The sequence below is a fragment of the Solanum dulcamara genome, chromosome 4 (genome assembly GCF_947179165.1).
Source record: "Solanum dulcamara chromosome 4, daSolDulc1.2, whole genome shotgun sequence".
Taxonomy (NCBI): Eukaryota; Viridiplantae; Streptophyta; class Magnoliopsida; order Solanales; family Solanaceae; genus Solanum; species Solanum dulcamara.
In genome coordinates this window covers 76,430,041-76,502,129 of record NC_077240.1, presented here as the reverse complement: position 1 = coordinate 76,502,129, position 72,089 = coordinate 76,430,041, and the positions used below count along the sequence as shown (strand labels likewise).

The 72,089-nt window shown below is 34.5% G+C and overlaps 4 protein-coding genes across 5 annotated transcripts; all 4 read right to left on the bottom strand.

Annotated features, from left to right (window-relative positions):
* Positions 1-1,131: 1,131 nt before the first annotated feature.
* On the bottom strand, positions 1,132-3,135 carry LOC129885121 (protein FAF-like, chloroplastic). The gene has a single exon (XM_055959328.1). The coding sequence runs from the start codon at positions 2,975-2,977 to the stop codon at positions 1,475-1,477; it is 1,503 nt and encodes a 500-aa protein (XP_055815303.1). The 5' UTR covers positions 2,978-3,135; the 3' UTR covers positions 1,132-1,474.
* Positions 3,136-14,663: 11,528 nt separating this feature from the next.
* On the bottom strand, positions 14,664-37,627 carry LOC129887628 (serine/threonine-protein phosphatase BSL3-like). Its single transcript, XM_055962795.1, has 21 exons — positions 36,964-37,627; positions 31,075-31,135; positions 30,900-30,978; positions 30,730-30,812; positions 30,516-30,610; positions 30,338-30,437; positions 27,657-27,726; positions 26,477-26,578; positions 26,322-26,403; positions 25,972-26,151; positions 22,698-22,971; positions 22,370-22,601; positions 22,116-22,286; positions 21,406-21,644; positions 17,015-17,099; positions 16,831-16,929; positions 16,562-16,761; positions 16,406-16,481; positions 15,702-15,837; positions 15,446-15,582; positions 14,664-15,353 (listed from the first exon to the last, which is right to left on the bottom strand). The coding sequence occupies exons 1-21, from the start codon at positions 37,343-37,345 to the stop codon at positions 15,270-15,272; spliced, it is 2,967 nt and encodes a 988-aa protein (XP_055818770.1). The 5' UTR covers positions 37,346-37,627; the 3' UTR covers positions 14,664-15,269.
* Positions 37,628-40,038: 2,411 nt separating this feature from the next.
* On the bottom strand, positions 40,039-54,639 carry LOC129887630 (protein CLP1 homolog). Of its 2 annotated transcripts, none has more exons than XM_055962796.1 (11): positions 54,506-54,639; positions 51,775-52,031; positions 48,025-48,093; positions 47,808-47,900; positions 44,310-44,551; positions 44,025-44,163; positions 43,875-43,931; positions 42,938-43,072; positions 42,540-42,775; positions 40,924-40,968; positions 40,039-40,832 (listed from the first exon to the last, which is right to left on the bottom strand). In XM_055962796.1, exons 2-11 carry the CDS (start codon positions 51,988-51,990, stop codon positions 40,745-40,747), a joined length of 1,320 nt encoding a protein of 439 aa, XP_055818771.1. In that variant the 5' UTR covers positions 51,991-52,031; positions 54,506-54,639; the 3' UTR covers positions 40,039-40,744. The 2 variants fall into 2 exon arrangements, with proteins under 2 accessions (XP_055818771.1, XP_055818772.1); XM_055962797.1 differs by lacking the exon at positions 54,506-54,639 and adding an exon at positions 54,231-54,357.
* Positions 54,640-55,717: 1,078 nt separating this feature from the next.
* Positions 55,718-64,386, bottom strand: LOC129887627 (serine/threonine-protein kinase Nek5-like). Its single transcript, XM_055962794.1, has 14 exons — positions 63,593-64,386; positions 63,422-63,488; positions 62,394-62,459; positions 62,259-62,305; positions 62,125-62,170; positions 61,831-61,911; positions 61,704-61,746; positions 61,579-61,628; positions 60,450-60,531; positions 60,221-60,270; positions 59,711-59,784; positions 58,391-58,442; positions 57,671-58,312; positions 55,718-57,589 (listed from the first exon to the last, which is right to left on the bottom strand). The coding sequence occupies exons 1-14, from the start codon at positions 63,688-63,690 to the stop codon at positions 56,000-56,002; spliced, it is 2,988 nt and encodes a 995-aa protein (XP_055818769.1). The 5' UTR covers positions 63,691-64,386; the 3' UTR covers positions 55,718-55,999.
* Between the last annotated feature and the right edge of the window lie 7,703 nt (positions 64,387-72,089).

Below are 72,089 nucleotides of genomic sequence, written 5' to 3'. Positions count from 1 at the left end.
ATTTATGTCACGAGTCAGAGTGTCATTGACTTGGTGGAGTGACATGTCCGATTGGCTTGGTATCAAATGGGAATTCTCCCCTTTTTTTCACTTCCTTCTTTCTTTTTACATCAACTTTTGTCAGTTCAAACAAAGTCTGATAGAAAAGAAGAAGAAAAGAACCAAACACCAAAATAAGCTTCAGACTAAATCGTTTATGCCTAAATAATTTTGGAGCGGGTCATTAATTCACCTATTTATTAATAAGTTTTTGCACGGATTGCTCCTACTTCAGTTGATCTTTAATTTTTGTCCCTTACTATTCACCTAATGTAAATATTAACGTATCCTTATTTATGACCTAATTCACTTGATATAAGTTTAGAGAGTTTTTGTCTTATCCAACATAAGTTATGTGGCATAAGTTGTATAGTATTTTTATGACCTGATTCATTGAGAACTTTGCCTCATGTTCAGCATAAGTTTAGAAAAGTTTTGCCTTGCCCAGCATAAGTTCTATATAAATTGCAGTACGACATAACTTATAAGATATTATGCGACAAAATATTTTGTTAATTCAATGTCAGGTATTTTTGGCCACTTTTTCGTTACTTAAAGTGTTAAAAGATAAAAATCAATTAAAGACTACATTTTTTAAAGGCAAAAATTAAATATCACCCGAAAATACAAATATTTGTGCGAATGACTCATTTATTAACCTCGTTCCATTTTGAGGCATTCAAATTCAACTCAACTGACTCATTTGACACCCATAAAGCAGCAATTATTATATTTTTGCCTTTCTTAATCAAAAGTGTGATTTGAACTCTTTCCTTCTATTCTCATAAGCTCTATCACTTAAATTATCTCATCCAATAAAGGGGTAGTACAATGTATGGACTTGGATAAAAAAAATAGGCACAATTTGATAGTAGGGAATCAATTATCTCATGCTGTTGTAGAATATGGCATTGTCTTAAAAGGCAAAAATGAAACTCGTACGGAAGGGGTGAGTATTAGGGGCGCAGCTAGTGAGGACCGAGGGATTCATCTGAGTTTCTTTCGGCGGAAAATTACACTATTTATATATGATTAAAATTATATTTTAAGTATATATAGTAGATGTTAAATCCCTTTTAAACTCTTCGTGTGTTTACTTTTTATATTTCAAACTCCCTTAGTAAAAATTCTAATTCCACCACTAAAGGGTATGATCCGCTAGATATCGTAAGATATTGAATTACCATATCAAATTAAAAATTTTGATAGTGCAATTTCAATATTATGATATTTCTTTTAACATAAAGTCTAGAAAAGTAGAATATAATTTAAGCAGCAGCCCCACAAAATGGTTAAAGAAACTATATTTACTAGTTTTGATAAAGAACCCTTTTTTCTTCCTCTACTTGCCAAAAAGGAAAAATAATAATATGAGAAGGCATTTTTTTTTGTTTTACATAGTTTAGTAAGATTAGCCTCTTCAAGAAAAATGTCGTCATGAGGTGACAATGCAATAAGGCTCCCAAATTAGTAAAGATGTTTTTGGCTCTTTGCATCCTCTTTGCAAAGGTACCAAATAGTTATAATTTGCTCTGTTCCCTCTCATTAACACCAAGTTTTGCTCCTCATATGTTGCTACTTTTGTTGTACCCTGGGCATTAGGAGTAGTACTATTGGATGCAACAACAACATGCTTAGTGGTATAGTTGTTGCATTCTTTTGCAATTGTAGGCTTCTTCCTCCAAAAATACTCATAGGCATTGAAAGAGGTCGCGGTCGCTTGAGCTGAGAGTGACTGAGAAACTGAGGCTATTTGACTTAGCTCTTTAGTTAGTTCAGTTGAATCCACAGAACTTGTCAAGTTGACGACATTATTGAACTTATTGGACCATGTTATTAGATTCTTGTTTCCTAGCCACAAATGACCTTTTAGTTCGGAGGAGAATTTAGGAAATTTTGTTCCCATCGGGAATTGAATTGACTTTTTCCTTGTTTCAATTGGAGAATCTAACATCATCATCAGGGATGATGTCTTCATATTTATCACCCCACTTGACAATTTTGGCCTCTGTTCCATCACAACAATCCCATTTTCTTCCTCTTGTTCATGACAATCATCACTTTTATGATCAAATTGAGGTGAATGATCATCAATATCGTCGAAAATTTGATTAAATTCTTCACCATATTCCTCCATCTCTAGTTCTGATGGTGAAGTGTAAGTACTATCATCAACAAAGGTGAGAAGAAGGCGACCATCATGGCGATGAGCATGGAAAATATTTCGAGGAGGAGTAGAAATAGCTTCAAGAATCAATCTACCATCTTGACGTCGAGATTGCATTTGAATAGAAGGCTTGTTGTCATCTCTAGCCAAGGAAGGAATTGGAGGAGGAAAAGATGATGATCTCTTGTTATAATTATACTTTACAACTTGCAATTCCTCATAGAATTGCGAGTGGTATTGTTGTTGATCGTGTTTGTCCTCGTCTACATCTCCATTCTCAAAAGGAGTGTAGGAGGAAAAACCATCAGAACCATTCTCTGATCCAAGATTTTCTGTACAAATTTCAAGACTTTTTTCACTCAAAGAACTTGTTGATCTTTTAACAAGTGGGTGAATATATGGAGTTTGTAGATTGGAGATCTCATCTTTCTTTGGTGATAAAATTGAACTCCAAACATCAAATGATGATTTTCGTCTTTCAAGCTCCTCCTCTTCTTCTTCTTCTTCTTCTTCTTCTTCAAAGGAGCTCGAAAGAAGAAGATCTTTAGATGAAGCAATCTTTTTTATTGGAGAGAAGAAACCATTTTGTACAAGCCATTTTTTGGATGACATATCAGCAGAAAATGTTCTTCTAATAGAGGATACACTTGACTTGCCTCTTTGAGTATCTGATCCAAGAATTGACAATATGCCTTTTGTCTTAGGCAGAGGTGGTGTTGGTGGTTTACAAAATTGTGGTGTTACCACTTCTTCCATTCTAACTATTGACATTTTGATCGTAGTCTAATAATTATAGAGTCTAGTAATTACACACTATAATTCTTATAGAGAAGAATATAGATGTGTTGAGGACAGAATTATTGGTATATTGGAGTATGGGATATTTTTGGTTGATGTTGTGAATGCAAATAACAGGGGCAGGGGATTGTTAGGGTATTTGTAGGACTCAAAATGCCTAATGGAATCTTATGCAAGGGACCCTCCAATTTTTAATGCTAGGTTAGTTACTTATTTTGTAAAAAAAAAAAAAAAAAAAAAAGAACTAGGTTATAATTCCAATTTCATCAACATTTTAGTTTAGTTACTAATTTTGAAAAAAAACAAAATACTAGAGTTCCTTTTGTGATTCTTACGAGGGATTAAGATTTCTTGTCCACTTGCAAAATGAATAGAAAAAAATTATCTTCCGAAGAAAAAGACATAAAAAAAATAAAAAAATATAAATGGCCTACAAAATCAATTTCTTTCGAAGAAAAAATAAATATGATCGATGATTGAAGAAGAAGAAGAAGGAGGACATTTTTTTATGGATAAATTAAGTTCTCACGGGCTAGTTTGCGAACCGAAAAGTCCCATATTGGGGTAAAGCACTCTCTAACAAAGAAAACTCTGTAACCAAGGGAACTTGAATCCGAAACCTCAACCCCTTCCTTTCTCTTGGAACCGAAGCGGGAACTGGGAAGGTTGTCAGACAACTCTCCGAACTCTTACTTTTCTATCTCGTGTGCAAGATGACGAAGGAATACTTACCACTTTACCACAATCCTTGTTGATAACTTTGAAGTGTATTTAATATATAGATAACTTAATTTAGATAGATAAAGGGAACAACGAATAATAGTTAGGGCATAAAATTCGCCAAAAATAATTATTAAAATATGCTTTTGATCATTATCTCAAATTGAAATATAAGGATTATTAATAATCTCGAGATATTCTTAACTATACCCTTACTATTTTCCATCCACGAATATTTTATTCTTAATTTTAGTAGAACGTAAAGTGAAAATGAAGCTATTAATGGGGAACAAAATTGATTTTTCCTCCCAAAAGAACATTTTACGGTAAGCAAAATATATTTAATTAAATAAAATGTTATGTACAAGTTTAGATAAATTAAGAAGGAAGTGATGATTGGACGATGAAGATTGCTTAAGGAACAAGCAAATCATCACTATGTATTTATATTCTCAATCAATCAGTATTTTAAAAGGCGAAGCCCAAAAAAATTACTTTAATTAGGATGGAACGAAGCATATTCCAAATAATGAAAAATTGATGATTCTCTAATGAGTCATTAATATAATATGTTATAAATTTATAAAATTATATTAAAAATATAAAAATACATTAAAAGCATGTGTAGAAACTTTTAAATTAATAAAATATTGAAATATTTATCGTAAACTCTACAAATTCTAAAATATGTATGAATTATGCAAATGTATGTATGTAAAGATACATAGGGGTTGATCCACATGTAATCAAAGAGGGTTCATAGATTCTCGTATTAGTAACGTATTACAAAAAAAAAAAATTATAAAATGGGCTCTTCTTTTATGATATTTCTAGAAAGCAAAAAAAATAATAATGGGGAATAGCAAAGAAAAGTATAGAGAAATCATAGATATTATTATTTCACTTGAAACTGATTGATATTCAAAATGAATGGATTCAACTTCATATTTATTTATTCATAATAATATTTTTTTATTATGTAGAAAAGAATAAAAAAAAATTAATATTACATATATACCTCGTATTATCATGCATTAATATATTGAACTAAAGTTATGGACGGTGGACTTTAAAAAATATTCTTTCCCTAAACAAATCAAAAGCTTAATTAGCAAATATTATATGTCTAAAGTTTTCTTGTGTTTGTACTATTTGTCTACTTAGGTCAACTCATGCTTTAATTTGTCTCACGAATAAAATTTAAAATTTGTTATAATTAAATACTACTTAACTGCCTATTCGATGTATAATAATTATAAGGATAAATGTTTAGAATATTTTAGGTCACAAAGCATTTGTTTATATTTAATTAACCAAAATTAAAAGTATTTGTATAGATGATAGAAGGATGAATTGATTCTGAGTTGACTAAATTGAATATATAAAAGTAATAAAAGTTCAAAATTGTTTGATTAATCAATATTATTATTCTTTTTATGATACTATTAGTGACACCATCATGCCTCTTTATCATTCTTTAAGTATTTGTTTGTTTGGATTAAAGTATCTTTTTAGTGCCTTGACAATCCTATTATCCTAATTTTATTCTTAACTTATATATAAAGCTATTACCAAAAGTCAAATAATTGTTTATTAGTAGTGGGACTGTTTTATTCTTAATCAAAGATCTCGAGTTCGATTCCTGGGTATGAAGAGAATCCTATTAGGAGCGTCACCCCCTGAATGAGCACTGCAATATACAATCTGAATTTAGTTAGTGCTGCACTACGGTCTTCTTCGGACAACGAGTGGGAAATAAAATAAAAAAGGAAGTAAAAGTTATCTCCATTATTGATATCTGATTTCTTAGAGAACTATTTTTAAGGGATGATAGCAATTTTGATCATTAAGTTTTAGTAATTTCTATTTTTAGTAGTTGTGATATATGATTTGATATTTTTAACTTTTAATTAATTGAAATTTGTGTTTTTGGTCTCTTCACTTATGTTATATTTAATTTGATTATTTATAGAATTATATTATAATCAAGTTTAACAATATAAATTTACATATCACATGAATAATAAAGTGTGAATGATTTAACAATTATGATAAATTTGTTAATATTCACGAGCAAATAAATCAAAAGTGAACAATTCATGATTGAAGATATAATTTGCTTAGTTAAATATTATATGAACTATATTTTGAATTTATTAATAATTGAGAGATCAAAAAATATTATTAACCGTATTTCTTTTTTTTTTTTTTCTCCAACTCTTCCCTCCATTCACTTATTGAACTAGGAAATTAAATGAAATATTAGAAGATAGAAAACTTCTTTGCTTTAATAGTAGCAATAGTGTCCTTGTATTACTTCCTTCATTCCAAATTATCAGTATTCATTTTTTAAATAATTATTTCAAATTATTTGTTATTTTAGAAGTTCAAAATAATATTAATTATTTTTTAAATTTGATTCTTAGTAGTAATTTTTGTTGAAATTATGAATGCTTCAATAAAATAAATATTATTTATTAAAGGAAGATTATATCTTCAATTTGATATAAAAATAAAATAATCAAAAAATATCTTAATTAATAATTTTTAATAGACATTTAAAAGAAAAATATGACAAATAATTTAAGACGAAAAAATATTAAAAGTAAAAAATGTAGTAAAAATTCGAGACATAGGTTTTGCCGTTTTGGAATGTGAGCATAATGTTCTGTCAATATCTTGAAATGTATAAATAGATTATCTATTTATTACGGGATAATTTCAGAGATTTTTCTGCAGGTTTTGCTATGTTATGTTCATTTTCTTTTGTGATTTGCGATATTAAGTCTATTTTTTATTTTTTATTTTCTTGTAACCATTTCTTAAACTTACTTAAAATAAGTATAAATTAATTTAAATTTGATAAATTTGCCCTTCTTTATATTAGTTTCTTCATATTGATGAGTATTATCAAAAAATTGAATTTTAATAAATACTCTAAAACTAAATCGAACACAAATAAATTTCTTTAAGAATAAATCAACACAAATTTATTTCTTAAAAAATATAATCACCGGTGAAGATAAAGAGTTTTTGCCTTGAAAATTATTACTTTAGTTTTCTTAACTTTTATTTGGGACATAGCGTCTGTTTGGATGGGCTTTAAGTTGGTCAAAACCAACTTAAAACCCTTTTTTAGCTTTTTGACGTGTTTGCCTAATGTTAACTTTAAGCCATAAAGTTCTTAAAGTCAGTCAAAAATAAAAAGTTAGGATTCCTAACTTTTTTTTCTAAGTGCATAAAGTCATTTTCTTTGACCATGGAAATTACTTTTATATCTCTTATATTTTAACTAAATTCTCAAACTACCTTTTTTATTCTTTTAACCCTAAAATTCACATCATTTTCCTCATTTAAGCATTTTTATCCAAACACTTAACTACTTATTTATAAAAATAACTTTCAGCACTTCAAAGTTCTAAAAACACTTCATACATAAAAGTTATTTTTTTTAAGCCCCATCCAAACGGGCTCTTAGTTTGGTAAAGTATATATGTGTATCTATGTACTCCGTATTATTTATTTGTGCTAAATTATCTTTGAAGTATTTGTTAAAGAAGTTGTTTTTCGATAATATACATTAATATGAAGAATCTAATATAAAAAAGGGTAAATTTTTCAAATTTAAATTAATTTATATTTATTTTAAATAGATTTAAAGAATGGTTATAAGAAAATGAAAAAAATTAGAGATAAGCGTAACATTATAAACCACATGAGAGGTGAGCGTGATTAAACAAAATCTGAAGGGAAGGTCTCTAAAATTATTCCATTTATTAATGAAACCTATTCCTGGCTCCAGTAAGAACTAGCATCTCGATTAGGTATGATAAAATTTAGTGACCATAATGGACCATTGCGACTATGCATCGACTATTGCGCACTAAACAAGATAGAATGTCACTTATATAATTTGTTTTCCCTATTTTCATTAGAAAAATCAGTTTCTTATTTTTTAGGAACTTAATTTCATAGGAAAATCAAAAAATATTTTTCTCAGTATCAAACGCACCCCTAAATTCCATTATTTATGTTTTTAAATATGTATATACGTCCAACTGTCCATGCTCCATTTCATCATGTATAAGAAATGCTCCATTTCATCATATTTTTACTTTATAAAGCAACTACACTCACAAAGTTCACCAATGATTTGCCCTTTACATGTTCAAATGGACTACTCTTTATGCTGACATATTTGGACTATCCAAGTTACAAAGCGTTTCGTGTTCCAAAAAATCAGCATGTAAATTTAAAAAGGAATAAGAAAAACGAATTAAATTAAAGGAATAAAGAGAATGTTGTTATGTAGTTGTAATTAAAAACCTAATTTGGAAATAAATAAGAGTATTGTCATGTATTGAAAATAAAAGTCTTAAACTGTATATTCTTTCTATTTTTTTCAAATAAAAATCAGTCAAAAGTATTTTACTTCTTTTAATTATAAACTTATTTAGTGCGCATCTAAATTAATCAGTGAATTTTATTGATCAGGGAAAAACTATTGTATCCATCTAAAACCCTAGCTAGGAAAGTTTTTACAAAAGTGGAAAAGACACGGAATAAATAAATACTCCCCATATTTCAATTTATATGTTACAATTATAATTTTAATTTGATCGTGAATTTGAACATAAAATCTTTAAATTTTTTTAAATAAAATTATATATTTAAAAATTACATAATAAATACTGTAAGTCATGACAATTGACAATTAAAAACATTTGAAAAATATATGAAAAATTTATAATTAAAAATAGATTTATTTGAATGTAAAAATTCTTAAAATATCACGTAAATTGGGACGCAATAAAAACATAAATTGCAATTCAATCCCCTTTTAGAATAGTCCACTAATTCTAAAAATGGTGACCTACCTTTTTTGTGTGGTCATGTTCTTAGCCTTTGAGGCCATGCATGTTACAAGTGGCCCTCTAATATGTTGTAACAATTAAATAATAATTTTAACTTACTTTTAATTACTCCATTCTTTTTAATGTGTTGTCTTACGTGTGTTTTTTTTTCGTTTCAAAAAATTTTATTTCTCTTTTTTAATAATTCTTTAATTTTAATTTTTCACATGATATATTTAAAATGATTAGATTAAAGGGTATGACGCATTCATCATATTAAGTTTATAATTAATACTAAAAGATTCAGTAGTCTTCTTTATTTTTTTTTTATTTTATTGATGATCATAGTATTTGAGCCAATTTTTGCGCATTTTGATTAATTTTACGAGATATCTGTCATCTCCCACCAGTCATAGATATCAGATAATTCTACTTCTTTATTTTCTTAAATATCAAATCAAGATCAGATAAACAAATTAAAATGGAGTATATTTTTTTATTTGCATGAAGAAAAAAATAATCACATTTCTCCTTTTGGATTTGTGTAACGCAAAATCAAATGTGTGTGTGTTTGTGAATAGAAAAAGTGAAGATGTTCCTCTCCAACAACACTTGCTTTTATTAAAAAAGCTTGATTGATGCATCCAACTTATACAAATAAAATAATGAAGTATACATTTTTTGCATTTGTACTTAGATGTTTTCGACCCCCCTTATAGTATAACACTGAGTATCACTATTTTAAAAAATAAAATTTAACGATAGACAAAGTATGTAACTAATAATAAAATTAAGGGAAAATTACAGCTAATAGACCAATTGTGAAACTATTTACTCAAATTGGACTCAACCCTAATTTTTTTTTCTTAATATACTCATGATCCAAAATATTTATCCTCTTACCCCACTTTTTTCCTTTTAATTTCGCGCATGACATCATGCAAACGTCAGCATCATTGCTCTTCTTTAATACCATCAGAGTATATTATACTCTGATGGTATCAAATAGTTTTTTCTTGATACCATGAGAGTATATATATACTCTGATGGTATCAAGAAGAAAGAGACAGTGCTTCAGCGAAACTACTTGATACCATTAGAATATATTATACTTTGATGATATCAAGCAATTTATCAAACAGTTTTGTCTTGATACCATTAGAGTATATTATATTCTGATGGTATCAAGAAGGAAGAGACAGCGCTTCAACGAAACTGCTTGATAACATCAGAGTATATTATATACTCTCATGGTATCAAATGCGCGAAATATTAAAAATAAGGGGTATAAAAATGTCACGACCCAAGCCTAGGGCCTAGACGCGACACGGCGAATGAGACACCCGAAGGTACCTCACTCGAGCCTCTTAGCATTCATTAAGCATTTCATTAGTAATGATAAATAATAATAAGCGAAAATAAAAAAAAACATTTATCCATTTATGTCCAAACATACCTCTACTAATAGACTTGGCGGGGGCTAAGACATGTCCCTAGCTCACCCTCAATATAAGTGTCACGAAATGCTTTAAATAAAGTCTTACTATTCTACATAACCAAAGCTTAGAATAAAAGGGATGTTGTTCCCGAAACATGGGAACTCACCACTAGCAAATCTTCAACTAATACGAGTTAGCCACGTGGAGGAGATCGAGGAGCGGCGTCGGTTCCTACATGGTGATATCATGTAGGCAAAAGTATGCGTTAGTACTTTGAATGTACTAAGTATGTGAGTATGCTATGAAATGAAGAACATAAGAGGGACAAGAGAAATCAATATGCATGAGTGAATGCATGCATTGAACATCATCATAGGAACCTTAAAATATTCATTTTTGTGTGGAAGTGACCATAACCGACATTTAAGACCATGCGAGCTATTACATGGAATCCAACATAACCTCCTACGTTGGCACGGGGAGTCTACTTGCCGGGTAGAACTCCATTCAATTTACATTCATTTATTTAACATTTGGTGGTTACAAGGGCCTAGCCGACAAGGGCTCCTATGGTGGCACATAGTTAATGCAACATGAGACTTTACTTAAGGACCCCTTAGGTCGAGTCCCCATCTACATGCTACATTCGGTGCTAGGTCAAATCCCACGGAATAACATTTATATATATATCATAATAACATAAGCATTGTATAACTTTAGATATCAAATCATTTCCGATGGAATAGCTCATTAAACATTTCATTTGATTCAACTATGTGAGAATTATCCCTTCACGTTGAATCCTTTCTTTGGCTAAAAGCTCTTTCATCATCATTCAATCATTTCTCAAGACTCCCTTAATCATGGGCATTTGCTTCATAAACTTCCAATTCAACTCCATTTCACTTTACTTTAATCATGAGGAAAACTAGGTGGAATTTCTTCATAAAACCTTTAAATGTATTTTGAAGAATTATTGCAAGCAAGAGAATGATGAAATGCATCAATTTAAAACATCTCAAAATAATCCACCATTCATATTTAAAACCCTCCTTCAAGCCTTCATAGAGGCACATTAACAAATCATTCAATTCATGCAATTGAGAGTCAAAATACATCAATATAGGTAAATAAACTCAAAATACGCCATAATCTATGCATTTAAAGTCATCATATAAAAACCCATGAAGATTCACCCTTAAAATTTCAATATAAATTTTGAAAAGAACTTTTGGACTCCATGGGTGGAAGGACCCATGGATGGAAGCTCACATACCTTGAGGAGTCAACTCTTGAATGAAAAACTTGAAAAGGAATGGAGGCTTGATCTTCTTGGAGATGGAGGAAGAAGGCTTGAGAGCACTTGGGAGGTTAGGGCTTTTTGTTCTTAGAGTGTGAGTGAGAGTGAATGAGGAAAGGAGGCTTAGGAGTCTCTTACTAGGTGAATTTTCCTCTCAAAACGACCTCACTTTGGGTAACACACAAGGAAAGGCCGAAATGCCCCTTAAAAATCTGGAAAATGGGCTAAGACCCTGCTGGCGCTATAGTGGCGCGTCGCGCCACTGCAGCGCCAAGCAAAAATGGGCTTAAAAATCCTGCAACCTAATAGTGGCGCGTCGCGCCAGAGACCAAACTACTGAGGCTGTTTTCTGGCGCTATAGTGGCGCGTCGCGCCACTGGAGCGCCAGGCCTAAAAATCCTGCAATGGTCGCCCAGGCCTGAAATCTCTGCAGTACTAGTATGTAGTAAAATGGTCATAACCTTTGACTCCGAACTCTAAAAATTGCAATCTTGGTGGCGTTGGAAAGAAGACTCAAAGACCTTTAATTTAGTAGGTCGTGGTCCACACAGATCATTATATTCCAAGAGATATGGTCGTTTGAAGTTGACACTTACACAAACTCATTCCGGAAACTTAGTCGATGGAAATTCTTTGGACTTGGCTTGGTGTTAGAGATCCCTTATGACCCCTAAACACATCCAACACACTTCAATTACTTAGAAATTGATCCTAACTCATATATGAAATTAGAAGTCGTCGGGTTCAAGCCTATACGCCTATGAAGGATGGTTCGGATCTTGACATGGAAGTTTTCAAGGCGTTACAAAAAATAATGGGATATCCAATAATCAATAGTTTTTTTTTTTAGGTATAACAATAATTATCCCTAAAATTAATCGCTAATTTTATTTAGTGACAAATTAGCAACAGATTTTTGTTAGTTAACAAGCAAATTAGTTATGACGAATTAATAATGATGAGTTAATGTATGTTATTATTGTATTTAATGTTTTGGACAAAAAAGTTAATTAAGAATAATAATTGTCTTGCAACAAATTTTAAAATGTATGGAAAATAAACTCTAATCATAAATAAAATATAAAATATAAAGAAACATAATTATTTTATTAATAAACAATGGGCACAAATTTGTTTATCTCTTGATTCGTCTCTTCTAAGACTTCTCTGTGATCGAGGGTCATTAGCGGCGCATTTTTCGGACTAGGCTAATATGGCGAGTTCGATCGCACATTGATCTACTCTTTTTGAATATTCCACGAGTTTATAAATTTTCGAGATGTCTCTTTAAGAGAATATATTACCTTTTATATAAACATGAGCTAAAATTTATAATAGAGTAGCATCCAAAAACCCTAATTGAGACTGAACTTATTTTGTAGAGTAAAATTTTGATGTCTACGATAATGTATACATTTTCTAAGTTAATATCATTATGGTATTATATATGATCGAGTAGTTGTACATATAAAACTATATGCACCAACTAATTTATAGTTCCTCTGTCTGAAATATTTGTCAGGGTTCTCTTTCTAAAAATAAATTTGACTAATTTTTATGGCTAACTTAATTTTAAATATTATTTTCGTATAATTTGACTCTTCATAAGAAAAAAAATAATAAGTAATTTGAGACAGAGCCAGTAATTTTGAATTCACTTTATTTATCAAAACATCCACCTTTATTATATATCATCATGCATAGATAAGGAGAAACAACACCAATATTAATGAGACTGTTTCACCCTTAACCAGAGATCATTAGGAGTGCCATTTCTAGAAAAGGCCCTACTGCATGATTCAAATTTAGTCAGTACTTCAATACGGACATCAAACATCAAGTGGAGGGAAAAAAAAGAAGACAGATAACAACTTCTTTAGACAATTATTGCAATGATGGGATGAGTTGGTTGCACATATAGAGAATTAGGTTCTAAGGCTACGTTGCAAACTGATATCTTCAGGAAAAAAAATTCTTATTTTTATTTTGGTGACATATTTATTAAAGAATACTCAGATCTAGCATCCTAAAATATTGTGTCTAATGCCTAATAGAATAAATTCTTTGATCCAGGGAAAGAAAAGGAATACTCCCACCATCCTATATTAGTTGTCCTATTTCCATTTATACGTCTCTTATAGAAATCATGTATAAAATAGAGTAATTTTATTAATTTACCTTTTATTCACTCCTTTGAAAATAATTTGTTTGAAATTTATAAACTTGTTTAGGATTTCAAAAAAATATTAATTGTGGGGATAAAATGAAAAAAATTTAATTAATTTTGCCTTGGTTTGGCAAATTGACAATCTAATTTGAGACGACTATTTATAGTAAGGTGAACGATTAATATGGGTCGGATGGAGTAGAAAGAAGAAGAATTTCAAAAGGAATGTCGAGTATAATAGCATCAATCACAACACCTTGGAAGGATATGCATGATTATATGAGACAAAAGCAATCAATATGGATTGTGGTATAGTGGTGGAATTGCTCCAGCCTTAATCAAAAATCTCGGATTCGAGCCCTAAATATGGAGAAATCATGTTGGGAGCGCCACCCCAAATGGGGTGCGATCTAGATTTAATCGAAATTCCAATGTGGATTATGGACACCACTGACATAGAAGAACAACAAACCAAAAGAAAGAAGTTATGATAACAAGAAGATTATGAATACAAATCAATCTGACCAATTTCAAGACATCACTCAAACAGATTTTATTCCTGAAATTGCCAAAATAGTGCAAAATTTGGACGCACAGAAACAGAATTACCTAACACAACTATGATATTGATCCAAGAGAATATACCACAACTATATCAAATTGATAAGTGGTGGGCGTTCGGTTCTTCTGTTTGGTACTTCAGTTTTCAATTTGTCAATTTTATATTTTTATGAATACCAATGTACTTCCTTCGGATATTTTTCAGAAAAAAATATGCAGAAACTATAAAAAAGAAATTTTATAGTTTGTACATGTTTAATGCTTAACTAGTGTTAATTAATGTATTTATAACTTGTCAATTATAAACAAATGTAATTTGATGCAACCACCAGAGTAATAGTAACAAGTATTACTTGAAGTAATGACTTGGGAGATACACTATCCTTTGGTTGGGAACAAGTATCCCGAAATAAGTTATCCATCATTATGATATAAATAGTGGGATAAACAATCCTACATTTTATCCCAAAATATAATACACCAAACGACTTATACGTGTTGACAGAAAGTAATTCTGGTCTATAGGAAGTGGATGCAATCAAAAGTAAACTTCCATATCTTAAATTGAAGGTGTAAATCTCTAAGTTTCTTCATCAAAGTAAATATGTAACATGGAAAATAAAGAGAAAATAATCAGCCATTGCTCATTTTCTTGTCAGTGAAAGCTTCTTTTCTTCTTCAAAGTAGTTACATTGTACAAGGTATCACCACAAATTACACAAATTAACACCCTCTATCTATGATACGAGAACTCCCACCAGAGATTTCAAGATTATATATATTTCATCAATAATATATATATGGGACCTCAAGTCCTCTTTTACCATAGACAAAAATCATACACCTAAACGAAGAAAAATATATATATCAACAACGATGAAAAAGTACAACATAACAAAATCCAGCACTGCAAACCCTTGATAACGGGGAAGACTCTAATTCCTTCTACCTGCCTGTGGCTTAATTTACAAAGGCCAACTCTAGCTAAACCCCAACTGCTTCCATCAAGCTGAACAGGTGCACCTGCAACCTGCGAAAGTTCAATATTGCTCTGTCTGAAGCCTGTCCATTCTGTCGAGATCCCTAGGGCCTCGAAGCCTCATATCTCTACAAGAAGATATCTATAACTCCGCCATTTTACCAAATGGCATCATGCTGTACATACAACTGGAATTCCCCGATGTTAGCAGGAGCCTGGAGTGAAGGAAACAATCTTCACTATTATCTAAATCCAAGCAAGAGAACCTCGATCATTGGCAGTTTGAGGACGACCTCTAGTTGGCGTAGGTGGTCTGTTAGCATTTAGCTCCTACTCGAACAAATCATTCTAAGCAAGATTAACATAGATCAAAGTAAAAGTAAAAGTAAATAGTCGGAGCAAAAGATCTGAAAATATTGAACCTGCATCCAAGTGTCTTCCATACGCTCAGGTGAATTTTCTGGTGATGAAAGTGCTGGAGGCAATGGGTGAATAAGTTTTGGAACCACTACAAGATCTCTACCCAATACCAAGATTGCACCAGCATTATTAGCAGTACCTGCAGCCAAAAAGAAAAAATATATAAGAAAAATCCCGAGAAATATTTGCATAAAAGATAAAATTGCTATCTAGAGTAGAATTCTTCCCAATTTTCAAACATCTAAAATTAGAACATACCACAGTAATTGGTGGCTGAAAATAGTGTAATTAAATGTCCCTGAGCAAATCGTTCAAAGCCATCCATCACGCATTCGTGCGCTCGCACTATCAGTTGAAGATCATTGTTGTTGCAAAATTCCATCACACGATCAGGCTGCACATTGGCAAAGACTTACATGAGGACAGAGCAAATGCTAGAGAAACTGCACTCAAGAAAAAACTTAAGAAACAAGATTAGAAGAATAACCTACGGTTTCCACAGACCAAAACCAGAATTGAGCCGACAGCAAAATGATGTCCCTGATACTTATAAGAACCTTTAAGGACACCCAACTGACTGAACCAAATTACCATTAAAGGACTCTGAGTGTAATTATCTTGAAAGAGTGTAATTGCACAAAAAAATAAAATTTGCTCAATCCCTTATAGTTAAAATGTAGAATTATTGCAAATGGCAGGACTGCAGTTGATCCCAAAAAAGTTGTACTGAAGATTTTGGAAAAAACACAGCCTATCAACGAAAATATATGAGTAATAGAGGGCATGTGGAGGCTGACTTTTTTGGTTCAAATGCCAGTTCCTTCTGTACTGGGACCTTTGTAAGTAAATACAGTTGATACAACTGAAAAAGAATGTGGCAGCTTTCAAAAAGTTGGTCTAAAACCGGTCAAGTTAATATCAATTCCATTACCCTGAAAGAAGAGACTGAAAGAATTACTCACCCCAAAAGTAACCAACCCTGGACCTCTTGCGTTTGGTCTTAACCCTTCAACGCTATCATTTTCCGTTGGATCAGACCTAGATGCACACAAGTAATGTAAGGAAGTGGGAGATAATCAAAAGTAATGACATAAGAAAAAGAAAAGACAGAGACTAACCACAACAAATCCATCAGAATAATCGACCCTGCTTCCATGGTGATAGGACGCTGGATATTCTCTATCTGTTCTACATGATTAATCGACCTTCCAATGCCACCGTGCATACAGATTATTTTTTTCTCAATTAGTGCTGCGAGAGGAAGCCAATTGAACAACCTATTAATCCGATGCCAAGCCCAGATTCCATCTCTCTCACCCTGTTCCAGATATGAACATCAGTAGCTAACTCAGTAACTAGAGTTCTTTTCCAGTAAATGATACCATACCATGCGTTCAATGCACTCAATTCGAAAGCCAAAAAGTGCATTAATATCTGCCGCTTCATGATTCCCTCGAATTAAATGAATGTTGTGGGGATGCTCAACCTAAATCAATGATTTTATCGGCGTTAAAAATAATTGATTAATTCAAAAAGTAAAAGCAGAGCTAACATTCACACAAAACAGGTACCTTTAAAGCAAGGAGAAGAGTCATGGTCTCCAGGCTGTGCTGGCCCCTATCAACATAATCTCCTAGGAAGAGATAATCGATGTACCTGATGATAATGCACAAAGAAAATTTCTAGTAAGAATCATTGAGACAGTCTCTGATTGGCAGTTAAAGGATCACCTAAAGCGTGCTTAAGCCCTAAAGTTTAGTGAAGCCTGAGTTGTGCACTTAGTCTATAGCTTAATTGGGGCTCTAGTGTAGGCATCAAGGCGAGCACAATTTCATTAATTGGTTCTGTTTATAAGACCACCACACTTGACAATACATATAGTTGGCGACTACAAATAAGAAATTACAAGTTTAGTATAAGTATGATTTTTCAATGATTTAAATGATTTTTAACTTGATGGAATAATTTTAACTGCATAAGTATATATAGAAAGAAAGAGCTTAACTAATTTTTTTCCATTCTTCTGTCCAAATAATTTTATTTTTTATATGATGGAAAAATCCCAAGGGCTAGTGGAGCATGGTTCAAAACTCGGTGGACTGCCCTCTACTTTTCTCCACTTAAATACCAAGTTTTTGTTTTAGGCAAGTTTCAAACCCATGATGTGCGTGTAACACACATATCACGCGCTACACTCTTACCACCAGACAAAAGCCCTGGGAGGGCGTCCAAATAATTATGTTTATAGTTACATTTTCTAGCATTACATTTCTATTTTTTTTCTTTTTTGGTTCTTTTCTTGCAAAAACCCATGCTTTAATTGCACTTTGCGCTTAAAGCCTCAGCAGACTTTGGCACTTTTCACCTTTTGACTACTTGGGTGGCCAATGAGTAAAGAAGCGTGCAGATTGGTCTAAACACCAAAGTTAAGTTGTAATTGATCTTTATCCAAATCTAGTTTTTATTCCGACTTTTAGTTTGCAATTTGTGCATCTCTCACTCTTTTCAATCTAGTATTCCTATTTTTTCCAATTACTTGTAATTTTGGCTCTACTTCTTCAATGAAATTCTCAATTAGTTTACTTCCATATTGTTGATTATTTGAAGGATAACCACAGTACTGCCTCCAATTTCCTCGAGTATCTTCAACTTTAATGAATATTCCATACCAATAATGCCTTTTATGAGCTCAACTTTGTATGGATGTACCTTTCTCATATGAAGACTTTGGCTCTGCGCTGTATCCTAAAATGTTGTGCTCAGTAAATCACATCAAATAGCAGGCTCTGCTCATCCAAAGATTCCTGCTACTATGTTAATCTCATCTACGAATTCTACAGCTTCTCATAGTAGATTCTTAGTTAGAAGACTATTTTGTAATCTATTTCTGACATAAAGAATACACCATCTTAGTGCTATATCATTAACAAAATATACTTTACCTTTTGCACCCAAACGGCCAAAAAAAGGCTTTCCTAACTTAAATAGATGCCACCAAAAATAGTTATAACTTGTGCATACCTCATTCTTTTCGAACTATTATTCCTATTTCACCCAACTATGGTATTTTAGGCTACCATTCTTAACAAAATGTTAGACTACTCCCATCTATGTTGTTGATTATTTGCATAACATGGCACTCCAATTTCGTCGACTTTCTTCAATATTTATGTATTTCCACATCAATTATGCCTTTTGACAGGCCTATATTCATATGGCTGTACATTTCTCTTCCAAAGGCTTTAGCTCTGCCTGTACCCAACGATTTTGTGCTCATCAAATTAGGCTCTTTTCATCTACCGACTCCTGCTACTATGATCATCTAGAAGCTACTGTTCATAAACTTCACTCTTCTTTACGCCATTTCATAATTCATACCAATTCACTGTTGATCCTCCATGTGAATCATCTCAAGAGTCTTCGTTCACCCAAAGAAGACATTCTCATTTCTGCTCTGACCAAAAAATTTTCAGCTGTACCATTTTGATAACACATCACGTCACTGTACTCTTATTCAAGGCTTAGGTTACTATATAATTGAAAAAACAATAAATTTGATGCCTACAAAAGATCAGGATAAAGCAAATTTCAACACCACACCCAGCATGGCATATGTAACGCTTCTCCCCCAGTGAAAGCAAAAATTTGAAACTGTAATTAAGGTGGTAAATAATAAGGGATAAGTGCACAAACCTCTGCTAACATACTTCCCCCCTGGGGTTTCTAATATTACACATACCTCCCTTCTCTCATGTTTAGTGTAACAAAACTATTTTCTAACTCGAAAAGGACAAGGTTGACCCTTGTTTCAAATTTTATTTTATTTTCTATTCTATGAAAGAAATTTAAAACTTTTTAACTAGTCCATTATAGTACACGAAATTTAACTTATTTTATTTGAAATTTTATAGCCGGATGCTTACATTAATGGCACTGTATTTATCATCTGTTTTGAGTCGAGGGTCTATCGGAAACAGCCTCTCTTCCCTTTTTAAGGTAGGGGTATACCTTATACTTCAAGTGGGATTACACTGGGTATGTTGTTGTTGCATACATTAATGGCACACAACTTTAAAACATATCAATATACAAACCTCATCCCAAATTTTGGGTAAACAATTTAATCATTTAATTTACAAACAAGAAACTTCATTACTTATACTTCAATTTTCTTCCTTTTATATAACAAAACTGTATTCTTGTATTTCATTGGATATGTATTCAATCATATCACACTCATTCAAGTTATTCAAGTAATTTTTGGTAAATAAGAAGATAAATAAATATATACCATAAAACACAAAAATATATAAAATAAAAGAGAGACTAGCTTAAAAGTGAGAAGAGAATTTTTACCATTTTTTGTTGTTATTTTTATTTTCTTAAAACAAAACCACCTCACCAAGTTTTGAAGCAGGTAAAGTATTTTATTATTATTGAAACATTACAAATTAAGGAGTCCAAGTCTCATATGCATACATATGTGACACTCATTTTTGCTACAACATACGAAAAAAGTTACCAAGTACAATCATCCTTAATAATCAGCATGACGAATTCTCACCAAACCATTTCAGCAAAACATACATCTGATGATAATTGCTGAAAGTTGCAGGCTAGAAACTTTTGTATCATTATATGAAGCTTTTTGTTCAACATTAGCCATTTTCATCAAAACCTACGACAACCATGTTTACTTTCTGGTAGTAATGGAAGAAATCCAAATATATTTGCGACTATGTCCAACTAATTATTTTATCATTCTTTATGCAATCATTCTTATCATTGCATCAAGTGATAAGAAAAAATGGCTAGTTTTGTCACACAAAATCAAAAAATTAACACCTTAGGGGCAAACTTGTCATGTTTTAGATCACAAATAGTTTTGTTACAAGTATGTAAGAAGGGAGGTGTGTGTTAACACTCAAAACCTCAAGGAAGGTTTGTGAACTTATCCCAAAAGAGATTTTATTTCTAAGATCTCCAAAGAAATAACCTAAGCTGAAGGAGGACAATGTAACTACAAGAATTAGCACCTCACTAGTTTCTTTTAAAAAAGAAAAAATTAGCAACAACAAATTATGGCGGATGGAAAGCTTGAGAACATGCAAAAAGTGGTTAAGCACATTTGCTAACCAGATCCTTTTAGCTATTTCCCTGATGTCGAAATGTTCTTGTTTGATCTAGTGCATTATTGTCCAGAATGTTTTGCAAGATTGGCATCCTTATTCTAGACTAATTTAAAAAGTACTTCAAATTTCCTTACTTCAAAAAAAGCACCCACGGGTGTGGCCTAATGGTGAATAAAGTGAGTTGAGAATCATGAGGTCTCAGGTTCAAATTCCAGCAGGAGCAAAAACACTAGGTGACTTCTTCACATTTTTGTCCAAGCATTAGTGAATAGAGTTACCCAGTACCTGTGTTGATGGGATCTAAGCAAGTATTCCGTGGATTTATTCGAGGTGTGCACAACGCACAAGCTGGCCCGGACACCACAATTATGAAAGAACATACATCATTGGGTTTCTCCCTCCTCATTACACCCTTTCCCTTCTATTTGTATGCTCAAGGGGAGTTTCTATTAATCTTTGGGTAGCTACTAACAGACTTTCTTTAGTAAGGTATACAATTTATTAATGTGCAAGGAAATTCCCACATACAGATATATACAGAGTAGAGGATCTCAGATTCTCATACAAAAACATGATGATCTACAAAGAGCAACCAATGTATGTGTTCCCTAATTACTAGCAAGAGCTAATTTTACATAACGAAAAAAAAGAAACTGATTCTCATTCATTATAAATATTGAGTCAAGGTATGATGAGACTTTCTTCGCCAACTTTATGAATATAGAAGTACAGAAAATTCACAGATACATAACTAAGGCAACCTAAGTTGCTTAAAGGGCGCCGTTGGTTAGAACAAGAAACATGAAGCAAGATTGGGTCAAGACACTCACGCTATGTCCCCAGCAGTTGATGGGGAACCATATTCATCAAAAAGACGCATCAGATCCCCAAATTGCCCATGCAAGTCACCAAATATCTTAATAGGAGCCCTTAGCTGTAAAACACTAGGTTCACTGGAAAATATTCTTTCTGCACTATCACAAAGATCAGCTATTTCATTGCAATCCAAGAAAAATTGCCGTCTGACAGGGGGCTTCCAACCTCGAGGTTTCAGAAGATGGGCAATCACCTGAAACGGAAAAAAAGAAGATATGGGTTAGTGGAACTTGGTAAGGGGGAAAAAAGATAAAAAACCAAAAGCATGTGGTTTATAATACAAGATATGTCAGCCAAAGCTAACAACGGATACTCATTCTAACAAGTGGAGTGTTTTCTTTTCTGAGGAAGGTAACAGTATAAGAAAGTGGACTATTTTCTTCTTCAATGTGTATTGAGATTCGAGAATAGTTCACTCCACCTGTGCAAGCTTGCTTGCATTGCCGTTCCAAAGCCCAGATAAATAAGGCGGCCGCACAAAAGCAGTGTTGTAAAAGACGAAAAACTTTAAAAAGCACTCCACAACTATTGGGGCTTTAAGCACCACACGCAGTTAAAGTGTGGGTTTTAGTATTAAAAAAGGGCACAATTAAGGGGAAAGCAGTGTCTATCATACAAGAAAAAAGTAACATTTAATCAAATAGGAGGACATTTGTCATCATACCTTTTTGGGAACACTGTTAACGGACATTTGTCTATCCAAAAGTTTTCTTGCTGCTGTAGCATTTTCTGGGGTTCCATAACTTACTCGCCTGCCTTCATTTTCAAATTGATCAATTGAAAGTTGTCGCACCATGCCACCTAGGGCACCTCCAGTCTCTGCAGCTACAACCACCTATAGGTGCATTAAATACATTCAATCAGTTTATGTACAAATTTAATTTGATACAAGAACATATTTTTAGGCATAGGACTAACAGCACGATGATGCAGCCTAACTCCAGTTGGGGTAGAATTATTTAAATCAGGTTTGATCAAGGTAGATTCCTCTTCACCACTAGGTGTTGCCTCCGCTCCCCGATCCCTATCTGGAAGTTCAACTTCACCATTACCTTGTTGCCGAGCTTTGGCAGCTGCTAGTGCAGCAGTAATGGCCTCTGCTTCGGCTGCAGAGGCCTCCACGAGGTATTCAACACCTTTGCCAAGTTTCCTGTAAATCAAACCATGGGAGATGGAATTCAAAATATAAAGATGTAATATATGAATAACAGCAGATATTGTCATTCTTATGCAACTGCAAACTCACCGACATCCTTGAAGCACAGCATTTTCAGTGCTTATATCAGTAAACATATCACCATTTACAGGGGGGGCAACAGGATTTCCCAATATTACAGAACCATCATTAACTTCCTCTGGAACGGTTTGCCTTGTTCTTTCATCACCAAATCCATACCTTCCGGTAATCCTCCCATCTTGTATATTAGATGCTGCAGCTGCAGCGGCTGCATGTGAAGCTGCACTAGTTGTTTCAGCAGCAGCCAAGTCTTCAGCGACAAGCAAATCATCTAGCAGTACCCCTGCGGCAAAAACACCAACTCAGATACTGTCTTAGTATTACGAAAATATCACCTACACATAAAGATTCCAAAACATCAGCCATTTCTCAACACCAGAAGCAATATTGCAGCATAAACCAAGAAAGTACCTGAATAACTGCTCCTGGGGACATAATTAACTAGAGTACTTTGTTAAGGAAGTATATTTCATAACAATAGATTTATATAAGTAGAGATCAACCCTATTTGCAAAACTAAGTTGCTCGGACTTTTCAAGATCCTTGCCACACCCATGTAGACACGACATGGGGGTGGGAGTGGAATCCACGCTGAAATTCGGTCAACTTACCTTGGGTGCTTTTCCTTCATCTACAAATGGGAAGTATAGATTGATTGGGTATTTGGTTTTTTAATCAATCGAGATATATACTTTTTAAAGAAAAGGAAATTGAGATATATACTTCATCTGTCATAATATACATTTATTGGTTGTTTCCCAGTACCTGTATCCGCACTCGGGTCGATAACCCCCGAATCCTAAAATTTATGTGATGAAGAGTCCAATTAGATCCGCACCATATTGGATACCCGCACCCAGTCCGAGCAACTTAATCGAAAATTATAAGTAGATGCCATTATGGTACTCAGAAAGATGTAAGAGCAAGGAGATTTGCTAAGATTCACGCATCTAGCAGTATTTTGGTACCTTTAGTTTGGTAAGTCAGTAATTACATAATTTGGACTGAGAAAACTAATGATCTTAATCTGAGATCAGCTAATTATTGCTTCAGCTTCAACAGTTACATATCCAAGATTCCAATACTTCATTTGGAATAAGTTCAATGAATGTTTTGAAGGCATGAGTGTATAATAATCTCTCCTAGGCACATATTTCATTACAGTACTTTAAGCAAGTATAGTCCATAATAATACTTTCATTTATGTAGATGTCATTACAGTACTTGGAAAGAGGTAAGAGATAGGAGATTAACTAAGATTTAGGAATCTGGCAGAATTTTGGTACCTATAGTTCGGAAAGTCAACAGTCTCATGATTTGAAGAACTGCGACAACTCAACAATCAACTTTCATCTGAGATCAGCTAGTTATTGTTTTAATAATTGATCACAGTTTCTATTTTACATCTCCAACACCTTTATTTGTAGTAAGTTCTATTTTACATCTCCAACACCTTTATTTGTAGTAAGTTCAATCAACTATTCAAAGGCACATGTTCCACCGAAGAAAAAGAGAAGAGTTTGATCTCATTCTCATCATTGAAGTGCGCATTTTCTTATGATGAGAATGTCCAGGCAAGCTTGCGCACACCTCGACTATTCCACCAAGGACCTCCTACCTCCCATCAGCACAGGTACCCGTTAACTCTGCCCACTAAGGCAGATAGGGAATAGATTTTGCTGTTTTTGAACCAGGGAAGCCTTCAATAGCTTGCATATCGAGCAATCAATTATCAATGTAACTTGATTCTGATTTTGCTTGGTGTCGTTGCAACTAGAACGAATGCTTTTTGTTTTGCACCTAGTAGTTAGCTCTCCCCATTGAGGGATTTTAAATTGGTGCTGTAGGCCAAAAAGAGTCTCTTGTTGTTTAAGAGAAATGAATGACTCTTGTTGTTTAAGAGACATGAATGAACTCTATATGTTCTAGTGTTAAGACATGCCTCTAAAATGCTGAGATCACATGCTTTGTTTTCTACTTTGCTGGATACTTATTCCATGTGAATAAAATGATACCAAAGGTATGCTTATAGCTATGCTGCTGGAAAAGGATTTAAAAAGCGGGCCTGTGCAGTAGATTGAGCTGCAATTAAGAGCACCTCCTTTTGTTTGCAGATCAAGCAATCAGTTATCAATGTAACCTGATTCTGATTTGACACGGTGTTATGATGTGAACAAATGGAGGTGCTCTTAGTTGCAGCTCAATCTACTGCGCAGGCCCGCTTTTTTAAACCTTTTCCAGCAGCATAGCTATAAGCATACCTTGGTTTCATTTTATTCACATGGAATAAATATCCAGCAAAGCAGAAAATAAAGCATGTGATCTCAGTATTCTAGAGGCGTGTCTTTCACTAGAACAGATAGAGTCCATCCCATTTCTCTTAAACAAGAGACTCTTTTTGGCCTATAGCACAAATTTAAAATCCCTCAATGGGGAGAGCTAACTACAAGGTGCAAAACAAAGAGCATTCATTCTAGTTGCAACGACACCAGGCAAAAGTTGGCCAACCAAGACCAGACCTTTTACATTGACAAGAGACATTCCTTCTTAATATTTCAGAATTCAAAAGACAGACATGTTAAAACATTAGTTTCTATTGCAGATAAATATATAAGACGGTCACACAATTCTATGTGGTCCTCATTGCTACCCTTCATCAAAGAGAATTTCAGAGTGCTTTGCCCAAGAAAAAGAATCAAGCCACAGCCCACACGTAAGGGGGTGTATTGCAAGCAAATGTAAAAGTACATACAAATTGTGCTCCTCTTAACAGTTTAATATCTAGACAAGGCGGCACACGTTTCATCAGTTTCAGTATTCAACAGCAGCATTTAGTTTTAGTTATATCAGCGTCACTTGGCTTGCAGTCTAGGCACAGCAACAAATTACACAATGAACCTATGAAAGACAAAGAACCCACCTATTAGAAAGTGAAACATAAGAAAAGTAGGCAGTTACCTTACAAATGGTATCCATAATCAGTGGAACTAGGGATAGATTTTAAAAAATCTACTGAGAAATACATTCCAAAAACTTCCATTTTTCTATCTATATTTTATTTTACAAGTAACTAAAATCGGGATTTAGCTGGGCTACTTATAAACACTTACACAAAACAGCACATCCTCAACAGGGACGAAGTAAGAATATAGAATTTAATGTCTTCAGCTATCTTTATTTTAAAATAAGTAATGTCTTCAGATCATACTCAAAAAAGTGAACATAGTTGTCATCTGAATATATCAAATTAGAAGCGATCAAGATGTCCATATTCTAGCATTACCTCCACGCAAACCACCATAGATAAACACCAAGTCACCAACAGCAGCAGCCGCATGCCTACAACGCCTGGTCAATTCAACTGCGGCATCTCCCCCAGCTGCATCTGCACTGTATCTACCTGTCCTAGGACTGGTGACAACAGATTTTGTGTCACACCATACTCCGGCAGCAGTATCAAGAACTGCCACCAGACAAAAGTTAAAGGAAAGAAAGAAAGAAATATGCATGGTTATCAGGGATTAACTTTTAAAATAATAACAACAACAATAATAATAATAATAACAATTGAATAAAAATTCAAGCAAAATCAGTTGTCCTTAAGAAATTGACAAGAACATCATCAAAAAGTACCGGCTATACTGGAAGAGTCCTCTACCATGCGTCCACCACCAAGAGCCCCTCCAGAAACATGGAGCCGAGCATTAACAAATACCTAAAATACCAGAATACAACTGATAAACACCTTACAATTTGTGAGGGTTAATTGAGTCATCAGAACCACTTACCGCGGCATGCTGATATCGAGGAGATGGTGACACACCAGGAGCAATGGCCCATTCCCAACGCCCATCTCTATGTTTGGCCAGTCCATATGCACTTGCTAGTGGCTGTGAATCACCAAGGCAAAAGAAAATGATAAGTACAACAATCACGCAAGAACCCATATACTTAAATCCACGGTACAAATTAACTGCAAATCAGATCCAAACCCCTCAAGAAGCTTCGTCACATTTACGTTCGTTTAATAAAACTCAAAGTTAGACATCAAATCATCTATGACCTAGTGCTGCAAATTGGTAAGCCAGACTTGGTGGTTATCAGGAGAGGGACACTGGGGAGAACGACATGGCAAGACAGCGAAACACAAGGGATCAACGGAGATCAGACAGGCTAAGTTGCATGGACTCTTCACTTTTGATGCCACACCCATGTCGGATTCTCCAAAAATAGACTTCTTTTGGAGAATCCAACACGTACCCATTGACATTTTTGAAGAGTGCGAACAACATAACAGACAGGAAACTAAAACATGAGGAAGTGCGGCGATTCATAATTGTTGCTAACCTACAACAAAAATATAAAAAGCCACCCTCTAACAGCTTAAACTTTGGACTGTTTACACAATCGAACATGTTATTAGAACATGCAAGAGGTACTGGTTTCAGGTCTAACTTCCAATCATTAACAGAAAATATTGTTCACGTGCTTGACCCAAGAAAAAAAAATCAGACCTGCACGTGAATGGGTCAGGGAAAAACCTGATATATGCAATATATTGTTCATACATATGAAAAGGGAGAATAATTGAAAACTGGGGAGTGTGAACAACTATATTTCACCACTATTTTATCCACGAAGGTGACTGGAACAGCTTACTTAGTAACATAGCTGTGAATCATGTACCACCAAGGATATGGGCTACATGTGTGTGTGAAGGTTAAAGGAAAAAATCTGTGAGAAATCACAAACATAGAAGAGGTAGCGGAGGTGGTGGAATTGAAGTAAAGAGAAATTTTATTCCTCTTCAAGAAAAGGTAAACTTCATGGTAACACAACCTTCCAAAGTGAATGGTATTTATAAGACAATAAGGATTGTTACTGTCTCAAAAAAAAATAAGACAACAAGGAACAATTATCAGCATAAGAAACATTTTTTATGTTTGCAAGAGAACATGATTCACTCACCACACTATTGGCATCCCTCCCTCCACAAAGCAGAAGAAGACCATCAGAGCGTGCACTCGCAGTTGCGTACCTAGCAAAGTAACACAAGCTGATAAGCATTTCCATATTTTTCCCATTGGTTGGTACAGATTAGGATTGCAAATAATTCATTTCAGCGTTGATCTTATGGAAGGAAACTCATGATAATCCACAAAGAAAATTAAAAGGGAAATGCCAAACCTTTTGAACCAAACACATAAAGGGATTTCCTCACTGAATGGCCAACTTATCTGGTAGTATGTCACCAGACCCTACTTGTTAAGCCCATCTTCCAAACAAGGAAAGAATGCATTTCCTATTTCTTTTGAGAACATTATGTTGGCACGTAGGCAAGCATGATACAATAAAGCAGAAGCAATTCTAATATATTATTGTTAACTCTGTCTAGGAGATACTATAAAAAAAAGTAAGTTTGAAATGTGTCCCTAATGTTTTTTTCATATCCACAGTACATGGAGCTGATTTAGGTTTTCCTACTTGTTTAATCTATACTGAGAAGGGGAGCCTTGGAGTAACTGGTAAAGTTGCTGCCATGTGACCAGGAGGTCACGGGTTCAAGCCTTGAAAACAGTCTCTGGCAGAAATGCAAGGCCTTGTGGTCAGGCCCTTCCCCGGACCCCGCGCATAGCGGGAGCTTTAGTGCACCGGGCTGCCCTTTTTTTTTAATCTATACTGCAAGCTTCACCCCCAGCCAAATCCCCACACCCCTCCCGAAGTAAGGGGAAGAATAAAGAAGATCTACACATCAGGTTTGGAGATACCAAACAAATAACACATCAGCTTCAGTTGTTGTTAATAAAGATTTGTCATCTCTCTACTATGGGTGTTTTTTTAACAAAGAGGTACTCAACAGGTAAGGGGATGGAGTATAGGACTGCATCAATCAATCAAGTACTGATAGGACATAGTTGTCAGAGTTCAAATGAACCTTGTGGAATGTGAAGTTTTAGTTTCACAAATCATTGCACTGCTCTATAGCTAAATCTACGGGTGTCAAACATGGCCCAAAAATTGATGGCCTACCCAGACGCTCAAAATCCTATGGGTTGGACACGAGATACTTTTGTATTGGGCTGATTTTTAGCCTACCCAACATAACCTTTTAAAATTGATCTCCATTGTGGCCCAATTCTAACCCATTTGTAAGATTTACATTAATTTGGGTATATTGTTTGTGTTGTACTTTGATTTGTTTTCTATGTATTCACTTTTCTTATACCATGTATCTTCTAAGTTTGATGTTGTGCAGTTTTCACAGCATTAGACGTTCACATTTGTCAAATAGTGCAAACAATAACCATAATTTAATTACATAATAAGTTTTCAATACTTCCAAAAGCTTTAAAATAAAATTGAAAGAAATATAACAGAGGCTAATTTTAAAGAAAATAAAAGTACATGGATAAATCTAGATCTCTCTGAAATATTTTGATTTGTGAAATTTATTATGTTGACATTTTGACCCAGCTAATAGCTCCCGATATTTCATGTTGAAGCTTTGCCTGAATTAAGGACTGGTACGAGACGATATGCTAATAACAAGAATATTAGTGACCCGAAAATAGAAATGGGTGTAATTATAAATTGTTTCCAATAGAAGAAGGCAAATTTGGACATTTGTTGTGTGTAATAGTACTCATATTTGCCATAATGCCTTATTCAAAATGATATCATACAAAATTAAGTAAGATGATAACTTACAACCCATCTAATAGAAGCGAAAAAACGTTGTTTTTAATTAGAGCATTCTTTTTAATTAGCATTCAAAAAACCTTAAAAATTGGGTCAAGCTGGGCTGGTCATGACCCAGCCCATTTCAACCCAAGTAACTTTTGGGCGCCAATTTCAGCCCAACCATTTATTGACCAACACATTTTGACCCACCCAAATCCATTCCAACCTGCATATTTGATACCCCCTAGCTAAAACAAGAAGATAAAACATGTTTGCACGTCAGCTCATTGCAACTGGAACTACATAATACCACGTTAAATTTCTCTTGCAATTTTTGGAAGCCCAGCCTTCAGACTTGGAACTTCATTCTAGCATGACGCAACATGAGTCTCCACACAATAGACAAAACACAAAACAAAAAAAGGAGAAAGCTGGAAACAACCAGATAATTAAGAAAACAATTGGCCAGGTGCAGTAGTTAAACTACAACACACCACACTAAATTTTCTTGCAAATTTGGAAGCCCAGCCTTCAGACTTGGATTCCTTACTGTTCTAACGCTGTGCAACAATATTGACCAGAATGAGAAGTGCATCAGTTCATTTAAGGTACACTAACTAGCAATGGCACTGCACTCAAGTGTAGATAATTCATAGACTAGAAAAGTGGATACCCACAAAGGAAATAGAGTAATACATTCTTAAAATCAACAATCATATAGATACACTTTGTATGTTAATCAACCTGTTAACGACATTTGCCACCATTTGGTGCATCTACTACATTTTCATATCACTTTATTATTTGTAGGGATAAGTTACAGTTTCAAATAGACATAATATTGAGATTTTCCACCATCTAAAGCACAAAACAATAGAAATCATGAAATTCTTGCAATGAGGCAACAAGTAAAATAAAGTGCAGTCCTGAAGAGAGAGAGAGAGAGAGAGATCGCATTAAAAATTTACATGCAAGGAGGAGGACCTTCACCCTCTGGTTCCAATTTTCGCCATTCATATGGCTTTGCAGCAGTGTCCAAAGCCCAAACATCTGCTAGAGGTCGTTTACCTGAAAACAATGGACCATGTTATGATTTTCTGACTGATATCATTGCTTACAATGGTGAAGCCTCTTTATTAGACTAACCGTCATTTCCACCAATTGCCATGAGATATCTTTGCCCTACCAAAGCCATGACATGTCCATAACGCGGCCCTGGACCAGGTCCTTGGACCACAACCCTAAAATGATAAAAATTCTATCAGGAGTGAATAATACAAGTTTGTCAGCATTTACATACATTTTCACAAGTCAACATCATACAAGTTCAATGACAACTACAGTTTTTTCAAGGGATAACCTGTGCCATCTTGGTCGTTGTTGTTGTGTAAGGTCCAGAACGTGAAGATCCTCAGCTGACAAACCAGCTGGACCAATTCCACCCTGGAATGGATCAGAACAAGCATCTTAAACTTGATGAGGCATATGACCAAGCACAAGGAAAACAACATGATGTCAGTTCATGCAAACCTGAATGACAACCATAGTTCCAACAGCTGTAGCAACATGAGCAGCCCTCGGCGTCGGTGGCTCTCCAATTGGTGTGATCCTATGATTTCATCAAGAAACAGAACCACATTTCAACCTTTCTGTGGAAAGCACAAAAGTGAATGTAGCAGATCACGGACTCACAAACAAGAGTTACCTAGACCATTTATTTGTCAAAACATCATAACAGTGCACATCAGCAGTAGCCCCTGCTAAGCCTGAAATCAGATGGAAAGCTAAATTGTTAGTATAACTTAAAAATGTCCTTGTTTCAGTTTAACTATCAATCAAGGCATGCTTCTCTACTTGAGAGGAATGACAGACCCCCTCTTATCAACTGATTATTCTAGATTAACCAGATTTCACTCTTTATATGGTAAACAGAACTAGCACCAGAGAAGCCTCCTCTTCTTGTGTTCCATGAAGGTTCTTCGAGATAACAGCCAATATGGGTGTCTGTGTTTGGTATGGTCAAAATTCTCTACAGGAAATGCAGGGAAAATATTCTTTGATTAAATCATTTTCAATTCTTTGTTTACTTTGAATCGTAAAAATTGATTTCTCTAATAAACTTCTGTTTATGAACAGAAGTCACTTCTTTTACAAATATCCCAACTCTTACCCATATGACATGTTTCAATCAACAATAAGACACTGTCATCAACCTTTTGTTTTTGAGAATAGTAACCATGTATCATATCCAAAACAATACTTATAGGTAGTACTGAAACCACATTTACAATTGGAACTTAGAATGCTCCTTTTTCTATCTATAATGATCAAGAACATCAATGATAGAAATAGTGTCATTAGAATAGAACTGATTACACCAAAAACAAAGCAGCATGATAAAATTTAGCTTAATCTTCTGCACATCATTCTCTATGCCCACATAGCACCTGGAATGTTCATCTTTAATGTGAATAAAATTCATTCCATTCTATTTTGTTCCTTCCACAATGTTCACCAGATACATGCAGGGATAAGTCTCCATCTATTTCTGTCCTTTGCTACTGAGCCTGCTTCTTCCCAACTTCTCAGAGCTTCAGAAGCCTTTCGTGGCATGGTCCATGCTATGCCTTTAAGGTTCAAAATGATACTCCAAATCATGCCTGTGAACTTGCAGTGTAGGAATAGATGGTTTACTGTCTCTGCATTCTTCTTGCACATGAAGTATCTATAGCACAAGGGCATTCCCCTCTTCATCAAATTGTCCAGTGCGAGGACAACTTCTCTAGCTAGTAACTACACAAAACAAGAAACTTTATATGGGATTTTGGCTTTCCAAATTTGCTTCTATGGCCATTTAAGAATCTGGAGGTTGGACTGGTTCATGAGATGATATGCTGCATTGGCCCTGTAGGAGCCCTTACTGTTCCCTTGCCACCAAAATGTATCTTCACCAGTTTGTAGTCCTGTGAACTGATTGAGAGCACTAAAAAAATCAGCCACTCTCTGGAATTCCCAATCATTTATATGCCTTCTAAATCTGATATTCCAACCCTGCACTGACCACATCTCTGCAACAGTTTTGGAGTGATGGAGAGTTATGTTGTAAATATCTGGGAAGACCATTTTCAGAATATCAATCTCATGCCATTTATCATTCCAAAAGCTGGTTTTGTGCCCATCTACAACTCTAATCTTGGAGTGTCCTTGCAATTCACTCCATAATGCTCTAATGGACTTACAGAATCTAACCCCAAAAGGTCTAATGACCTCCTTGGTCATCCAATTATCCTCCAGCTCATATTTGGCTTTGATAACTTTCCCCCAAAGCTGATGTTGTTCTGAGGTATACTTCCACAACCACTTCATCGTTAGGGCTTTGCTGTGAACTTTCAGATTCTTGATTCCTAAACCACCAATCTTCTTGCCACATGTAACTGCTTTCCACTTTACCAAATGGAACCTTTTCCTTTCTGAGTTCCCATTCCATAAGAAATCCCTCCTGATGCTATCCAACCTATTGATGATCCCTGCAGGAACAGGGAACAAAGACATCGTATATGTTGGAAGGGCATCAAGTGTGGAGTTGCTGAGAGTCAATTCCCCACCCCCCACCCCAGACAAATATTGTGACTTCCATCTGGCCAGCTTCTTCTTCTTCTCACATCTTTCAATGACATTGTTCCATATTTCAGTTGATTTTGATTTAGCTCCAAGGTGCATACCCAAGTACACATAAGGAAGCTCCCCAACCTCTCCACCAAAAATAGTAGCAAGGATCTCCATATTAGCCATTTCATTAATTGGATATAACATACTCTTCCTCCAGCTGATGCGTAGTCCTGAAATACCTTCAAATAGGACAAGAATAACACTGAGATGTCTTAGTTGATCCCTATCAGCATCACAAAAGATAAGACTGTCATCAGCATATTGTAGATGAGACACCTCCATACTCTCAAAAGCATTTTTAGCTACTTCAAATCCTCTTATCCATCCATTCACCTTGGCTTCCTTAAACATGTTGTTAAGTCCTTCCATGGCAATCACAAAGAGGAAGGGAGACAAAGGATCCCCTTGCCTAAGACCTCTTTGAGATTTAAAGAATCCAGCTGCAGCACCATTTATAAGAATGAAGAGTTGACAGTGAAAATACAGAAATTGATCCACTGAAGCCATTTGTGTCAAAATCCCATCTTCTCCATCAAGTTGAGTAAGAAGTTCCAATTCACATGGTCATAGGCTTTTTCTATATCCAGTTTACACATGATCCCTGGCTTCTTGTCTTTCATCCTGGAATCCACCTCGTCATTGGCCACTAGCACGGCATCCATAATCAGTCTGCCTTTGATGAAGGTCATCTGATGACCATCTACCAATTTAGAGATCACCCCCTTCATCCTTTCAGTGAGTAATTTGGAAAACAGTTTACAGACACTACCAATTAAGCTGATAGGCCTAAAATCTCTAATTTCGTTGGCACCTTTCTTCTTTGGGATAAAAGCAATGAAAGTAGCATTGAAGCTTTTTTCAAAGAAACCATGCTTATGGAAATTGTGGAAAGCCTCCATGATATCTTGTTCAACTACTTCCCAACAATTGATAAAGAAACCCATAGTATAGCCATCGGGCCCAAGAGCCTTATCAGTAGCACATAACTTCAAACACCTGAGGACTTCCTCTTCTTCAAATCTTCTCTGTAAAGACTCTTTCTCTTCCCCATTCAAGACTGGGCAGTAAGGACATAAACCGATAGGTCTCCATTTAATGTTTTCAATATAAAGATTCTTATAGAACTCAATGATAGCCTCATCTGTTCTAGTTAGTTCCTTGGTAATTTCCCCTTGTATCATCAGTTGCTCAATGTTGTTGAATCTTTTGTGGGAATTGGCCACTTTATGGAAGAACTTGGTGTTTTTATCTCCTTCTTTCAACCACAGAGCTCTAGATTTTTGTCTCCAGGAGATTTCTTCCTTTTTGATCAATTCATCAAATTCTAAACTTAAGGTTGCCTTTTTATCTGATTCTACTACTGTTAAAGGTTTGTCTTCAGTATCTATCCATCCTTGCCAATTTCTCTAGAAGACTTTGTCTCTAAATTTTCAGATTGCCCTCCATAGTCCTGCTCCACTCCTTGAGTTTAGATTTAAGAGGTTTCAGCTTGCACGCAAGAACAAGTCTGGCTTATCAGAGAAGTTGAAAGAGCTCCACCAATCTTTGATTCTATCTATGAAATCTGGAGTGCCAGCTACCAATTTTTGAATTTGAAGTATCTCCTGCTATTGTTCCAAACTCCCCCTGTAATGCCACTGGCGAGTGATCTGAAGCCATCCTTTAAAGTGTGAATTGTTTCATGTTATTAAAACTGCCATCCAAATCTTCTGAGATCAAAAACCTATCAATTCTTGAAGCTATGTCCAGATTGTCCCTTTGAACCAAGTAAACTTCCCATCTTGTAGTTGTAAGTCAATCAAGTTCAGATCTTCAATCAAATCTGAAAACTCCACCATCCCCTTCTTCTCCTACTACCATTTCTTTTTTCTGATATGAACCTAGTGGTGTTGAAATCCCCACATACAACCCAATGGCCATCCACCAATTCCCTTACATCAGCAATTTCTTCCCACACCCTTCTCCTTTCAATATAACAATTTGGAGCATAGACTCCAATAATATGACAAGAGAATGATTGATGTTGAGCTTCAAAATTACAAGTCAGAGTGTAGGATCCTACTTCTAGGATCACCCCCTTCCAGGCTCTGCTATCCCAACACATTAGTATGCACCCACTAGTGCCACTAGCCTCTAGTTGTGCATACTCATACTCAATCCATCTACCCCCCTCCCCCAAATTTGCTTCACTACATCAGAGATGTCCCCCTCCAATTTGGTTTCCTAGAGGCATATTATGTCAGCCTTCCCGTCCACCACCATACTCGGTACAATTCTCCTTTTATCCCTATCATTCAATCCCCTTACATTCCAAGATACTAATTTGAATTGCATGGTTCCAATGCTAGCATCTTCCTCCCTTTGTTTCTATTCCCATTACTCTTAAACTTAACATCAAACGTGACTAAGCTTTTCAACTCGTGTGCTCCGTTGAACCTGTTTTTCTTACAGATATTGTCTGTCTCCATCTTTCTGGCATGTCTACTACTATCGACTTGTAAAAGTAGCTCTAAGGCTTCTTCTTCATAACACTGAAAATCCACTCCCAATAATTTACTCAATTTGACTAGATTTTGTTGAACCCAAACTGAATTCTCCCTCTCAATTTCCACCGCAGTTTGGTCCTGTTGGATGAGCAGGGGTCTGACGTCTGCCACCTCCCAGTTATCTACCGTGGTAATCGTTTTCTGATTATCTAATTCTGCAGAATTATCTCCATCCTTTAAATTTCCCTCAATAATGCCCTCTTGCATTTTCTCTGTTACCAAAAGATTTTGAGAGAAACCCTCATCCACCGCTTCCACTATATTTGCAATAACTATGTTCCTGGTAGGCGACTTTACTATCTCTATCTCTGCATGTAATCGATTCTTCTCAGTAGAAGACTCCAAAGTCTTGGCAAAGTAATCGAAGGACTGAGAGCTGGCCTTATCTCCTTGAAAGTCATTTAAAATGACTTGGGCCGCTAAATCAGGCCCAAAATCTTCAATCCCAAATCCCTCTGAAGTGGGCCAGACTGTTGGATTATATTCAGTTCTTCATTAAAGGGGCACATGTGCACCTCACATGTCAAACCACTGAAGTCTCCTCCAGTTGTCTTCACTGGTCCCCCCACTTGTTGTTTAGCACTTTTCAGGGGTAGACTTTTCTGACCTACTTCACTGGGGATAGGTTCTTTTGTCCACCGGGTAAAGACTTTGTCTAGGTTTCTTGCAGAACCTGCAGCAATGGCTAGATCTTCCTCTACTTCCGGCAAGACTTCAACCATAGGCTTACTTTCCGGCCAAATTGGGATGTGGTAGATGAAACCTCCACGAGCAATGGTAACCTCTCTTGGCATGTTCCTACCAAATCACTATCCTTAAACCTTGTACTGTTTCATGTACAATTATTTCGATCCAAAAACTGAAAATGATCCAAAAAGGATTTCCATTTCATATTCCCTAAACGCTGTCCATGGAAAACTCACTTATGTATACAATATGTAAGAAACGTGCACATGATGCATCTACAGCCTCAAATGGGAAACACAGTAAGTTGTGATAACAGACTTAAATAAGCTTGCGCAAATTCTGAAACTTGACTCTCAAAGCAACAACACACATTAAGATTTCACTTTTTAATAGCATACCATAAAAACGTCTATAATTTTGTGCAGGGATTCTCTGGTCAAGCTGAATATGCAGCTCAAATACAAAACAAAAAGAATTAGTAAGCAATTCAATCAAAGAGAAACACTAGAGGTTCACTAAGCAAATGGAGACAATCTATCTATAAGGCCTACTTAACCTCCTAAGACAAAGAGAATGTTAAATGGTGTGACCATCCCATCTAAAAGTCCCAATCAACTCAAAAAAAAAAACAGCATCTCAAATTCAATAAGGAACCAAGAAAAATAAATCTAGTATTCAATAAGGAAACTTACGAATTCCAGCACCTCCAGGAGAAGAAGGAGCTGCTGCAGCAGCAGAATTCCCCTCAAGCGCAGTAGCACCACCAAAGAGAATTAACCTAGGACCAATATAATTCGGACTTCCCTCCTCTCCAACAGCTGGAACCGCTGTTAATGTATGCCCACACCTCGGCCCTGGACCATCTTCCTTCTTCTCTATAACAGACTGCACCACCGTATAAGTCGGAGCACACCTTGGCCCAGCCACAGGAGGAGTAGTAGTAGTAGTAGTAGTACGATTCTCAACCGGAGTCGATTCTCCGGCGGATGCTGACTGGTCCACCAATGTTGGACCGTTATTCTGAACCTTCGGATCCTGATCGGATTCGGACAACATTGAAGAATCTAAGTCCATATCTGGAAAAAAAAAATCCAAAACCCCGAACCCTAAATTGTCAACAATTAATTTGCATTTTGAATCAACATTTTTTCCCCAATTCAATTCTATACGATTGCAATTACAAACCCTAATTTCAGATCCTCCGACTCAAATGCAGGAATTTTCCGAGAAATTCTCTCCCTCTCTCTCTGTCAAAACTCTATTTGTTTCTCTCTCTACCTATACATACACTTTCTCTCTCTAAAACACACTCTCTCTCTCTCTACTGAGAATCCGATGATTACTTGATGAAATAACGGCGCTGAGTACCAATTTTACTTTTTTCATAATAAATATAAATATAAACTATATTGTATTTGATTTAAATTAAATATGTTTTTTATAAAATTGAGAGAAAAAAATTTAAATGGTAAAAGCGTAATTCATTTATTTTATTTTGGAATTATGGTTTCACATAAAGTGTGACGTAAAATTACTCATACTTATAAATAAATAATAAAGAATTGCTAATCCCAAAATTAGAAATTTTATCAAATACAATAAAACAATCGCATAATTTATTTTGATATTATAATCTTTTATTCTTTTAATTAGACGACTTTTATGCATTATATTGGTGTTCTTTTTGTTTTGTTTTTTCTTTTCTCTATGTATAATAATAGTGTTTAGACTAATTGAACTTGTCTTACCTTATTTATTTGTGATTATTATCTTTCATCAATAGTTATTATAGTTTCATCAATAATTATTGTAGAATTTTATTTACAATAACTATTAAAACATGTAATTATACTTCGACAAATATGTAGTTGGATCTCATTTATATCATGAGAAAAGTTGATGCTATTTTTTATTAAATGAGTTATTATTTTTGTATTTAGAGAAGAATTTTCAACGAAGATAGAATTGTGAAAACTATTAATTAGAAGATTTTTTAAAATGCTACATGTCATGGTAGTAGGAACAACTAAGAGATGAATTTTAGCATGTTTGAAAAGTCATGATGTAATTGAAATTTAGTGTAATTACATTTTTTGGCATGTTTGGTAGGCCAAGTAATTACTTGGTAAGAGAAGATTTGGTGTAATTGAAGGGAGTAATTACATTCTTTAATTCTCAATGAAGGGTAAGGAATGGTGTAATTACATCATGTAATTACATGAAACTTTTTTAAATTCTTTTTTTATTTATATTTATATTTTTTCATTTAAATTTATTTTTTATTTCTACTATTTTTAAAAAAATATTTTTATTATTCTAATATTTTCTAAATATATATTTTTTATTTTTTTATTTATATTTCATTTCATTCTCATTCCCAACCTTTACTTTTTCATTCCATTCAATTTTTCATATTATTTATTTATTTATTATTTTATTTCTTTTTAAAAATAATTTTTTTATTATTCTAATTTTTAAAATCATATTTATGTAAATTGTGTTAAAATTTGATATAAGAGCATTATGTTAAATTTTTTGTTTTGAATTTAGGATTTATGTCATATTTTCAATTTCATTTATTTTAGTACTATTGACTTGATATTTCACATTGCAAAACTCTATCATGATATAAACTCTTGTAATAAAAATATTAATATTCCTATTAAAAGTGTAACATAAAATAAGAAACAACATGACTTAAATATAGTAGTAGTATATTATAAGAAAATGCTATGAAATTTATGTAAATTATACTTATCTTTTATCCAAGTCATTCATAATGGCCAACATTACAATAGACAATTAAGTGGAAATTTAAACAAAGGGATTTAACAAGCCAACATGATGTATATTTTTTTAAAAAAAGAAATGTTCAAAAAATCGCTGCCAGTGCAGCGTTTTATATTTTAAAAAAAATTATTGAAAATCGCTGCAGTTGCAGCGATGTTTTAAAAAAATTAACGCCGTTAAAATATTTTACGAAATCGCTACAATGACAGCGATTTTTCCCTTTTAATTATTTCAAAAGATAAATGGCCCTTTATATATTTTTGTAGAAAAAATAGTCCTTTTGGCTCCTAACTCACGTTAATACACATACTATGTTCCAAACGAAAATTCTCAGGAAAATTGCTTTATAGTTGAACCATTCTTACTTTGTCAATCATGTAAAGCAAACTGACCAAAAATTTTATGTTGGATCCTCTTCTTGTTAATTATTGGAAACTTATTTAAATGTAGTTTGAGAAAATTCGATCTTATATAGAACCTTAGTCTAAGAAAGGAAAAAAATGTTTTTTTATCCAAAATTAAAATCTAAATTAGGAAATTAATTAATTTTAGTGATAATTTCTAAATTAGAATTTAAATTCGACAATAAGATCATATGTGATCTCAAAAACCTTTTTCACTCTTTTGTTGCAGCTATGAATAGTGTGGGGTACTGCTATAACATTGTTTGACCTGTTATGAGTGGATAAAGAAACAAAAATTATTACTTAGATACTTAAATAAATTACAAGATAACAAATAAAGAAACTAAAAACTTAGTAAAAATTAGACGGTTGAGTTATTAATGGTTTCTTAGCCCATTTTGGAACCCCCAAATTCAACACAACCCGTTCATTCTGTTACTTATTCGGGTTGTTTCATGAAGTTGCATCGTGATATTCTTACCTTGATGTGCTAAATTAATTGCTGATACATGTTGTTATGTTCCTGGACGGTTTGCTATGTCATTTCATCAATCAAACAAGATACAAGAACAATTTCAAAGAAAAATCAAACAAATTTCATCCTTTGCACCCTTTGTTTCTCAGTTGCCAATTCATTTGCAGCATCAAATTTCATTACCACATCCTAGAAGCTTTTTGCAAGCATATGGCAACTGGAGTATTATGTTTAGTCAAGCAGAATTTACAAACCAGAAATCTATCTGTCCAACACGGTCACACTTTGGACATCGTCACCAAAATCATTGAGGCCTCACTAATAAGACAGCTCAAGAAAGTTACACAACACTTCTTGTGTGTGAGGGAGGGACTAATCATTGAGGCCTCACTACTAAGACAGCTCAAGAAAGTTACACAACACTTCTTGTGTGTGAGGGAGGGACTAGGGAGGGAGGGGGTATTTGTCGAAAACAAGAATAACATTCATGCTTCTCCAGAAACTCATGGATGTCAAAATGTTTTCTGCCAAGTTTGAAGTCCAATGAAGCCAAAAGACCATTGAAATTATCATCTGGCAGTATAAAAGATGATGAGCTATGTTATTTGTACAATCGGATTTTTCTCCATAAAGCTTCACAGTTCACACCTATGGTACAGTAGTATAATACGGTCATCGCAGAAAAGCCTACTAATTTCTACAACACCAAAAGCTTAGGTGGCATTTCCATGCTGTCCCACTCTCTACGGGAAGCACAAAGGTCAAAAACCCGAAAAAAACAGTGGCTACTGCACGTATACATCTTCAGTTTTCGATCCATGTTAAGGTTCCCACAATTAGGTTTTTGCTAGGAAGTTCCCCAGCACAAGGTGCAAGGTATGTTATCTTTTTCCTGAACATGGAGATAGTCAAAGATAAGATCATACTGGCATTTTAGAACCGGAAACTTGATTGTCTAATAAGAAGACAATTTGAGTACAAACCTGTGTAAGTCTATATCGGTTACATAGATGAATCCAGCAACATTACTGACATGGGAATAAAAGAAGTAAATGATAAGATAAAAAGAACAAAAAGAAAATTGTTATGATATAACAACTGTTAAAAGAGCCAAAAAAGAATAAAGAGAAAAAATGGCAAATTTCCAGGCTACATCACTAAAGGATGAAACTGAAGCTCCTAATACAATTACACATAACACCTTGCATTTGAATGGAAGTACTCTTGATCAATACTCTTGAGATGAGGCGTAAGCCCATGGATCTTTAAAATTTTAATTCATTATATAGTAAAATAGTATAATAATACAAAATTCTAAAAATACATAAATAGATTAAGAAAATTAAAAATATGATTAAATAAACTCATAGAAAATAAAACTTTTAACATGATTTTTACAAGTATAATTGTATAAATAATGCAATAATATAAAAGTTATCATGAGATGTAAATCTACTCGAACATCTTAACTTTCAAACAATAAAAGAATCACAATTTCTTAAAATATATTACTATCATAATATGCTATTTACCTCCCTAAACGAAAATAAGCAATAAACTTTTATCATTATTACAATCAAAACATTACTCCTTCATGAATAAAAACAAAATTACTTCAGATAGTGAAATAATAAAATATGATAATTTTGAGACAAGACAAAAACACACAGACCAGTGACAAGTGAAGATGTAAATTTCGACCAGATATTTTTAAAAGAAATATAAAGAGATATTCTTCCTCACGGTATTCTCAAATAGTAAATATGCAATGCTACGACTTGTGACTTGAGTTACTCTCAATCTTCTTATTCCAATGATTGAAAAGAACTATTAAGCATCATCATTTATTAAAGAATTATGAAGGTTAACTGTGTTAATTAAGGAATTTGACACATAATTTGTCTAAAGAATTTAAGCATCTAAGACTTGTTATGTGCTTAAAGCCTCTTACAGACCTAGAGTGCTTTTAGAGCTTTTTGCCTACTATCACTTATATTAAATCATTCAAAGGGCTATAATATATGACCACCAAAGTATTGCTGCTACTCTCAATGCATTGACTTGTTCTGCCTTTGGTTCCCTCCAAATTGACCACATATATGCATGTGGGACATTGATTGTATGAATTCTCTCAACTTTGATGAGAAGAATTGTGAATGGGGAGTAAGCACATATACCCAGGAAAAATGTATCCTTCATTAATTCACTGTTACTTAAAAGTTCAACCATTTTTCCATATGTATTGGCCTACAAGGTGAGTACATCATTGTTAATTGACTTAAACAATCCAAACTTTGTGGCTATTAAATTCCTGTTTAAGATGTGGTTTCCATGTGCAAGAGTCCAAGGACAAATTTTCATTCAATGTGTGAGACAAGATATATTAGTATTAGAACTTCATAATAGAGTTTAAAAGATCCATCAAGGGTTGAAACCTAGCTTATGCAAGGACCCAGTGTGGCGGCATCCACTAAGGAGAAACATTGTTTCTAGATTCTAATGAACATTGAACATAACTTTAACCTCTTTCCGCTAGAACAAAAGAACCTACAACCCATTGAACATAAAGATGAGGATAGAAAAAGGAAGTCAGCCTTACCTGGATATTATTTGATCTTGTTCTTTGGCATATGAGACAGCAAGAACCAAATGGAGCAAGTCCAGGTTGATAATAACAGGAACCAATCTTGTAGGATCTGCAGCAGGCTCTGCACCAATAGGTAAAGCTGAGCGTGGAGCCTGTGGTCCACCCCCTATTCGGTAGATGAACAAGTCACTGAAGTTCACCACATTAGAATGTGGTGAGAGATCATTTGACGGGCCATAAAAATACTCCTGGGGAAGAAGCAAAGACAGAAAAAATGTTTGGTTTTGCATTACAAGGATAAGGTGAAAAGTAAGAGTATCGCACTCCCCAAGAGCAAGCATTGTCCCAGTGCATGAACTGGGACCAACTCCCAACTCTCTTTATTACTAATCTATAAAGGAAATCTGTACCCGTATTCTGTAGCCCCTTGCTTTCTGCCGTACTTTTGCATTCCTTGATACAACACCACCAGATTTTTGAAGTTTCACCACATCCACGTTAGGCCGATTCTTCAAAACATCTTTTAGCATGCTGCAAAGTTTTTCCTGCCCAGAGTACAACCACATAATAGAAATAAGATCCAACTCTTGCAGTGTATAAAACAGTTGTACGAACAAGAAATTTATGGATACTAGTTCTCGAGATCAATTATTTATTCTTTCTGTTTCACTTTTTCTTTTTTCTTTTTTCTTTTTTTTTTTTTTGGGGGGGGAGGGGGGGGGGGTTGCCATTACAATCTGAATATAGTGATGACCAAGGAGAAAAACTGTACTGATAACTAGAACAATAAAAAGCCCAACAACATAAATAGAAGTGTGAAATTATCAAAACAAAATGCTTTATTAACTGCAAAGCTTCTTGTTCAAGTTTAGTACCCCTTATTTCACAGCCAGTTTCTATAGTTATTTCTTTTTGAAAAAAGAAAAGGGGTACATCACTTACTCCTAGTAACAACATTGATGCATGGTTGACAATCAGAAGATAAAAGAAGTTCCAAGCATGTGTATCATTCTTCATTAAAAAAAACAACCTCAATCACTACTTCCATACCCAGTTTCTAGGAAGTTTAAGCAATACACATCATTATTTGCTAACCTTCTAAGCCACTAAGAGATTCATTCTAGGAGAATGGAAATTGGCTGAAGTAACAAGACTCCAAGGTGAAGTACTTCACAGACAACTGCCTACTTGAGAGTATTCCAACCAATAAAGTGTCGGAGAGAATTTTGATGCCCTGGTTCACGGGACTTGGGTTTCCCTTTATATTAATCACATCATACCATCAAATGCCTTTACGCGCAAAATTTCTCATATAAAATGGACTTCACTGTCAGTAGGGGAACATACCTGACCCAAGACAAGAATAACTGTGGCATTGAACGTATCAATCGCATGGAGTAGCAACTGCAAAAGAAGACTGAATGGTGACCACAAAATTCTAGATGGTACCCACACTGTCTATTACACTGAAAAACATACAGAATTGAGCTTAAATACCTCATAACCAACTCCCTCTATCCATCCCATTGTATTTATTACCATGCCTGAAGCTCGAGATTCAGCATTACCAGAAAATTGTGTCTCCAGAGTCAGAGCTAGCTCCTTGACGAGTACCTTGTAGTGATCTATGTTGGCACTGTTAAATAGGAAAGAGGTACCTGCTAGTTAGTAAATATGCCAAACACAAATTGGAAGTGCTAAAGCAAGGTTTCTTCAAATACAAACATTATCATGTACAAGAGGCACGATGTGAAGATAAATGTTAAGGTACAAGGTTTCTACCTAGGAGTCACATGGCCAAAGAAGTAGACCATAGGCATCTCAAGTGGAATTCCTTCAACTGGATCAATAGGCAACTCGATTGGTGTAGCAGCAACACATCCTGGAATAGTTATCGATCCTTGACCTATGTCCAAATCCACAAAAGTAGGTTTCCATCCCTGTTTAGCAGCCCAACTAAGAAGCATCCTTGACAAAGTACTCTTGCCCGAATCTGTAGGTCCCACGACAATAACTCTTGGGCCCTGAACAAATCAAGTATGTTAAAAATTGTCAATGAAACACATGCAGTTCTGACTGTTCTGTTATGTGTATGGTTAATTAACAGAAAGAAGCTAAGAATAAGATTAGAGTAGAAAATCTCAAACATATATCAAAACTAGGATAATTTACAGTCTGCTAAAGCACACTAGGAAAACCCATTTCTGCTTCCTATCATCCGAAGTGAAGTATCATTTTTCCTCAACATTATGATAACTGCGGAACTCTCCTCAACATAATAATAACTCTACTTATCATTTTACCTACCTTGTGAAGGTAGAGAGGTTGTTTCCGATAGACCTTTGGCTCAAATAAAGCATATAAAATCAGGTGAAAAAGAAAATACAACAGTAAAGAATCCATGTTGAAAATAATGGAGAAAAGAACAGTAGCAACAATAAATAATACGATAACACAAGCAAGGAAACAACAGGTAATAATAAAATCAAAGAATAAGATCGCAGGAGAGTAATAATAATAATAATACTGATAAGGGAAACTGGACAACGCTTGAATACCTACTAACCTTCTATCCTAATTCTCAACTTCCATATACTCATATCTAGGGTCACGTCCACTCCAACCACTTCTACCCGATATTTCTTCATCCTAACTTACCTCTCCTCAAGCTCACCATAACCAATCTCTCACACCTCCTTACTAGGCATCTGTGCATCTTCTCTTCATATACTCAAACCATCCCAACCTCGCATTACTTATCTTGTCCACCACGGAGGAAACTCTCATCTTGTCCTAATTATTTTCATTCCTATTCTTATCTCTCCTATTATGCCCACAAATCTATCTCAACATCCTCATTTCCGCTACTTTCATATTCTGAAAGTGCGAGTTCTTGATTAGTCAAGAGTACATACAACATAGTTGGTGAACCACTTTATAAAACTTACCTTTAAGTCTTAGTGGCACATTCTTATCACACAAGACACCGCATGCGAGCTTCTATTTCATCCACCCATCAAGATATGTAACATCATCGTCAAATGTCAATCTCTCCATTTTCTTAAATAATTGACCCAAGATACTTGAAACATCCTCTTGGAGACGACTTGTGTATTAATCTTCACTTCCACATCTATATCATGAGTTACGTCACTAAGCTTGCACTCCAAAGTACTTTTTTCTTATAGCCTGCTTGGTTGATCTTCAAAAATCAACTTATTTTGAAAAGTAGGTAGGGGTGCATCTATAGTAGGGGCCTTACATGTAGTCGTAGTACTAATCTTGTAGTTTTTGTTCTTCGATTTATGTTACTAATTTGTTGTTTCGTGTAATTCGATTATAGGATTATTGTTGTAGTATTATTCTGCTACAATCTGTTGTTTTGTTATTATCTATTGTCTCTTATACTTTCATTACGTCCTTTTCTGAACTACTTTTGTCTTGAGCCGAGGGTCTATCAAATATAGCCTCTCTACCACACCTCTACGGTAAAGGTAAGATTTGCGTACACTCTACCATACCCAGACCCAACTATGTAGGACTCCAATGGGTATGTTGTTCTTCTTGCTTTTTCGAAAAGTACTTCTGGTGAGAAGCAATTTTTGTTTGGCCAAAAAATTTTAAAAGCATATTTGAGCAACAATTAGTGTTTGGCTAACTTTTTCAAAGTGCTTCTACGTGGATTTTCTTAAAAGTATTTTTCAAAAAAACTATTTTTGGGGAAAAACTACTTTTTTAGCTTCTGGAAAAAAATTGCTCCACCATAGAAGTACATATTTTCTTCCAACAATTTGGTCAAACACCATACTTTTCTAAAATAAGCACTTTTGGTCTCCCAAAGCTTGGCTAAACAAGCTATTAGTTCTGCTCAACCTGAACCCTTTAGACTCCAAGGTCTGTTTCTAAACCTCTACTATCATTAGTTGCGCCACATGTCTCGTCAATCAATACTATGTCATCTACATATAGCATACATCATGGCACCTCCTCTTAGATATGTCGCGTCGGTTCACCGGTCACCAAGGCAAATAAAAACAAGTTAAGAGTTGGTTGATCCCTGATACAACCCTATCACAACTAGGATGTGCTTCGAGTCTCCTCTCACTGTCCTCGCCTAAGTATTGGTTCCACCGTATATGTCCTTAATCACCTTAATGTCCTTGTTGTATGCTTTTTCTAGGTCTATAAGCCTCTTCCTCACCTTATATTGCTCCACCAATCTTGTTTTGAGATGAATGGCTCCATTACCTTTTAAAACACTTTTAGACCAAGGACATGGCTGATTGAGGTACTTCTTAGGTATTAAGGCTGTTCAATCCAAATTAGGAAATACCACTTCACAAAAGAAAAATGCTACTTATATTCTCGATGAGACTAGAATAACAAAGTGTGGAGTATAGACCTATTGATACTATGATGGACCCAACTGTTAAGCTTATAGCAGGTTAGCGGAGGTTGACAGGCAAGTTAAAGTATCTCACTGTGACTCTACATGACACTGCCTCCCTAGTAAGTATAGCAGGTTAATTCTTAGATTCTCTTTGTGATATTCACTCAAAAACAATTTTTTTGAGAGAGAAAAAAAAGGTGGATAAAATATGCTCTGGCAATTGGCATGGTCAATGAGCAAATTGTTGGATATACAATGCAGATTGGCAGGGCCACTTTTTGATAGACAAATTCTTGAATAATATAAATAATATTTTATCTTTCCTTTCATTTGTGTTTTTTCCATTAAGCTAGTTCTTTACCTATGGTTTGCACTTAAAGCCCAATTGAATTCAAAGCTTTTTGCCTTGGATAAAACTAGTAAAGTGAACCTAGCTTGGCTTGCAATTGGCTTTTATATAGCTTCCTCATTCATTAACTTAATACAATCTTAGAGTCATGTCGTAAGTCATGTTCATCAACAGTCCCAAACATTTCTAATATGTCTTCCTCTCTCACGTACACATTCCCTTACAATTGGAAACAGGTCCATGATACAAAGAGTTTGTCAGTGATTTTGTAAGAAAGAAGTTGGTTTCTGGATATCCAATAAACAGAAGACTAGAAGAGAAAATAATTATCTCTCTCTCTCAAACACACACACACACATCCCTATAATTGTAAACATCCTCCATGGTACAAAGTTTGTCAGTGATTTTGTAAATCAGATAAAGCAGTTGGTTTTTGGATACCCCATAAACAGAAGAGTAGGAGAGTAAATGATTAAGTAAGACGAGAAGAACCTTCTAAATTTTGACTTTTACTCTACACTGAACAATAACCAAATAATACCTGAGAAGTGTCAGAATCACTAGGCGAAGCTTTGGCACGGTTTCTTCGTCCATCAAGTACAGCATGGACATTTATATAGCTTATCATCGGCGTCTAATAAAAAAATACAAATGCCTTTAGTCATTCGGTTAAGTGTAGCTCAATTTAATCAAAGTTTACCATTTGATATAAAAAAAGCAGAAACTTAAGAAAATACAGATAGGGAGAGAGGCCACACCTCATCTGCTGTATAATCAGTTTCAGTGGGACCGTCCATCTCAATTGTGGCTCCATACCAAGTAAAAACCTAGATTTAAAAACTTGAACATGTCAAAGAAAAGGAATAGATATTCTCCTGACTCCTGAAATGCAAAATCTTGAGCAAGACATCTAGAAGGGTCATTCTTATTTTTATTCTCCACTAGAAAAGAGTTTGATTCACTTTTAACAGACGTCGAAGTAAAGAACCACTCCAGACGTAAATGCATTTTTGCATTTTCCAAGGTAAAATAAAATATTTGGCTTGTAATAATTACTGCAATACGAAGGTGATGTACAAAGATTACATCTCTCAAGCTCTCGAACCCCAAAAACTATCTAAACAACTTGTATCTAACCGTTTATACCAAAAGAACAAAGACACTTAACTAGCAATTATCTAAAAAAAATTGCTTGGGCTATGCCTAACAGAATCCCACATCTTTTGTACAGTTGGGGAGAAGTAGGGGTGGGAGTTGCAGATAGAGATAGATGGAGGATTGTCTCAGCCTGTATTTGGTGGACTGTTTGGAAAGAAAGAAATGGTAGATGTTTTGAGAGCAAGCGCTGTGATCTTCAAAAGATCAAACTAAATTGTATCAGGCTTTTTTGCTTCTGGTGCAAACAGATGTATTTAGAGGACACTAAATCCATTATAGATATCCTAGGTTCCTGTTAGGATTCAGATTCAGTTTTCTTACTTTTTTGACAAGCTGTAAATATGGTTTTCAGTGCAACCTATGTACTGGTTCAATGAAATATACACAAATGTTACCTTCTCTCAAAAAAAAATAAAAAATTATGCACAGCAACAACTTGACATTCAAGCACTCCCTGTCCCTTTTCAAAGAGATCATACTATACAAAGGGGAGTAGTGTCTCAAATATTGTTGAGACATTGGAACACCTACTTCTCTTCCACTTCACAAAGCCCTTCTTTTTCCTTGTATCACCTAGTCCATGCCAAAGCTAGGAAAATATGCTACTACTCAGCTACTTCACAGTGAAGAAGTAAACGATTGGCTGGTTGTTCCTATCTACACGTGTCACAAATCTGTTGCAACAGTCTCCCTCTTTTGTGCAGGTTATCTACTTTCAAGAATGCTTTAAGACATTCTCCGACCCAAAAAGGATACTCTTAGGGGTCGTATGGTACGTGGGATAAGGATAATAATCTCGGGATAAAATTTTGGATTAACTTTACCCATGTTTGCTTTGAGGTATAGGATTATTTTATCCCACCATTTGTATTAAAATGGCGGGATTACTATCCCACATAGAAGGTGGGGTAAAATAACCCCATGGGATATCCTTGCTTATCCCATCCCGCTTACCGCATACTAATATGTGTTTGGAGAAGGCTCCCCAATTCCTCCTGGCGCTTTTCCAGGAGGTAACACCAAGAGGAGCATGACTTGTCTTTGCACATCATTGGTCTATCTCAATTCATATCACAGCAATTCAAAACCTTCAAAACCTATATCTATTGTAGGAGTTACGAAATCTTCGTAACCGCTTGCTCAAGGACTCAATACTGCTCCAACAATGTTAGAAAATAATCAAAATGCTATTCGAAGAACTGTTTGTCAATTTAGCTAACCCCAGTTGATAAGTATTCTTTCTATCAAGCCAGCTATATCTACTATTATAGAAGGACCTTGGGCCTAGCTCAAACCCAAAAACTAACTCATAAAGTTACAAGGTTAGAATTGTTCAAAACCATAGAAGAAGACAAATTACCTATCCCACAACCGATGTGGGACTTCTAACACCCGACAACATGCTCAAGACTAGACATTAGGAGTATGGACAATATCAATATAATATTGGAGGTAGGGGTGGGGGGGGGGGGGGACATCGGGTAAACCAAGAATTGAGATGGATCTATTTGGCTCTAATAAAATGCTAAGAAATTGAAATTTGGCCTAACTCTACCCCAAACATCGGCTCATTATGAGGATTATCTACAACCATTTAAGGAGATCAATTACCCATCCACAACTAATAAAGGACTTCTAGCATTCACCAAACACAAGATATTGCATCAAACTAGCTTATAAAGGTAATCAAAATAAGTAGCAAGAAATGACTCAATTGTACAACAAAGTATCCCAACCAACTACTAGAATTTGTAACATCGCCTACTACAAACAAGCAAACCTTCAACCAAATTTACATGTCTGCCAAAGACCACCTCGAAAGTAATTAAACCTCCCAAAAATATATCCAAATTATTCTTCTTTAGTTTAATAAGAAACTAAAATACTGTATCCACAAATACCATGTGTAGGACTAGACAGAGAACGTCCCCTACCACAAACCAACTGTTGACGCATCTAGTTTCCTTTCAGGTTGCACTTAGCAGCAGATTTTAACATCAACCATCACTGCTAACACTTCTCTTAGCATCTCAGTTGTGGTACCTATTTTTTGAGCATCCTAGGTACCATGAGCTATGACAAGGACCATTCTGGAGCTGATTCTTTGTTGGAACAGGAAAGTTTTAGAAGGGACTCCAAAATATTTGGTATACCATTCCTGCCGGTATTTGCTGAACCTTATGGAGAGAAAAAAACAAAAGGTGTGTGAATGCAAGGCAAGGCAAACCCTATGGAGAAGACAAAAGCTAATTGTTTACTGCAGCAATTTTTGGCGTTTAAATTGGATCTTGTAAAGAATACTTCTTCGATTGACTTTGTTAGTTCCTCGAGTAATTTTTTTTCTAGTTTTCGAGTAACAGTCTCAGCACCAGCTTAGTGCTGCCTAACATTAATACAACTTGCCTTACTCAATAAAAAAATAATTCTTTGAAGGTTGAGGAAGACTCGGGAATTCAACCCAAATGTGATTACAGAACAATTCCCAAGACAAGCCAAAATTTCCAGATGACAACAATAACTAGCAATAGAATGTTTCCTTCTGCAAAACCCTTCTTCAGTTCTAAACATTAAAAGAAACTCCCCCGCAAGCCCACTGCTTCTTTTAATCCAGCATCTCTATTTTAATCAACTGACTAGTATTGCAGAACATGTCCAGTACCCTTAGCAAGGACGCTTTCTGTACATTCTCCTGTCCTTTTATAGCCATTTTCTTTATACCCGAGAAATCTCCAAGGAGCCAGTGGTGCACAGTTCGAAACTCGGTGGAACAGGCCCACCCCACTACCCTTTGGTACTCAGTTAGTAAACCTTTACCTCATCCAATAATAAATATATACATACAAGCATACATACATATATATATACACATACATACACACACACACACACCATGCTTTTGTGTTCGGCAGGTTTGAACTAGTGACATACACCTAACCACATATCACATGTTGCGATCTTACCAAGACCAAAGCATTTTTTATTTTTATTTTTTTTTTGGGGGGGGGGGGGGGATAATCCCTGGAAATGAACGAGTACCAAGAAGGCAAACAAGAAAAAGAAAATGTTGACTGCAATCATGAATAGCTCACACCTAGTGGAAACTAATCTAGCTAGGCTCTTTCTAATCCATGTAAATCTAGAAAGAATTTTTCATATCCTTGTATATCAGTAAGCAGTTCTGTTGATCAAACATAACCTAAATTGATACTAATGTGCAAAAGATCTATCAACGAAACTTGAGGCATCTACTAGATGCATCCAGCAAAGATTTTCATCAATGTCAAGAGTTAAGCAATCATTCCAGGGGACACATTCATTTCATTGTATAGATGATGGATATAGAATCATACTGCAAATTTAAGTCTTGGAGGGAAGTTGAGCCAGATTCCAGGAGGGATTTCAGTCCCAAAAATCTCAGCCGTGCCAGTCAGGAGCCGAAGACGGAGGGGCGAGTCAGCACTGGCTTCAATTCGGAGCTCACATTCTTTTTCCAGCTTCACCTGCCTCACTGTTGTTGAACCGCCTGTTGCTGCCAATGGATTGACATTTGTGCCTCCATAAGCCATATCAGAGATGCTTCTCTTGTTGGCTCCAATTGTCTGGAAATCTTCACCAATAAAACAGAAGAGTTAAAGTAAGATCCATGCTTTCTACTAATAATGAGAAGAGAACAATTTCACGCCTTTCTTTTCCTTCTGATATGGTTCTCCTTTATTAGTCCATGAACAATGTTGTGGGTAAACTAAATGTCCTCATTTCAGTACCCATGAAGAGCAGACAACAGCAGGCTCTAATGAACTCTAATATATATATATTTATTAGTTTTTTTTTAAAATAGCGTATCGATTCTTGATTTTCAAAGAAATTGGGCATGCATTTCCTAACCATTGAAATTATTGTTTTGGTTGCTCCAACAGAAAGATGTGCCAATTTGGAACTATTGCTTCAAGTTGCAGGAAACTTTTTTTCCTCATAATCACAGTTAGACAAACACAGATATCCTATTTTCTCAATCACATCTTTCTACCTGTTATTGTCACTAGCCCTTATATCAAAGCCCAAGTTTAGCAATAAAAGCAAGCACATCTTCCTTCATAAGCATTAAATGCTGATCAGAGGCGTATCTTGTTTGTGATTTTTAAGCATTATAACTCCTTTTCAAAAGGAGTTTAAGTATTATGACTTCTGATCATCAGCTTCTAATAAGCATAAAGAGCATGATAGCATAACTTTTGCAAAACTGAAGTCTACACAAATTAAGAACAAGAGTAAAGCATAACATGAATAAGGGTTCGAGAAAGAGAAGACATCAAAATAGTAATAAAAGCTGATGTGAGGATTACTCAATGTTCATGCATCATAAACTTTCACTTGGGAAACAGAGCACATGTGATGAATGGTAGGGAGATGAAAACAATAGCACCATTATGTGTGCTAGGATGCAACTATATTCTATGCAGTACAACAAGTAAGGTTGCTCCAAAGGCAAGAGCCCTCCACTTCCAACCAAGAGCTTGGGTGGTTGAGTCAACGGAAAGTGAAGGTGGGAGGAGATGTCCTGGACAGGGTTTAGAGAGTGGGATTTACCATATCTAAAGAGTATGTGTATACACACACATATCTATATGTTTTATGCATTACACATTGTGACCTAGCTAAGGGGATGAAGGAAAAATTCACAAAAATCATTGAAAATAAACCTGCAGTAGTTGCAAAACATTTATGTAATATTTATACTGAGGATACATAAGAAAGGGAAAAGGAAGGATACACTCTTTTCATTTTTATATGTATCCTGCTATCCACATAGGTGAGGTTAACTAGTTGGAATCAAGACTTAACATCAAGTCAATGTTTGACTGTGGTCAGAGTAGTATGTCAATGTAGGAACACATGTGGCACTTAATATTTGATAATTCTTGGGGCTGTATTGGTGACTGTGAAGTCATTGGATTTTTTTTGAGTAAATAGATCAAATCTAAATGTCAGACTGGTAGGTTTTCCACTCTTATCCACTTCGAGCTCTAGGACAATCTAAGCCTTTTGAAAGCGCCGGTAGTTGTAGCAGAGGACTTGTTCTTTCATTGGGCGAGCCCAAACAAAAACTCCTTTTTTTGGAATTACATATGTATTCTATTTACTCACATTACCAGGAAAAAAAACACTAGATTAACGAAAAAAACACTTTTCAATCAAATTCTTTATTCTTGGGAGGAGGAAGAAGCAGATAGGGCTATTGCCTCTTTCCATCCGCCCTCAATATACCTTAAAAGACAAAAATTCCCAACACTGCATAGAAATAGGCCTGAATAGAGTAGAAAAACTACAAAGAATTAAAATAGACGACCCAAACTAAATTGGATTAGAATTTAGAGGGAATAAAAGTGCATAAAGGATAACTATAAGTAACTTCTCAAAATAACCACAAGCAAAACGATGAAATTTGAAAGGCTTGTGCAAGAAAGTTAGGATTTCAAAACAAAACAACTTGCTTATGAAAAAAATATTGAAAACAACTAATTGCATAATCAGTCAAATGACCAATTAAACACCAAGTTACACACTTTCTTTTTTATAATCATCCGGGAACCCACATGTACACAATAACTTTGTCCACCAAAACTTAAACACGTAGAAAGAAATAAACCTACTACTGGAATTTGGAACCTGAAACCTCATGATTCTCAACCTACTTCATTCACATTGAGCCACACTCAAGTTACACACTTTATACATCACCAACACAATACATGTACTGGATAACTTTGCCTACCAAAACTTAAGCACATGGAAAGAAATAACCTACTATTTCTTGTCTCTACTGGAATTTGAAACTAATTTGACACTAGGCCAAGGACGGCTCAACCCTAAAGCCAGTAAAGCAGTGGCTTTAGGCCCCAAAAAATAAGGGCCTCCAAAGAAGCAAAAATCCCCAAATTCAGTTCGCGAAGATGCACAAAAAAGAAATAAATTCGACCGATTAAACGAAGCAAAAGCACTGAGCACACAAAAAGATTAGGGCTTTTTTGTTTAGATGAGAAATTGGAGTGTTAAGGATAGTAACAAGTGAGAAAGGTGTACCTTTCGCCGGAGATTTCGCCGGAGAAAAACAAGTTTGACAGGAAGCAAGAGTACTATGTTTTTTCAGTTCATTTGAAATTGGCGGGCCAAAACCCAAAGGGTCTTTTTTGATGTGCTTAGGTATTCGCACTGAGGTTCTTGGGCTTAGATGAACTTGTATTTATGTTTAGCGCCACATAAATTCTTTAAAAATATAATAATTTATGAAATATTATGGTATAAAAATATAAATTTATATGTAAAATGTCACTAACTCTAGTTAAAGTCGTCTTTTATTCATGTACCAAAATTAGTATATAATAATAATATATTCAATGAAATCTCATAAATAATAGTAGCATGTACGTAAATTTTATTATTACTTCGTGGAGGTAGAAAGATTTTTTCCAAAAGACTTTTAACTCAAATATAATAAAAATAAATAAATATAGCAAGTTGAAAATTGTGCAAAGAACTACAACAAAATAGTGTAAAATTTAGTATAGTTATTTATATTTTTAAATTTTTTTTAGAAAATTTTGTAACTAGCGAGATTAGTGTCTTTTATTATAAAAAAAATAGTGATATTGTCTTTCTTCAAAATATAGCATTATTTTTCTTTCAATTGTCTCTGTGTACACAATATCAATATATATACCCTAATACATTTTATATATATTGATGGCATCTATACCGTGCACATATGAGAATCGTTCCTTTCGAGTTCGAATTGTAAGTATGGAGAAAATTTTGTTGGGAGCGTCACCCTCGAATGAGCCCTGCAGTGCACGATCCGAATTTAATCCGACTCCGAACACCGAGTGCGAAACCAAAAATAAATAAATATTGCTCCTATAATTTAGGGATACATGTATCAACTAAAAGATGTAAAATATAGCTATATTTTTGGAATTATCTAAAAGCGTAATTATGGGCATAATCAGTTACATTAGGTAAAAAAAAATTCATAGTTTTTAGTGGGTTAATTGGTTATGTAGCCTTTTATAAGTTTGTTTTTAATTGTATGTTCTTGTCATCAAATATTTTTACTTTTATATATAGAAGATCTAAAAACAATACCAGAGATTTGGAATAGTCATTTTCTTCTACTAAAAAAACTATTTAAATTTAGCCATTTTTTAATGCAAATTCTTTTGTAGACAGAATAGATTTAGCTAAAATGCAAAAATAAAATTTAGCTAAAAGTAGTTTCACAAAATCAAGATTCCAAAGTTGTTTTGGTTGTACAAAATATGGTATAATTTGTTAGTACCAATACTTCATGCAAGGAAGTGTTACTCAAGAGATGCAACAGTACACACCTTCAAATATCAAAACATCCTTACATTTTGCAAATCAAAGATTTATTCAAGTTTCTATCTATCTATTTACAATTACTAAAGTGAATGAATTACATAAATACTAATGTGAAAAAGGAAGTTAAAGCACCTCTTTAACTGCTTCTCTTCGCGAATTCAATAGGAAGTTGAAGATAATAAGCTGCATAATAGATCATCAATTTCGCGCAGAATCATCAAGCATCATTCCTTTCATACTCTTGGCCAACCAGATAGCTGTCTCCCTCGGTGAGACCTTGTTCTTGCCGAATGGTTTTAGAACAACAGCAAGCTCTTCTAATCTATCTTGCTCCAGCAAGTCAGCAGATAGTTCTAGTAGACCTTCAAGTGCATCTGCCCTCTGTCTAAAAGACTTGACATCTAACATTTCCTTAACTGGTCTTTCCTCCTCTGCAGCCGGTTCTGGAGAATCTAATCGTTGTGCTGAAGAAGTAGGACTGCTGTGGTTTCTTACATCAATCTCCTTATTATGGACACCTTCAGGGATATTGGATTTAAGAATCACTGATCCAGCAGAAGTAGAAGCATTTGGAGCCCCAACAGCACCTCGACTGTCATTATCAACTTCATCTCTTACCACATTTATCAGTTGCCCAACATCAACATTTCTCTCCACGGTGTCCATCACTGGCTGCTCACTACCCACACGGAAACTACTGTGTCGTATGACATGTATGATGTCATCAGAAGCTGGTGTAAGCTGAGAAGCAGCTGTTTTTTCAAGAACCATAGTTTTTGGAGCAATTCCCTCCTCTGACAATAAATTAATTCGAGTAGGTGAAAAAGGAGGGAGTGGAGTAGTTCTTTCAATGGGAGAGCACAAGAGTTCCATTGTAATAAACTTGTCGTCGTCATCGGATTTTGAAGTGATGTCTGAGTGTGGTAGACTAGTTTGACTAAATGAAACAGGAGGAGCAGTGGGAGAGGCAATTTCTGTTGTTGAGGATGACAACTTCACCATAAACTTATCGTCCCCAGAGGATACTGAAATGGGGTCTGATAGAGGCAAAAGATCAGTCATAATATCAAGTCTTTGAGCTGTAGAATGATCTTCAAAGACGTCCATTTCTTTGAAGGAAGGGAAGGCACTGTCAGTGGCCACAGTTGAATTTGATTTCTGATTGCAAGCACCAACATTCACAATGTGATGCTCGTCATACTTTTTGATGGAGCATGGTTCAGGATTCTTATTATCATGGATATCCCCTAAACTAAAAGCAATCTCCGAGTGAGACGAGTTGGTGGTTGACCAGGAGGGCCTAGATCTCGTGGTTTCAGTTTCAGTAGCTCTTTCATGACCTTGGAGCATCTGCTCCGTCAAATTTATAGAAGGGGTTGTTGCATCATCACAAAGTTCAAATCCTTGAATTGATACAGAAGAAGAAGCAGACACACTACTTTCTGCTTGTGTTTCTTTTGAAGATCCAAATGAAACTCTTCGAGAATGTTGCACACAATTCTTTGCAGCATGTGTATGGCAGCCATCAGGCGTAGAATCAGGAGCCCTTTCAAGACATGGGGAGTTTTCATTGGGACCAGACTTAACATTATTGTTAGGAGTATTTGAGGAATCATGCCCCACTTGCTTCATCCTTCTGGGAAATGATGGTCGTCTAGTAAAGTTAGGAGGTGTTCGCAATCTTGGCTTTGCAGGAAATCCATCTTCAGCAACATGCTTTAAAGGACCAGTCGAGGAGATACCCTCATGTCTAGGTTTAGTCCTGGGACTGGAATCGATAACAGGCAACTGCAAGGAAAGGGACACTAAAATTTCCACATACAAGCCAATATGCCAAATACTTAATAAGAGGATTAGATGGCTACTTACCTGATGCTTTAAAGCATGCAGTCCATGATTCCTTTTGATGGAATCAGATCCAGCCTTTGTTGATCCGGGAGATGGCGTCTCTGCATTGGGTTTAGAAGGAGCAACTGCACTTGGTTTTGGGACCTTTGGTGGTGCTTCAGTGTTAGCTTTCTGTACACCAACCTTCGTTCGGCTGCCCCTCATTGGGGAACTATGCTCTCTCATTTTTCCTTCTTTCACAGCCAACATGATATTTTTTATTGCTCTTGGTTGCTTAGTTTCTGCATCGCATCTCCTCTCGTCATCAATGATGTTCTTAGATTCAAAGTCATCTGTATCTTCAGGAAAAGTATCATCTCCATGATCTTCGTCAAAGGAATGAAGTTGCCTAAAGTCAATATCATCATCAACAAATGCAACATCAACATCAGAACCCCTATAATCATAATTGGAAGCCCTGTTTTGGATGTTTTTCTCCTTTGACTTCAAACTATCTTTATCACTACAAGAACTTGTACTACTTTGGCTTTCTGCCATATTCTTTCTCGAGTCACGGCCAGTAGTGAGAGGTTTTTCAGGATAGCTTCCTACATGAGTAATAAAGGATGGTCGGTATTGCTCAAGATACGGCCGCAAATACGGGTGCTTCAGGAGCTCGGAAGCCTGGAAAGGTTGATGTCAAATGGTTGAATTATTAATCTGACACAAAAGAAAAGTGAGAGCAAGTCTTGGTAAGCTTACACTGGGACGATGCTCAGGATTCTTTCTTAACATGCCTTTAATAAGTGTTTTCCTGTGAAAAGCAATATATAACAGAAGAAAAGCGTATGAATATCAAGATTGGGACTGAGATACATTGACAATTGGAACAACTACTTAAGCAGAGCATCTGTGGATTGGCGTAGTGCCACACATACTAACCAATGAATTCTATTCAATTTAAGCTTTTTATACTATAATTTACTTTTACATGGATTATTCTATGTTATGAATAATTGACAAACTACTGAAATTAAATCAGATTGCTGACTTACATTTGCTACAAAAATCCAATTTTTAAAAAAAGGTATAGCACAAAGTGAAATTGGAAAAGCTAAAAAAGAGTTTTGACTTGACTTTCAACTGGAACATGGTAAACAGAGAGCTTCTCCACAATTTACCCTGTCACCCAAACTGGAAGGGGTCGAGGACTTAACATGCTTCGGCCTCTTCAAATTGAGAGACGAAAATCCAGAAAGTTTTGGATGTACGTAGACCTTACCTCTATCTTTGTGGGGTAGAGAGGCTGCTTTCAAAGCAGACACTAATTGGACAAATACATTTGGATTGAATACATTCACTACTGAGACTTAAGCACATCATCCTAGAGAATATACTAAACTTACATTCTGTCCCAAGTGTAATAGGAGAAAGTCAAATCAAGAACACTTGGTGAAAAACTGAATTAAAGGTTGTAGAAAGACAATATACCAAAACTTGAAGACTTAACCATCCGCCGTAAGGATGGGGAAAGTACACACGATCTGATATTCCTTTGTTTCATATTTATTTACTTATTGTAACAACTTTTTCTTTATGATAGGACTATACAGATCATAGTGATTTAAGTTTGATACCATCATAAACCAATCAAGAAAAACTTTTCATGGGACAGAGAAGACAGAATATTGCAGAACATTAACAGTAAATGAGAAACAGGAAAAAGCTAAAACAATATAACTATAAGATAATTGTCTCTCGAACCATGACTAAATGACGGGTATCCACAGGCAAATAACAAAAACAGCCCAAAGAAAATATTGCAAACTTAAAATAAGTAAATAAATAACAGTATCCACTCTTTGACAGCATAGAGGGCACTTCTGTTTATTTATATCAGATCTGCAAATAGATTAAATAATTCTCGACTTACAATAATAAGGATCAAGTATGCGTACATTCTAACCTCCACAGAGACCTAACTAGTGGGATTTTACTGGGTATGTTGTTGTTGTTGTATAACAAAAACTTAGCAAAAACGTAAATTATGCTTGCAGTAACACGAACAAATGCCATACTTACAAGGATGGAGAATAACAAGATGGCAGAGGCCCAATGGATGATCTGTTAATCTTGCTTATCAATCCCGCCATGTCCTGAATCATGATAAAAAGCCACTTTCAGTCCAATCTAAACTTAAAAGGGAAGACAGATACAAGGAAAAGTTCATGAACGTGATTTTTCACTTATTTGCTTCAATAGGAAAAATGCACCACATTGCGAGTGTTTTCCAGATGTAAAACCAAAAAAATCTTTCAGACCTAAAACAGGTTACATCCAGAACTTTTCACATTAAAGAAGTACCGAAATGCAATTATATAATGAACATAAATCCAACAGAATACTTCAAGCAACAATGACACTGGATAACTTGAACTTTTAAGGTCTCTAAAATATGCATTTTCACGAGTATTTGTGGTCCCCGTGCGAAATTATCCAAATAACAAATGGAGTAGATCAATTTCTTTCTCATTTAAGACCCCAGGAGTTGCCATGACAATGGAAGAAATAGAGAAGAGGAGAAAATCTTACAAATGCTTTAAATGCAGGTCGATAAGCAGCCATTTCATACATACAGCAGCCTGGTGAAGAAATGATTGCTCATAAAGTCAGATGACATATAGATGTTGGTATCTTCCCAGAAAATCGCAAATAAATGTGCATGTGGTACTTCTTACAACGTGACACCATTGTCAAATAGCATTACTTGATATAAATACTACTTTGATGGAGAGAGTATAAGGGAAAGAAAGCTGCATACCTAGGGACCAAATATCTGATTTAAAACCATAAGGAATGTCCGCAAGAAGTTCAGGGCACATGTAATTGGGCGTTCCAACCACCTGGAATATTTAACAAAAACATCATCAGCATCCTAAAGAGTCTCTTCCATCCTTAGTTATTGCATAACTACATTTTGATCAGGTATTGCATGACTACTTCTTGTAAATGACATCTTTTTCATTTTTCTTTTCATGTTTTTCCTTTATTTGAACTTCGGATGGGGGTCAACTCTGCATCCTTGGTTTGCTTTCTCTGTTCAGAGAAAAATGTTTAAAACAACAACATACACAGTTAATCCCACAAGTGGGGTCTGGGGAGGGTAGTATGTATGCAGACCTTACCCCAAACTTGGGATGTAGAGAGGTAGTTTCCGATAGACCCCCGGCTCAAGAAAAAACATAACAAAGCAGTCCGCGAGAAGAAATAACAGAAGCGAAGAAGACATGACAAAATACTTCCAAATATTATTCAGGTATTTTCAAGACAACACCACTGACAATGTCTTAAATCAACGTCAAGCCCACATCTTCATCCAAGAAACCACTGACAATGTCCTAATATTTTAGTATTGTTTTATCACCAGAACCACAAATCCTGAATGTACCCCTAAAGCAAGTACCAAATGTTCAAATTCAATTAGTTCCCTGTCCGGGATCAAAAAGGTCAAATCGGGATTTTAAGCTTCCAAAAGATGGATAAGACTTGAGTAAAGACAAATCAAAAGTGGCGAAAGAATACATTAAACTAAAGTTAGTATCACGTCTGTAGGTTAGCAACAACATATATATATATGTCAATAATTTGTGTTTGTGCCTGTTTTTTTTTTTCTTATATCACTAACTAATTAACATTTATATTGAAAATAATTAACTAAAAGTAGTGTATCACCTAAATATCTGTTCAAACTTCAATGTCATATTCTAAACAACTGACAATGTCTCCCAATTTGTTTTCTGTACTTTTCTACAGGTGCAAACTAAAGTAAGTAGTCCTATCAAAAGTTCCGAAAATTTCCATACCAAGCAATACTAATAATGGGACCTATAGTGCAAATTTTTGCACTTCATTGGACAGAATTTAAAAGGCAATGTATATCAGACACATACTGAAGAAGCCAAGTCATCTGCCTTCAATGTTTTTGCAAGCCCAAAATCCCCTGCAACAAAAAGTATTGTCAAAATTAGACTTGCATTCACCTCGACTTCAGTGAAAAACACCTGCATGAACTTACCAAGGCGAACATCTTGTTCCTTGGTGAGAAAGATGTTTGAGCACTGCCAGAACAGGCGTAAAATTATATTAGGAAATTAGGAGAGAACAGTAAACACAAACATATTAACAAATATCATATAACATACTTTAAGGTCACGGTGCAGCACATAATTTGAATGCAGATATTCTACAGCCAGTAGTAGTTGAGTGAACCACTTCAGAAGTTTCTGCAAACATTTACTTGAATGGTCAACAAACAAAAATATCGAGTAATTGAAGTTTGTTTTAGATAAATCATACAGTACCACCAATGAAGTGAACAATTCATCTTGTAAGTTCTAAGTGCTATAAACCCATTTGGCCATGTTCATGATTTACAATCCAAATGTAGAACTAACATTCCTCAATCTAATAATAAGCTTAATAATCTATCAATATACCTCTTCTGGAAAATATTGTCCATTTGCTTTCTTCATCAGTTCAGCCCTATTAAAAAGAGATGTTTTCTGTTATTATAAAAGCAATAATAATAGAAAACTATGTCTACATGACTTCAGTTGTTTAAGAAACATACATATCGCCACCTTCACAGTAGCCAGTAACAATGCAAACATAGCAACCCTGCATTATGATTAACACAAAGAGCAAAATAGTTACAATTTGCAGAGAGAAGGTAAGTCTACACTGGCTAAAACTTCACGCCTTTCACCTTCTCTACCCATGCTTCCTTGAATTCAACGATAAATGGGTGTTGAATCCGTGCAATTAACGCCATCTGCACATCAAAATTTGGATTACACCTATGTAAAAATCCTAAGTATAGATCCATTGTGCTACTAGTGCTATGCTCAGAGAAAAGCAACACGGCCCTAAACACAAGACGCGAAATGAAGTCAACAACAACAACATACCCAGTGTGGTCCCACAAAATGGAGTGTACCCAGACCTTAACCCTATCTCATAGGTAGAGAGACTCTTTCCGATAGACCCTCGGTCGAGATTCGAACTCTGGTCATTTAAGTCGAGAAGAGGAACTAAGTTGCGATTTCGACCAATCGACAAACATGTAATGTATCTTGACAAGCATTACAAAATTAACTTAATATGCATAAATAATTTATCAAGAAACCAATAATTTTCTTTTTCTAGAATCTAGAACCCATACGCTCAAAACTCTAGCTCCACTACGAGTTCAAGTATTCTTCATGACATTTCCCTTATATTTCCAAGAATAAGATGAATTTCAAATCTACAATATCTATGAACTGATATCATAATACAATCAACGGGCTGTCATAGCGAGAGAAGATCAAGAAAATTCAGAATTCGGGACATCCAGAGATTCCTTGTGTTTCAAGGAAGCCCCTTTAAACATTCAATGGATAATCAAAGAAAAAACAGAAGTGGAAGTCAAACTCAACAGTAGCTAATCATATGCAATTTAAGAACTTGGAAGGTAAGGACATTATGCTCTACAGATTAAGTTAAAGTGTAAGGACATTATGCTCTACAGATTAAGCTAAAGAATCTTTCCTTCTTTGAGTAAGTAACCCCTCTGACTCCTTATATAGTAAATTCAAATAGAAACAAAAGGACAAAAGGTAAAATCCTTACAACAACAACAAACCCAAGGGAGGTCTAGAGAGCATAAAATATACGCAAACTTACCCCTATCTCGTAGAGATAGAGAGACAGTTTCCGATAGACATAACCAATCAAAAGGAACAAAATATGTACCTCTTGATGAGCAGATCTCCTACATCTCTCTGTTTGTCGAGCCAAACGAATCTTCTTTAGCACATACCTATCAATTCCACAAACCCCAGAAAACAAATTTTACAAAACCAAATCAATCTAAGAGAAATTCAAAGCTCAAATTCAGTTAGAAAAAAAAACTATACTCCTTACTTCTTTCTCTCCTGCTTGTGATGCACTAGAATTGCTGCACCAAATGCTCCACGACCAATCTGTTCCATAATCTCATACTGATCCATTCTTGACTCCATTTGTTAATTTGTTCAAAAAAGATAAAGAGGAATTCATTCAACACTGTACATTTTCTTCATCATCAGACAAACCCCACTTCAATTTTTGGATCGCCTGCAATTTTCTCCTACCCATTTTCAGATAAATTGTCCTACCGACAAAAATTTACACAGAGATACTATTTCTTTATCAAAGATAGGTCAGATTGAAACCCAAATAGCCATTTGGGTATTCAAGAAATGACATTCATACAGCAAAAAATTGCTTCTCTATCCAATAATGGTAAGATTTGAATCAAAATGACCATTTGGGTATTCAAGAAATGACATTTGAACAACAAAAAATTGCTTCTTTATCCAATAATGATAAGATTTGAATCAAAACAGCCATTTGGGTATTCAAGAAATGGCATTTAAACAGCAAAAAAATTGCTTTTTTTATCCAATAGTGGTAAGATTTGAATCAAAATGAAACTTTTGAGTACTAGAAAAAGGGAATGTTGAAGGACCCTTTTAGCTGCTAAGTCAAAAAAGAAAGTGGGAAGCTTGATATTTCGGCTGTTTCTTCTTTCTCCATTTTACACTTGCTATAAATTATTGCTCTGATTTCTGGTTTCATCTTGAAGAGGCTGATCTGAAAAAAACAGTTGTCACATTTCTCTAACTCTTCAACCATGTGTGGAGAACATACATTAATTAATACTCTGTCGATTCCAAGTTTTGTACTTAAATTATTAAGTGTGTGAGTAGAAAGTCGAAACACACCTTAAATATTAAATGTTCAATTTTTTTATCAGAAAATATTAATGATAATTGAGGTGTGTTTTGATAAATATTGTGTGATAATTCAAATAGGAAATTTATGTGAGTTCAGACATAAAACTCGAAAAATCAAGATACTTTATATGTGTTTTTGATCTTTTACTTAAAAAAATATAAATAAGGTATAATTTATCAAATTACTTTTATTTATTAGATATATTTTATAAATTAAACACTATCAAAAAAGAAGTAATTTTTTTATATTCAAGAATATAATTGAAATTAGTGATTATTTTTTTGTTGTAAGTTTTTCACAAGGTAATTATTTTAAAATATTTTTTATTAAAATGATATTTATTTTGGAATGGGAGAAATACTGTACAAGGGTCCTTATTATTTTTATTTTTTTTAGATTTTCCATTCAGTGTTCGATACTCATATTAAAGCACAATTAAATTTAAATTCACGTTAAAAAAAGCCGTCTTACATTGATAGGAGTCAGGTCTGCGTACACTCTACCTTTCCCAGACCCCACGATGTGGGATTTCACCGGGTTGTTGTTGTTAAAAAAATTTATATTAGAAGTAAGCCGTACCTTTACAAAAGTGACTCCCTATGGGGCTAGGGTCCTTATTATTAATGTTGAAAGATGTGGTTTTATTACTCTAATAATGGGTAGTGGTAGCTTTAGTTTCAAGTCAGTACAATTCTAATTTCTCTTACATGGACACATTAATTATGTGTTTAGTTACACTGTTTGAATGGTTGTAACGTATTATTTTACAATATATTGTATATATATTGTGTTGTATTATTATTTGAAAAATAAATCTACAAAATAAATATAGTATGAGATATAGGATAAATAATAATAAAAAATTATTAAATAATAGACACTTGAAACACGCCTAAAGACTTCAAAATTTATAGGAGAAAAAAATCAATTTTTGTATATAGTTTTGAATCACTTATACAAGTAGGATTTCCATTATAAAATTATGAAGAATTTAATATAATCTCTATCTAATTAATATAGTATTGGTATTCAGTATAAAACTCCGAATAAGTATATAAAATCATATTTGCGTGTACTAATTTTATATAATATATGAAAGTATTTATACATTATTTTATATAAAATAAAATGTAAGAGAAGAGTACGTATAATGCATGAAAATAAGACTATCTAAAAAAATGTCTCAAAATCAAGCAATTCTTATATAGTAATCCATATATTATTATTTACAATATAATAATCTTTGTATTATGGTTCACCGCTTAAATAATTACAATATTATATGAATTCGAACCTTAGATTTTTGATAACTGCTTCGATGTTAAAAGATATTTTAGGAATAATGTTTAATAGATATATCTTGAATCGTAATATTAATATGTTGAATATATCTAATCAGAGACGGATCCAGAATTTTGAATTTCTGGGTGTCACACTGCTTTGAACAGTAGCAAAAACTTCAGCATAGAAAAAGATAATACTTAGTATTTATTAGCAAGTTTACACACAAAATTTAGACATATGTTAGTTTAGTTAAGATTTTACTTACAAGAGGTTTACTGTTTTAATCTACTTATTCACAAATTTTTTTACAATAAATTAGCTAACGATGTCTTGCATGATAAAAAAAAATTAAGAAAATACACCCCACAGCAAGACTCAAACTTGCATCCCTATGATATTAAACCTGAGCTTTAACCACATGCACCATAAGACTCCTTATTTCAAAGGTTGTCACATTTAATATTTATACTTTTCTTATAAATATATATACAAAATATAAATGTATATATAGATTTTCAACCGAGATCACAGAGTGGCGTGGCACCCCTTCTGATCTACATAGATCCGCCCTGCATCTGACGAACAATTAAGGAGCAATGGTCTCCTAAGTATGTAATTTTGCATAGCAATAACGATAACAACAAATTATACTCAGCGTAATTTTACAAGCGGACTGTCACGATCTGAATTCGGGTGTGGTGGCACTCATCTCAACCCATCGATACAAGTCAACCCAAAGCCCAAACAAAAGTGGAATTAAAGCGGAAACAGTCTAAATAGATAGATAAGTATGAAAATGCGAAAGTCTTAGTCGTCTACAATACTCAAAAGAATTTGGTTGTCACATGTACCAGACTCTAATACAGTAGAAATGAAAATAAGTACAAGTCTCAATGTGTGCTTCTCTCAAACAGAACAAAGCATGTAAAAGAAATAAGAGATCGCCGATGTCGACAACTACTTCTCGCTCGAAATCGCGGATGCAAAAGAAAGGAATTCGTGTCACGGTTCGGGTTGAAAACCTACACAGGTGTAGATAGCAAAAGGTGAGTACCAAACAACATGGTACTCAACAAGTAATACAATAAACGCAGGTAAAGCTAAATAGAAACAAGTACTCCTGACACACCATCCGAACCTCCATAACTACAACCTGCAAGCAGAACAACCCAATCTAACAGTATATATACATAACATCATCTGAACCTTCATAACTACAACCTGCAAGCAGAACAATCCAATCTAACAGTATATATATATATATATATATAAGAGCCAGAACGACTAATGACATTTTAGTAATTTTAACTTCATTTAAAGGCAAATAATAATTGTATAATTAATGGTCAAAATGAAAATCTAGAAGAATCCATACATGTCATTACTTTTGTTATGGGCCCGCCCAAAAGGATATTTTTATATTTGTGTTAAAGTGAAAAGTTTCTATTGGTGAACTTCTGACAATAATTGTCACGACCCGAATCCGGGTGTGATGGCACTCATCTCAACCCACCGAGATAAGTCAGTCTAATAACCAACGAAAAGTAAATGCGAAAGTAATTGAGATAAAGCAAGGTTTAACTTAGTCAAAAATAAATAAATAATCTCAAAATTCCTCAAGACTGGTTGTCACGTGTACAAGCCACTAATACATTACCGAAGTGCGAAAGAGAATACAATCACAATGTCTTTGTCTCTAGAATAAGACTAAAACATAATAAAAAAGTAAGAGGTGTCTACTAGATAGATGTAACAACTACCTCAACACTCGAAATGATAGCCTCAGAAGTGGTAGAAAATTCTAGAAGATCAAACAGGTCCGGCTCACAACCTACACAAGTGTGGAAGCAAGGGGTGAGTACCAAATAACACGGTACTCAGCAAGTGGATAACTAAAACTAAGCCAAACTTGATAGACACAAGTACTCCTGTCCTCCCAACCGAACCTCCTTAACTACAACCTACATAAAACCAGTCCAACTCTACACTTGTACAACAACAACAGCAACATAGTCCACGAATACTCATCAATAACCTCATCAATGAATCATCTCAAGTCAAGTTCAGCATATACAGAGCAATAAAGGGGTAAACACGAATTCACAAATATCAACAAAATGCGATGCAATGCAATAAGATGATGCATGTCTGTCCTATCGGTACACATCCGCTGAATTACAGTCCGGAACCCATGGGGGATATTTCTGTCCATGTAACCTGCCACGAAACATGTGGCCCGTCCCCTCAATATATATATCTTACCACGGAGCGTGTGGCCCGACCCCTTTATTTTATAATACCTGCCACGGAGCGTGTAGCCCGATCCCTTTGTTTCATAATACCTGCCACGGAGCGTGTGGCCCGACCCCTTTATTTCATAATATCTGCCACGGAGCGTGTGGCCCGACCCCTTTTGTTTCGTATCATTTTCAGTCTCACATAATATGTCAGAACCAATGCAATCAATTCATGTTCATATAATTCACGATAATAACATGACAACAATAATAATTTTTCTTATCTCACATCAACATAGTCATTTCACATGTCCAAAATAAATCCATAATCACAACATATCATTTTCACCAATACATGTCATTATATCACCATTTTATACCCTTTATCTCCATTTTTAAGGCCAACCATACAGTCAATAATCCAATCCAATTCTCATTACTCCCCAATACACATAACACGGAAATACAAGCATCTACAAGCTTAAACTGAGGTTTAGAAATTCACTTGCCTTAATTAATCAAGCAATTACACTGGTACTTGATCCTTCCCTTTTCGTTGGGTCTCCAAATCAATGTAATCTAGTCAAATAAATAACCACAATAAGATTTTGAAACTAACAACACCCATATTATTATATGTCTAGCCTAGACCCAAAACCTACCCAAATCTATAATCAAGTTCTTAATGTTGACGTCAAATAACATGTCAACTCTCATATTTCCAAATTTTAAGCCTAGGGTTAGGTTCTAATTTCCCCAATATTATAAATTTAATGTAATTCATAAAATATAATATACCTAATATTTAATTATCTATTTTAATATATCAAAATTCAGGAACTAACTCATCTATGTCATTGAAGTCAAATCTGAAATTTTCTTTCCGATTATGTTCACTCATGATAAAATAAACTCACATGTCAAATTTCAGCTAAAACGGATCGTTATTCGACCCTCAAATCAAGATTTTATATGAAGAACCCTAGGGTCATATTTTCTTATTTCAACATTGTTTCTCCACCAATATACCCTAAAAATATATTCATAATCACATGAAAATTTAATGGAAAGGATGAGAATAAATACCTTGACGCTTTGGAATGAAAATCCCTATTTTTCTCTTCTTCTTTATTTTTCTTTTCTCCCTTTCTTTTCTTTCTTCCTCTATATTTTTTTTCTCTCCAGTTTTTTTTTGTTTGCGTCGCTGCTCTCTCTTTCTGTTTTTGTTACATCTGATGGCATTAGGCCATCAGATTTTATATATATATTATTTTTTTTCCTTTTTCCAAATTAATTATGTATTAAAATTTACAAGCCCTACTAACCTATTTTAATAAATATAAGAAAAGTGGTATAGGGTATTAAATAAATTAACACTTTAGCCCATCAATTAAATTAATTCCCTAAAATTATCCCTCAACTAATTAAGCAAAGTTACCGAATAGTCCAAATAACCCATTAAAATTTTACGGGAAGGATCTCATATGAAAGGAGGAGGATTCGTTCTCAAAATGACCTAACGGGTCATTACAATAATAAATGCTAAGCTTATTTGGACATGTTTTAGAAAAAATGCTTTGAACAAATTTAAAATAAAATATGTTTGAATATTTACTTTTTTGTTCCTAAAAATATTTTTAAGGTGCGTAGACATATTTTTAGTATTATGTTACTTAATATGACCATTACTAAAGTTCGTATTTTGATTATTAAAATATAAAAATATGTATCAATATTTTTATTTAATTTTAAAAAATGTCAAATTTAGTGATTAAAAGAGAAAACAATGTTTGACTATCAAAAAATTATTAATTTTGATAATGTATTCATCGAATGATTAAAAATTATTAATTTTTCATTTCTATGTAGGATATTTTCTTAATATCAAATATGATAAGCTATTTAACAGAGAAAATTTGAAGAAACAAAGATTGATATTCAAATTCTAAGGAATACTAAAATCCAAACTAAAAAAAATGAGGAGTTAAAAAATAAAAAAGAACAACAAAAGAAAAGGGCTATGCTGAGAAATTTAAAGGGAGAGAAAAACTAAAAAATAAATAAAGAGAAAAATAATCAAAAAAAGAAAAACAAGTATATTGGTTATTTTGTGGGGTAAGATTCAAAGTATTCATTTACGGTATGATATTTAGACTTCAGTATCAAAAAAAATTATTAATGTAATTTAGAATTTAACATTAAGATAATTATTGTTTTATTTATAAAAATAAAGTTGCTTTCATGATTGTTTTTATTGTTATGGAATTAGAAATTAATTTTTTAATAAATACTTTCAATATTAAAATCAAAATAAATAGAAGTATTTCTACTTATAGAAGACAATAATAAAATGTATCACAAAATTCATCGACAAAGCACATCACAAACAAATTATACATGAATTTGAAATGCTCTGAAACGATCTTTACATAATGGTTGATTAAGAATTTGTATATTATCAGAGGCAAAGTTTGTAGTGCAAATATTACAAAAAGAAGATAGTAACATTGTAAAAAAATAGATACCACCTGTGAAAATATATGAAAATAAATGATTTTTTTCAAAGATATCAACATTTTATATACTTCTCGAACATGAAATGTGCTAACTCATAATCTAACGTAATTCTCCATTTCATTGTTGCATAGAATTTATTGAAATTCAGCTTTCTGAAGTTAGGTTGTAAACGAAGCATAGATGTAATATGAAAATTTGAAACAAATTATGAAGTAATATATTAAAGTTGTTCACTAAAAAAATATATGTGAAATTATATTGGGCCCATTCTACAGGCCTTCAATTATATATATATATATATACGTAACTCATTGTAGCACGTAGATCAAGTATACCCCAACAATCGAACTAACAATCGTCACTTTGCACGTATCTCAGTCACAATTACACAAGGGCAACCACTCTGATAATCAAACCGATGCAATGCAATGCATCGTATGCCCAATGAAATGTTAAAAATAACAACAATGGGGCGTGTCACGTCCCACAAATGCATGCAAATAAAGTAACAACCATGGCGCCTGGGACATCCCACGAAAGCATGCAATAAAGTAACAACCACGAAGCATGGCAGATCCCTCGATTCCTCTTTAATTTTCTCTTTCTTCATAACTTAGCCAGAATCATTTTGCATCGGCATGATCATCAATTTGGACTTCACATATAAGTTTCAACCCAATGCAAATGAAAATGCTCGTGCAATCAATGAGAATGAAATGAAGTCCAATACAATATGCAAAATCATATCACAATTTTCACAATGTAATCTCCACAACGAGTCAATAATGTCAATTAGTTCAAATACCTCGATTCGCTAGATCATTCCTTTCTATATCCCCAAAAATCCACATTAGGTAGTTTCATGACTCATAATCAACACAATAATCAAGTTCACATCATTACACATAACACGTAGCAAGAATACAAGGTTCTACAAAGATTACGAAGGTGTAGAGTTTCACTTGCCTTAAAAATCGCTTTCAACTACTTCGAAACTTGAGTCTTACCCTTTCGTTGATGCTCTGAATCATAAAAATCTAATCAAATATGAATTTTCAATCAAATTACGGAACTAACGATACAAAAATCATAATTTTTGAAATTCTGGCCGAAACCGACGTAAAAACCAATTCGAAAAACGAACAACAAAACTAGGAGTTTTTACATGAAAACGTTTGTTGAAGTATTAGAAATCTAATGGTGAAAACCGTTTTGAAATTGGAGTTATATTCAACTCAAAATCATCAAATTACAAAAATCAAGTTTTTAAACAAAACCCCCATTTTTAAGATTCAAAACTTTGATTTTTGATATTAAAAATGAGATATATTTAATGGGTAATCAATATGATAGTATAAAATTACTTACTCCATGGTTTCACATAAAATCCCTCGTTGAAATCGTCCTTCTCGAGCTTTAAAATTCAAAAAATTGTGAAAATTGGTCTAACTTCCGAACTTAGAATAAAGCCATTATTCAGGGATTTTTAACCCTTCGAGAACGCGGACAACTTACTTTGCGAACGCGAAGGTGAAGGCCCTAACCCTCTGTGAACGCGAAGGTTCCCTAGTGCCCTCTCCGCGAACGCAATGCCAAACAGAGTG

What these genes read in the sequence shown, in the direction of transcription:
- LOC129885121 (XM_055959328.1), bottom strand. Translation starts at nt 2,977, where the DNA reads ATGTCAATAGTTAGAATGGAAGAAGTGGTAACACCACAATTTTGTAAA.
- LOC129887627 (XM_055962794.1), bottom strand. Translation starts at nt 63,690, where the DNA reads ATGGAGTCAAGAATGGATCAGTATGAGATTATGGAACAGATTGGTCGT. An exon ending in CACAAGCAGGAGAGAAAGAA is followed by an intron (nt 63,489 to 63,592) that starts GTAAGGAGTATA and finishes TGGAATTGATAG; the next exon opens with GTATGTGCTAAAGAAGATTC. An exon ending in GACCTGCATTTAAAGCATTT is followed by an intron (nt 59,785 to 60,220) that starts GTAAGATTTTCT and finishes ATCATGATTCAG; the next exon opens with GACATGGCGGGATTGATAAG.
- LOC129887628 (XM_055962795.1), bottom strand. Translation starts at nt 37,345, where the DNA reads ATGGACTTAGATTCTTCAATGTTGTCCGAATCCGATCAGGATCCGAAG. An exon ending in GAAGGTCCTCCTCCTTGCAT is followed by an intron (nt 27,727 to 30,337) that starts GTAAATTTTTAA and finishes TTACTTTGCTAG; the next exon opens with GTACGCAACTGCGAGTGCAC. An exon ending in GGAGGGATGCCAATAGTGTG is followed by an intron (nt 26,579 to 27,656) that starts GTGAGTGAATCA and finishes GGTGATTCACAG; the next exon opens with CCACTAGCAAGTGCATATGG.
- LOC129887630 (XM_055962796.1), bottom strand. Translation starts at nt 51,990, where the DNA reads ATGGCTTATGGAGGCACAAATGTCAATCCATTGGCAGCAACAGGCGGT. An exon ending in TTTGGCCATGTGACTCCTAG is followed by an intron (nt 44,164 to 44,309) that starts GTAGAAACCTTG and finishes CCTATTTAACAG; the next exon opens with TGCCAACATAGATCACTACA. An exon ending in CAAGGGGCTACAGAATACGG is followed by an intron (nt 42,776 to 42,937) that starts GTACAGATTTCC and finishes CTTCTTCCCCAG; the next exon opens with GAGTATTTTTATGGCCCGTC.